Source organism: Nelumbo lutea, chromosome 8 (assembly GCF_056320005.1).
Source record: "Nelumbo lutea isolate HS-2025 chromosome 8, American lotus-T2T, whole genome shotgun sequence".
Classification (NCBI taxonomy): domain Eukaryota; kingdom Viridiplantae; phylum Streptophyta; class Magnoliopsida; order Proteales; family Nelumbonaceae; genus Nelumbo; species Nelumbo lutea.
In genome coordinates, this window is record NC_142691.1 from 19,420,258 (window position 1) to 19,492,346 (window position 72,089).

The following is a 72,089-nucleotide window of genomic DNA, read 5'->3' on the forward strand; positions in this document are numbered from 1 at the left end:
CAGTATCATAATCGAGTCTAGGGGTCGGGTGTAACTTTCCAGTTTTGCCCATCAATCTACAAGGTCTAGGGCAATACTGGAAATCTGGTCCAGTTTAATGATTCAATTAATCCTACACTATATGTGCCTAGGGTCTCACCCTAGCAGCTGAGACAGGCCACCCAACCGACTTGGTGGCAACACAGTGTCAGCCTTGTCAGGATAGGTCTCCCTAGACTGACCAACTGGCTGTGAACATTCTAAACTAACACGAGTCTCATTAAGTGTCTAGTTTAAGGGTATTACATAGAAACATACCAAGTGGGCCATCGAACTCAGCGAGTACGATATCCAGTACAAGCCCCGAACCGCTATCAAAGCTCAGGCCTTGGCAGATTTTGTCGCAGAATGCACATTCAGTTATGAGGTCCCCAGCCCGATTGAGCATGATGCTCCCAGTTCGGGTGAGCTCGGTGCTCCCTGGCCGATTGAGTCCGAGCCATGTGAGGTCGTGCCCAGTTCGGTATCTCTCCTGGTTAGGCCGAGCGCGAACTGGGAAGAAGAGCCCTGGATCCTTCACGTAGATGGCTCCTCAAATTAGGAGGGCAGCGGAGCCGGTGTAGTTCTTTGCGGTCTGAGTGGCACGAAACAGGAGTACGCACTACGTTTTGAGTTTGCAGCATCCAACAATGAGGCGGAATATGAGGCGTTGATAGCAGGGCTAGCTCTAGCGCAAGAGGTGAAGGCAAAACACATAGTTATCTGCAGCGTTTCCCAGCTCATTGTCAACCAAGTTACATGGGAATACGAAGCCCGCGAGCCAGCTATGATCGCCTACCTAGCAATGGTAAGAGGGGCACTGCTTAGCTTCTAGTCACACTTCATCAAGCAAATCCCAAGGTCGGAGAACACTGAGGCCGATGCCCTGTCCTGGCTAGCCAGCACCAATGGCAACACCATGAGAACTATGTACATAGAGGAGTTGTCTTGGTCCAGCATTCTCCAGGGAGCAGAGGAGGTCGCTCCTGTCACCCAAGCAGAACCAAGTTGGATTGATCCACTCATGAGCTTCCTGCTACATGGAACCCTCCCCGAAGAACGCAATGCCACCAGGAGGGTAGAGCATTAGGCAGCCAAGTACGTCAGGATAGATGGACGGCTGTACCAAAGATCCTACATGCTCCCTTACCTGTGCTGCTTGCGACCTCCTGAAGCCGAGCTCGTACTTCGTGACATTCATGAAGGCCTATGTGGCGGTCACTTGGGGGGCAGGGCCGTCGCTCAGAAGGCACTACGACAAAGGTACTATTGGCCAACAATGGAAGCAGACGCCATCGGGCTAATCAGGAAATGCAAGAAGTGCCAAAAGCACGCCAATATTCACCATCAGCTCGCTGCCGACCTTAAGTACCACACTAGCCCATGGCCCTTCGCACAATGGGGTATCGACCTACTCGGGCCATTCTCGCCAGCAACAGGAGGGAGGAAGTTCCTAGTTGTGGCAGTAGACTACTTCACCAAGTGGGTCGAAGCTGAAACTCTTGTAACCATCACAGATCGCAATGTCTAGAACTTCTTCTGGAAGAACATAGTGTGCCGCTTCGGGCTACCTCGGGTACTGATCTCCGACAATAGTAAGTAGTTCGAAGACATCAAATTCCAAGAGTGGTGCCAAGGCATGGGGATCCGGCAAAGCTTCACATCGCTTGTGCACCCACAAGCAAATGGTTAGACAGAAGTCAGGAACAGAGCTATCCTCTGCAGACTAAAAGTCAGGCTAGACTGAGCTAAAGGACTATGGGCGGACAAGCTGCCCAATGTCCTATGGTCCTACCGAACTGAAGACCGCCACTGGAGAAACTCCCTTCAACCTCACCTACGGCATAGAGGCAGTCATCCTAGCCGAAATCGAGATCCCCTCATTTTGGTTGGAAGCATACAGTGACAATACTAATAATGACGAGCTATGTACCAACCTCGACCTACTTGACGAGGTGAGGGACATCGCATACATCATAACCGCAGCATACCAGCAAAGGGTAGCTCGGTACTACAACGTCAGAGTTAAGAAACAAAACTTTTGCGTCGGTGACCTGGTCCTCCACAAAATCATGGTACCTGAGCCCGACGTTGGCAAACTCGAGCCGAACTATGAAGGACCCTACCGAGTGAAGAGAGTACTCGGGGGAGCGTACGAGCTCGAGACCCTGGAAGGTAAGTGGATACCCCGGGCATGGAACATCGTCAACTTAAGACGATTTTACTTATAAGTTAACAAACTAAGCAGGCCATGAGCCACTGCTGAGCTAGCAAAAACCTCGACACCCTAAGGCCCAGAATGCTGAGCTAACAAGGACCTCAGCACCAAAAGGGGCAGAATACCGAGCTAAAGATGACCTCGGCACATCATCGACGAAAGCAATCTGGGGCGGAGAATAATCACTTCGGAAAATGGAGAATATTTGCATAGCATATTTGAACAGAAAAAATACTTCATTGCTAAATGTTTGCTTTACAATGTTAAAAAAAAAAACAAAAAACACAAACGAGCTCACAAGCCCAGAGGTCAATCTTCCTTGCCTTCAGAAGGGACTTCGACAACACCCGAAGGACCCGCTTCGTCTTTGGAATCTGCATCGTCATCAGCTGCGGCATCCATCTCCTTAGTGATGCGTGAGGTGGTTATGGCGCTGGTATCGAGGTCGGGGTACGTGTTCCTTATCATCCATCGGCTCAACTTGAAACCCTGTCTGTACGAGCCCACCATCATGTCGTCAAAGCGTGGCGAGGCGATATAATCCTCAACAGCTTTCGCCTTCGCCTCCACAACAGCATGAGAAAAGATCTGCATCTTCTCCCTAATGTCTTCCTGAAGGTACTCGACCTGGTGCTCCAGGTCCAACTTCAGATCGGCCATATGCCTCACCACCGTTCTTAAGGCCTCTTTGTCTCTCTGAGACCTCGATAGCTCAGCCTCGGCAGCTTCTGCCCATCTCAAGTGTTTCTCCGCCTAGATCGCCAAGGCGTGGATACAGGAGTTCACCAGCTAGAACAAGGACAAATCAGAAAAAAAAAACCACTCCGACTTACCACCATGGCGTGAGTTGCAGCCCAAGCACCTATGAAATTGGTAGGGCGATCGGCCCACTGCGCGACCTCCTTAGGACAAGTGGCGGCCTTGCTTTTTCGGAGAGCGTAGCCTGGCGTCAGCACGCTCCCAATCCTACTATGGCTCCTCGAGCCCGAAGGCGCAGCCCGGGCATAGGGAGCCCCTACCGCCTCCTGAACTGAAGGGGGCACCTCAGGCTCCCCAGGAGGCTTCGTCCTCGGTACCTCGGGCTCCACCACCCAGGAAGGATTGGCGCGGACTTGCTTAGCAGCTCACTTCTTCCGCTTCATGCCAACAAACAAGTTCGCACCTCGAGTCTTGTCTACCTCCATAACACCTGCAAAAAGGAGCTCGGCGTTAGAGGATGGGAATAAAAACATAAACAAAGTATCTTTATCTGAGCAAGAAACCTACCCGAACTCAGACCGGCCTGAATGACTTTATCCTCCGTCAGATAAGCTTTGCATTTTAGCCCAAGCCGGGCCTAGTCCCGGAGGCCCTTCACTATATCTTCATCTAAAACAACACCAGGGTCAGGAGCGGCCAAACCCCACTCAATAGGAAACGACCACTCTGTAGCACTTTGAACCACGAAGTAGTCCCGCTTCCATGCCGGGACCTTGTTTGGGAGATCGTGTAAGAGCTTGAAGCTTGGGTGAGGTGACAAGTAATATGCCCTCCTACACCCAAGCAGGGGACCCACTTGTTTCTTAAGCATGAAAATAGTAGAAAAAATTTCTAAGTCCAAAGGAAGGCAATGCTCACAACAAAGGGAGATGGTCCCGACAAGGTTGCGGATAGAGTTCGGGTGAAGCTGACCTATAGTGACACCGAAGTGGTTCATAACCTTGACGATTAGGGGATGGAAGGGAAGGCATAGCCCGACAATAAGCTGCTCCCGGAATATCACGATCTCATCCAGACCGTGCTTCCAAGGAAAGTCGCCCGAGGGTAAAAAGTAAGTATACTCCCCGGGCAGGTTGTACTGGACGATAAGGGACCAAAGACTTTCAGACGTTATAGTAGAGGGTCTGAACTTATCTGGCACCCGACCTCGATGAGAGGTGGAAGCCAAACTACCCGAGGTGACTCGGCCTATGGGCTCAAACTCGAGCTCTTCCTCGAGCTCTACCTCGAGCTCTGCCTCGGACTCACTAAGACTGTCGGAGGCAACAGCTCGGTTCATAGAACCAGCGTCTGACCCCCCCCCCCAGAGGGCTATCCGTGCTACTAAAACTAGACATCGAAAACAAAGAAGGCTGAGGACTCACCGGGAAAAGCTACCGAACTACGAATGATTGACGTGATTTGGCCGGCTTGGACGCGAGCTCAAGGAACAAAACACTAAAGGATAACAAAGGAAAGTGACTGGGGGTCTCCCCACTATTTAAAGCCACTGTACCCGCACATCAACGGCCAAGATCGAAACCATCCAACGGCTCCCCGCAAAGTCAGTTGCGCACTCCCCGATGAAAAGACACTTTGGTGCGCACATTCAAAAATTCAAAATTGTTTGGCGTGCACGTTCAAAATTTTAAAAATTCAAAAATCATTGGCGCGCGTGAGCCACACGCAGCCCAGGACTAACCTCTGGTCGAGCCAAGCCAACCCCGGTTGAGCCAAGAACACAAGCAGACCGGACCAGAAAAGTTCCTAATCAAGGCTAAAGTGTCCTGAGGCAAATCCACCTGTCATCCCGTGAACTCCCCACGACAGGTCAAGACCCCGAGCACGGGGAGTGGGGGGCAATTGATGGAGGAAGATTTGACCCGACCCCTTGGCCATGCAACACGTGGAAGCAACCGAGAGTGACCTGGCAGAAACGCCAGCTCGGCACGACAGCAGGCCCACAACCCATGCTCCGAACTAAAGAGCTGAGCTCCCTCGAAGGAACCTGCAACCCTTGCTCCGAACTAAAGAGAGTCGAGCCCCCACAAAGGAACCTACAAACCGAGCTTCGAACTAAAGTCCCGAGCTCTCCCTTCGAGGTCCTGAGCCTTACAAGCACCAAAGGCAAAAAACCCGAACTGTCCGCCCAGGGGCAGTTCGGGCCATACTCCTATCCGAACTCGAGACTTCACATTAAAAGACCACTTTGGCTCCAAATCGCCTGACTGAGCAACCGTACCTGATGCCTAGGAGACCATACACAGAGACGGCGCACCTGACCGATTAGAGGACTGACACATGATAGCCGCCATCCAATGGCTACTTGCCACCGCCATCCCAGACGGACAGAGGCAGCCCTGGAAACTGGCAGTGGAGGTTATGACATCCAAACTGGCAACTAGCAGTGGAGGTTATGACACCCGAACTGGTAGTTGACAGAAGGAAGTGACCCGATCTGGCAGAGGTAGTAATGCCCGAACTGGCAGAGGCATGGAAGTGAGCACCCAGGGTGATTATAAAAGGCCCCCATCTCACAAAAAAGAGGTATGTGATTATTGTGTTTTCTGGTCTTAGAATTCCTCATTTACCTTATCTTCTGAAGAACACTAACTTGAGCTTCGAAGTGTTCCAACCGGGTTCCTCCCCAAAAGCCTCCATTTTCTTTCTTGTTTTAGGCACCTCCGATCTCGTCAGAAGCGAGGTAACCGACAGCTAGGATAGACCGGATCGCATCATCATGACCCGTTATAAAAGGATCTTCTCGGATCACCCTCTTATCCAAGATATATTATATATTTTTAAATATAAATATATATTATAGATATATATATGTTATAAATTTATTTTTTATATTATATTTTTATAAAATTGTTATATTATTTATTTTTTTAAGATATATTTGTATATTTAGTTTTTATTTTATTTAAAATAGTATATTTTATTTTTTAACAATTTATTAATTTAAACAAAATAAGTCGGATCGGCTCAGATCCGAAGACCTGACTTACCGATAGGATTTAAATTCAAATTGAGTCCTATCAGATTTAATCGAATCTTTGGATCGGATCCGACTTGAACAATGTCTGATCAAATTTGAATATACCCTGATTATCCGATCCAATCCATTTGCATCCCTATCACTAGCCTTCAATAAAGCAAAACAGAAATTAAGACCCAATTTGGAAAGAGTGGGATAACTACACTGTGCTCCACCTCAAAATTCTGAAATTCTACTTCAAAATTTCAAACACCTCCACCTTAACACTAATACCTGTCCGTGTATTGACATCAACTCCGCTGGCACCAACCCCAACTTTACTGTGAAATTAAGATTTGTGAGGTGGACTAAATAGTAAAAACCTAAAAAAACAAATATGTACAGTATACTCCTTCCAGCAAACTGAGCCTAAGGATAAAAATAAGGATTTTTTTTTTTTTTTGATAAAAACTGAGAGGGACTACACAAGACACAAATGCAAGCTAAATTCTATGAAAGTTCTGAGATTAAGACTTACAATATCCTGTTGAAAAGAAAAAGCATTATTGGCGAGCCAATCTGCCACTTGATTAGCTTCCCCATACACGTGATTATAGCCTAAAGAAATTAAAGATCTGTTTGATCACAAAGCAGTTTTTCATTGAATAGAAAATAAGGAAGAATAGTGTCAACTATCTGAGAGGATTTTTGGAAACGTAACAATATCATTTCAATGCGACTTTTGGTTTGGTTTCTGGTCAGTTTTGTTGGTTTAAACTTTATTTGAAACTGAATTTACTTTGGTTAGAATAACATAGAAGTTGGGATTAAATCTTCAGCAAATATCAAACTTAGGAGAATAACATAAAAGCAATGATATCACCATCTGATATATGGACCACCCATCGAAAAAATAAATAAATAAATAAAAATCTGATATATGGACTAGAACTGTGGGTCCACTCCCTTCCATTAATTGCTTAGAAGTGCCAACATGGGCTTCACTGAGGAGGGGACCCTTGACACCCCTTTCACTCTCTTCCCTTTCAGTACCAACTTTCAGCCTTTCTGAAAAGAGCAGATCAGTAGTCGGTGACACTCAAAAGTAGCAGCTCACTCCAAAAGTAGTGGATTCCATGGCTTCAAGATCCCGATAAGAAGAAATCAGAATTGCTTCTCCTTTATCATTCATTATCAAGACTTCGAAGTGTATTGCTTGAACATAATTGAGTTATTGGGACTCAATTCTGTTGTCCTTGAGCTTCTTCTGAGCTCTGAGAGAGAGAGAGAGAGAGAGTCTCTGGAGATGGCTGGTGGGTCTTTTGCTCCAGCCGGAGTGGCTAAGGAGAGAGCTCAACAGTACCAGGGAAGGGTAACCTCGTTTGTGGTCGTTGCTTGCATTATTGCTGCCATTGGTGGTTCCATATTCGGCTATGATATCGGAATTTCAGGTATCTTTTATCTTTTCATTGCTGGGTATTCTAAATCAATGTTAGAAGTTACAAATTTCCATTTCCGATGATGATTTTGAGCTGCTGCTCAATCAAAGTCAAAGCAAATGAAACTTTATGGTTAATCACAGAAATAAATTACATGAAATCAGAATATTCATCAAGCTTCTTTTTGGGCAAAAGAATATCCAAGCTAATATTCTCAGAACAAAAAGCTTGAATTGCAATTTTTTCCCATCAACAACTATTCCAAGAGACAAAAGAAAAGAAAGGAAATTTATGATATGATCTGCTTACCTTGTTATCTTGAAAATTAACAGGTGGAGTCACATCCATGGATGACTTCCTCCATAAATTCTTCCCAGCCATCCTCTACAGGAAGAGACACACAAAAGAGAGTAACTACTGCAAATATAACAACCACGGCCTCGCTGCATTTACATCTTCTCTTTATCTTGCTGGTCTGGTTGCATCTCTTGCTGCTTCTCCTGTAACCAGGAAGTTCGGACGCCGCTTAAGTATAATTGTTGGTGGAATTAGCTTCCTCATTGGAGCCACCCTGAATGCTGCTGCAGCAAACCTCACAATGCTGCTATTTGGTCGAATCATGCTCGGTGTTGGCATTGGCTTTGGAAATCAGGTACACTTTGTTTTGCTCAAAATTTATCTCCTGAATGGGTACCCCCACCATTAAAAGACAACTATTCTTGTGTTTCCACTTGTATTCTTTATTTTCTGCACTTTGGGGGAACATACAAGGTGTCCGAATCTCACCATTTTACTGGCCAGGAAATTTTCATAATCTGAATGATTCCACATACCCAACTAGCTTTGTTGATTCATTATCTTGTTAGATGTTATGTTGATGCATGGAATTAAATTAAAAGATAATGGGAATTCCTGTTTTATCAAGAATACAATACTTTTCTCTGGAATTATAGAAGAAAGGACTCATGTTCAAGAATTAACCTTATCTTCCTTGGTTTCTTGAAGGCAGTTCCAGTGTATTTGTCAGAGATGGCTCCAGCCCATCTCCGAGGAGGGCTTAACATGATGTTCCAGTTGGCAACAACTCTTGGAATCTTCACAGCAAACATGATCAACTATGGAACAGAGAAGATCAGACCATGGGGATGGAGGCTCTCCCTAGGCCTAGCTGCAGTCCCTGCACTACTGATGACTGTTGGAGGAGTCCTTCTTCCAGAGACACCCAACAGCCTAATTGAACGTGGGTTGGAAATCAAAGGAAGAGAAGTTCTGGAGAAGGTCAGAGGGACTTGTAATGTTACAGCAGAGTTCCAAGACATGATTGATGCAAGCGAGTTGGCAAACTCAATCAAACATCCCTTTAGAAACATTCTGGAGAAGAGGAACAGACCACAATTGGTGATGGCAATCTTCATGCCAACCTTCCAGATTCTAACAGGCATAAATTCAATTCTCTTCTATGCCCCAGTCCTGTTCCAGAGTATGGGGTTTGGTGGGAATGCTTCTCTGTATTCCTCAGTTGTGACTGGAGCAGTTCTTGCTTTATCCACACTTATTTCTATTGCAACTGTTGACAGATGGGGTCGGAGAATTCTACTAATCAGTGGTGGGATACAAATGGTTGTATGCCAGGTGAATGGTTCTACAAAAACTCTCTCATTCCATCTAAATTAGTAGCTTGCTAGGCTGCTAGAACTTCACTTCTTCAGGCACTGGCATGCATTGTCTTTGGAAAATTTGCCTCAAGCGGAAGTCTACCAAATGGTATCCAATTGTCCAATTTGATCCGTGTACAATTAGATCAAATATGGATTCCAGCCATATCCAATCCAATAAAATCCAGTCCAATTTCATTTAAATATATATTCTAATATATATTTATAATTTATATTGTAACTATCAGTAAAATGGTTTGAATGTTGTAACTTCACTAATTTGTAATAGATTCAAGTTTCATACAAGTAATTTTTAGTTCATTTTTTCATGAAATACAATATTAAAATCAGTTTTAGTTCATTTTATTACTAACATATAATATTTTGATCATCTTTAGTTTAATTTACTTAATACTATTCAATATCCAATTACAATCCGAATCTACTATAGATCCAATGGATAAGATCGAATTCAAATTTGAATATAAACAAACCAAATTTGCATCTACCTATATCACTGATTCATACATTAGATGGCATCCCTAGGTCAAAAAAAATCACTGAATTCATATATTAGATGGCATAATGGATTATTTGTGTTTGTGTAATAATGGTCTCTATCTGATTGTCCTTTTTTGTTTTCCTTCTAACAGATAGCAGTTTCCATAATTTTGGGCCTCAAATTCAAGGACATAAATGATCTCTCAAAGGGCTACTCAATATTGGTGGTGGTTGTGATCTGCCTCTTTGTTATGGCTTTTGGATGGTCATGGGGCCCACTTGGTTGGACTGTGCCAAGCGAGATATTCCCTTTAGAAACCCGATCAGCAGGACAGAGCATCACTGTAGCTGTCAACCTTTTCTTCACTTTCATAATTGCCCAGTCTTTCCTTTTCCTCCTTTGTTCTTTCAAGTTTGGAATCTTTCTCTTCTTTGCTGGATGGATTACCATCATGACCATCTTTGTCTATGCTTTTCTGCCTGAAACAAAAGGTATCCCTATTGAAGAGATGACACTGCTGTGGAGAAAGCATTGGTTCTGGAAGAGAATAATGCCTGAAGAGGATGAGAGCAGTAGGCAAACCAATTTAACTGACATGGGAAAATCAGCAGCTGTTGTTTCAGAGCCAGATTGTTGACTAAAACAGTAAGCTTCAAGAAGATGATGAAGGATTTGAAACTTGTGGATAGAATTTAAGTAAGCTGAATTTTTTCAAATGGGGTTTTGATGAAACATGCAAGAACACTCACCCGAAGATCAGAAGTTCATGGGTTACTTTAGGCTCTAGTAGAGGATCCATGGTTTGTCGAACTTTGGATTGAGTGATGCAATACTATGTAAAAATCACATGTTGGAGGATTTGAGTTGTTGCTAAGAAAAACAAATTGATAAATATTAAGAATAATTGAGTGAGATCTCTTTGTTTGAAACTGCATTGAAAAGCATGGGAACGCAAATGAGAAGATAGCAAATTCTTATTCACTTTTCACATTAATTTCACACAACACAAACAAAATTGCACTAGTACAAATGCAGGGCAGTAATGTATTATTTATGTAACAATGTTCTGTTAATGCATAGTTTTGAGCCTCAAATTCAAGGACAAGAATTATCTCTCTAAGGGCTACTCAAAATTGCTGGTGGCCGTGATCTGCCTCTGTTATGGCTTTTGGATGGTCATGGGGATCACTTGGTTGGACTGTGCTGAGCGAGATAATGAAGGATTTGAAATTTGTAGAAAAAAATTAAATAAACTGGATTATCAAATGGGTTTTTGATGCCAGCCCTATTTTTTGGTAGCACAGTTAACATGTAAGACTACAACTTCAGATCAGAATTCAGAAGTTTATTAGTTTGTCTCAATAGTCAAGGTTCAAGAAAGAGTCCAAATACAAATACAAATATGTAGAGCCAGAGTCAAAGGTGAGATCTCACTGTTTGAAATTGCATTAGGACAAAATGCAAGGAGAGAACAAACGAGAAGAGAGAAAATGCAAGCATTCACACAAAGAAAATTGGACTTAGATAACTAATGTTTCTGAATTCCTAAAATTAGATGTAAAAGCTTGTATTTGGAATTGGTAGGGGGTTTGCCAGGCCCGTGCAGTAGTGCAACGCATGGGCGACACTTGAAGGCCCCAATAGCAAGCTATTGTGGTGGGCCTTCCCCCCAAAAAAATTAATTTAATATCATGTGGGCCGATGGCCCACGTATCAGATATTAAACTGATAAGAACAGATACTACACTTGATCTTAGCCAAAAGGCCGAGAAAGGTATGACTTATCCGGTGGCCCAACTTGGTTTTTGTAATTCGACTCTCCTTGCCACCTCTCTCCTCCAATCCGATGTGGGACTTAAACTCCAGATTTACAATAATCCCCTCTCCAGACAATAATTTTCGTAGGAATGAGGTTTCCAAGTACAATAATAGTTGCTTTTTTGTCCTCTGCAGTGATAGAGATAGTACTACTTAGGGTTCGCATTTGCTGACGTTACAAATTAACTTGGAACTAGTCTCTAATCTGCTGTGCAAATGGTTTTAAATCTGGAAAAGACATTAAAAAAAAAGGGTTTCTTGCAAATAAGGGCAAATTTTTATTCTAAATATAGATAATATTTTTATAAAATAATCAAAATAAAGTAAATTTTTTTTGAAAAATATCGGGCAATGACACTGTTCATCGCCTTCCTCTGCCCTTCGTTCTTTGCTCTCTCGCACGAAACCAGCAGAGCCCCCAGAATCGACAATCCCGGCCGGAAGACGGAGAGCTGAACCCCATCACCGGTGTTAGTTGAGGGTGTGACGGTTATTGGCCATCGATTTTCTCTTACAGTAAACAGACGAAGATGGAGAGCTGACGAGGGTTATTGAAATCAAAACCCCATCACTGGTGTTAGTTGAGGGTGTGACGGTTATTGGCCATCGATTCTCTCTTACAGAAAACAAACGAAGACGGAGAGCTGACGAGGGTGGTGACGGTAGCGGCGACGCATGCGAGTAAGAGGAGGCGGAGGAAGGAGAGACGGAGAGCTGAAACCGGTATATTCGCTTCTCTCTTACAGACGCAGAGGAAGACAATAAACAGTGTCATTGCCCTTGATATTTTTCAAAAAAAGTGACTTTATTTTTGTTATTTTATAAAAATGTTGTCTTTCATTGATATTCAGGGCAACGTTCTTGCTTTGTATTTGCTCCAGCTTCTTTTGTTCCATGACTGGAAAGGTCTGAATTGCTTTATGAGATCCCTATATTCTAAAAGTTTTTTATTGCTTATTATGTGATCAAACAACTACAACTGTTTTCTTAATTTGCAGGCAATCCTTAGATGGAGGAACTCACTTGTTCAGTATTAGAATGATAGTGCACCTCTTAATATGTGAAAAGAATGGTTCATCCGATTGTTCCCTAGAAGACTGCTATGAGATACTCCTGTATTAAGATAATAAGATAATAAGACCCCCTCTCTCTCTCTCTCTCTCTCTCTCTCTTTCTAGAGTTTCCCTGCTATGAGATACTCTTCTGTTAAAATTTCCACCCATTTTTCCCTTCTCATTCCACCAAAATCTTCCCTCAAACCAAAGAAAGCCTAATACAACTTGTACATGATATCCTAGTGCTGAGTTTCGCAAGAAATTTCAGTCCTCTCCACCCTCTCTTTTCACTGCTTTTATTTTTATTCTAACCTTATCTATTGCATTTGCATTGTAGATTGTTGTATTAAATAATCTAATGGAAATTTTGGAAATTTTGATACCTGGGTAAAGATTGATCAGATCACTAGGGGGATGAAGTACAAAATTTGAACTGCAAACGAAAAACAGAACTTAGTTGAAACTAGACACATAAGCCACATAAACTACTATGCTTGATGAGAGATCAGTGTTAGAAGAAAAGTTTTAAATATAAAAGAAAACAATGTTTCTATTAAAGTCTTCAAATTGATTGTGCTCAACAGAATTAGAAATGAATCAGCATAGAATGCAAAACCAATTTGCAGGGTGGCTCATCCAAGTAGCCACCAACCAATTGGACAGCACTAGAAAGTGATAAATTAATATATTATTTTTACCCTTTATTTCAGTTTTAATATCAAACAATTAGAAACTAATAGCTTGTGTGGATATCACTAGTTACCAGCTCTAACATGTCTCCTATCATATTTTGAAATCTCAGTAACTATTACCATCAACTAAGGGCAGGCCAAAACTAAAGGAACATGGATGAAGTCATGAGAAATGGTTCTAAGGTTCATAATATAACAGTCTATATTCCACTTAACAAAGATTACATTTTTTTTTCTTTTTCACAATAAAAAAGACAGCCTAATGTTGAGGCTATGGTGAGCCAATGAAGGCAGTTTTACTCCTATACATTCAGAGAGGTTGTTTCCATGATTCGAACCCTGATCGTAGCATTCTTAAATTTATCATCACTACATAATCATTGAACACAGAATTTTTGTTTTTCCTCTTTATAAACAAAAGCAACAGATTGGAGTTCTAATACAGATGCGCAAATGAGATGATTATAGATCATTGTCTAAAAACCAACAGTACAGAAAAAAAGTTAAATACAGATGGAACACTTGTGCTATGTTTGGTTTGAAGGAAAAGGTAGGGAAAGGAAGGAAAAGTTAAGGAAACCAAACATAACTTTGAGGAATGAATAGGGAAAGTGCAGAAAGGAATATACTGGGTAGTTCAACGAGGCTGCTATGGATGATGACCTGCAAAAGGTGATAAAAAGGTATGTTAGCTGTTACAGAACATTCTGTTTAAGAGCGTTTTTTTCTTACCTTTATGTGCATTTGAACCATTAATTCCTCTATTTAGAACACTACTTGAGAGGAGCGATGCGTATTTGAGGTTCTTGTTTTATTATACCCAGAAAAAGTATTGTAATTTAACAAAAAAGAAGTTCAGCATCGAGACTCTTTTGGACGGTTGTATGAGAAGTTTTTCTTTTCGTTTCGTTTTTTTTTATTTTTGAAGGGCTACACATGGCCCCAATCCAAGTCAGGAAGCTTTATAGACCCCATCACACTAATAGTCATTCATACTTTTTGATGAAAGAAGATTTGGCCCGACCTCTCTATTATGTGAGACGTGGCAGAAACAACAGCTTGGCAAAAGGGGCCAAGCCTAAGCGGGAACAAGGGGACACACTTCGCCGAACTGACCCTTGTAACAGCTCAGGATACACTTCGCCGAACTGACCCACCTTGTAACAGCTCGGGATACACTTCGCCAAACTAACCCACCTTGTAACAGCTCGGGACACACTTCGCCGAACTGACCCTTGTAACAGCTCGGGATACACTTCGCCGAACTGACCCACCTTGTAACAGCTCAGGATACACTTCGCCGAACTGACCCACCTTGTAACAGCTCGGGATACACTTCGCCGAACTGACCCACCTTGTAACAGTTCGGGATACACCTCACCGAACTGACCTGCCCTATAGATACCTCTGAGCTCAAGACCGCCTCGCTCAACACTTTGCATCACCTTCTGGGCACCAAAACCAAACAAATCGTACCATGCCTGACACTAGGGAAGTCCGTGCCCAAGGTCGCCACGCCTGATTGACTTGGGATCTGATGTTTGGCGGCAGCACTCTAAACGGCCACCTGCCACCGCCACTGACACCGCCATCTCCAGTTAGAAAGACGGTTAGGCAGTGACAGTTCTGTCTCAGCAGAAAGGACGACGGCCGAGTTGACAAGCACAAGGGTAATCATACCCGACCTGACAAGGCCTCGGGACGAGTGCACGAAGTGACTATAAGAGCCCCCTGCCCCCCGACAACGGAGGAATGCAAACTTTGCGTTATCTGGTATTACCTTGCTTTTGAAAAATTCTAACTTGAGCTTCGGAGCCTCTACACCGGGTTCCCCCCGGAGCTTTCCCATCTCCTCCATTTCAGGTTCCCTGCTACCCCGTTCGAAAGCAAGGCAGCGGACAGCTAAGACCAGCCGGATCGCGCTCCATCAATTGGCGCCGTCTGTGGGAACACGCTTCAAAAAGCCTCCCTCCAAACTTCGATAACCCCATTTCTTCAAAAAACCCAACACTCATGGCCTCCTCTAGCAACATCGGACGTGGCACGGAGACAAACGCCACCGAGGAGCAACTTCAAGTCCCCGTAGTGTGTGTTGGACAGTTCACCATCCCCCTTTCGGCGGATGGGATCCCCAGCTTGAACGCGCCACAAGCAACGGCACCCATAAACCCTCCTACCACAGGCATCCCCTTTCCTCTCCCCATTGAGACAACCTTCACTGAACCAACTACCGTCCCCCTAGCAGCTAGCCAAAACCAATTAGAGGACCTAATGCAGTGCATGCGGGCAATGCAAGCCCAAATGCAACAGTTCCAGTAGCACCATCTTCACCAGCACCAAGTGCTGCACAACATCTCCCAGTATCACTATCAACAGCAGTTCCCCCAACTGTCACTGAACCAACCACTACTTCCACCTCGCCACCCCGCCCCGAGGCCGGTCAAGGCCTCCCCGCAGGATGGACGCCCCCACCAGGCGAAGGCCTCCCGGCCCCAGAACCACCCTAACAGCCAGGCCTCGTCCCCGGGCCGAAGAGAGAAAAGTGTCATCCCCGCCTCGCAACCCGCGGGCGGGTCGGGAACCTCACCCGCGAGGTCGGCACCCCGACGCTCCAAGCCCGAGCTCCCGCTCACCGAAAACTGATTCAGCGCCCTGGCGGCGGACTACCAGCATTCCGGGCCCATCGAGCTTGGTAACACGGAGGCCAGCAGCGCTAGTACAAGGCCCGCTCAACGGCGAAGTCGTCGAATCGCCACCCGTGCATTGTCGGATATCAGAGGCAAAGACATGAGCTCGGGCGAGGTAGGGGCTGCCCCGACTCTCTCCGTTCCTTCCCCCCTCGCATCGGAACTCCTGGTGGTCCCCTTACCCAAAGACTTCAAACTCCCACCTCTGGACAAGTACGACGGGTCCTTCGACCCCAACGACCATGTTGACGCCTTTCAGTCGCAATTGCACCTCGCTAGGGCCAGCGAATCGTTCATGTGCGTGGCCTTTACCACCACCCTCAGGGGGGTAGCCCGCACTTGGTATAGGAACCTGGCCCCTGGGTCAACAAAGTGCTGGGCCCAGTTCGTGCAAGTCTTCACCACACACTTCGTCACCAACCGACGGTGCCCCAGAACAGAGGAAAGCATCTTCGAAGTGGTCCAAAGAGAAGGAGAATCTATTTGGGGCTACATCAAGCGGTTCAATGAAGCATGCTTGCAGATACCGCGGTTGAGCCCCGCGGTGCAGCTCGCGGCGGCCAAAAGAGGGGTGACGCACAAAGAATTCAAATGGCACATGGTGGCCAACCAGCCCGCAACCGTGGCCGAATTCCTCAAACTCGCGGATAAGTTCATGAGGACAAACGAAGAAATCAACCAACGAACCGAAGGCGGGAACGAGAAAAGAAAGAGAGAAGGCGAGCTCTCCAACCCGGTGAATAGAAAAAACCCGACCCGGGAGCTGAAGCCAAATCAGTCATTCCGGGCCCCCCTAGCAGTTCGGACGGACTACACGCCATTAAACACGAGGCGGACAGAGATCTTAATGACGATCAAAGACGCTTCGTATGTTAAGTGGCCACCTCGCCTAAAGGGAAACTCGAACGAGAGAAACAAGAATTTGTATTGTAGTTTCCATAGAGACCATGGTCATAGCACCGAACAGTGTAATAACCTCCGGGACGAGATAGAGGGGCTCATCCGTCATGGATACTTGAGAAACTTTGTATAGCACAACAATAACAATAAAACAGGTCGGCAAGGGGAGCACGAAAAGGATGCCCCCGAGTCTAGCAACAGACCTGCCAAACCGTTGAAGAAACAGCCTCCGGAAGAGAGGCCAGTTCGGGGAACCATCCATGTAATAGTAGGAGGTTCGGTGGTAGCGAGGTGTACCTCGGCAGCAGCCCGGACTTCAGTTCGCAAAGCGGCCCTCGAAGAACGGAACCCCCCAAAGAGACCAAAGACCGAAGAGCCAATCTTTTTTATGGAGGACGACGCGCGAGGAGTCCACTACCCCCATGATGATGCGCTTGTCATTAAACTAAGGATCAACGACTTCGAAGTCAGGCGTGTACTCGTAGATTCGGGCAGCTCAGCGGACATCCTCTTCAAATCAGCATTCGACCAGCTGCAGTTACAGAGGAGCGAGCTGAAGCCCGCGAACACTCCCCTGGTGGGTTTCAGCGGAGAGGAAGTCAGGCCCCTCGGAAAAGTAACTGTCCCTGTGGAAGTCGGCACATGGCCTTGTGCGGTCAGACTCAACCATGATTTCCTGGTAGTCGCGACCCCCTCCCCATACAATGTCATTATAGGGCGGCCGATCACGCATATCCTACGGGCGGCGGTCTCCACCTACTATTTGGCCATGAAGTTCCCTACGGACTTCAGTATAGGGGTAGCACGGGGCGACCAGCTCGAGTCCCGTAAGTGCTACGTTGCCGCCTTGAAGGGAAAAACCAAGGCGGCCGACGACCTCGAACTGGAGCGGCCTGCAGAGAAAGGTGAGGAGCGAGCTTCGCCCACGGAGGAAATAGTCGCAATCCCGACTTTAGCTACAGACCCAGCTCGCATACTAAGCATCGGAGCTTCCATCGAAGACCCCCTACGAGCCGAACTGGTGAGTTTTTTACTTCAAATTTTAGATATTTTTGCCTGGTCCGCGGCCGACATGCCCGGCATTAGCCCCTGACTGATAACTCACAAACTTAATACTGACCCTATAGTCAGACCCGTTAGACAGAAGAAACGCAACTTAGCCCCAGAGCGCTGGAGAGCGATTGACGAGGAGGTCAAGAAGCTCCTCGCAGCAAACTTCATAAGGGAAGTCCATTACCAGAGCTGGGTGCCCAACCCGGTGTTGGTAAAAAAGGCAAGCGGCAAGTGGCGCATGTGCGTCGACTATACCGACTTGAACCAAGCTTGCCCGAAAGATTGCTTCCCCCTCCCCAGAATTGACCGGCTAGTGGACGCGACCTCGGGAAACGAGTTGCTAAGCTTCCTGGATGCCTACTCGGGCTACAACCGAGTTAGGATGGACCCATCCGATGAAGAAAAAACCAGCTTCATAACCGAGTTCGGCCTGTATTGCTACAAAGTCATGCCCTTTGGACTAAAAAATGCCGGCGCGACTTTCCAAAGACTTGTAAATAGGCTATTTCGGCCCCTGATTGGTACGAAGATAGAGTGCTATGTAGACGACATGGTCATCAAGACTCAGTTTTCACAAGAATTAATACAAGACTTAGATTCTGTTTTCCAAATCCTGCGTCAGTTTAGCATGAAGTTGAACCCCAACAAGTGTGTCTTCGGTGTCACCTCGGGCAAGTTCTTAGGCTACATTGTCAATCGGCACGGCATTGAGGCCAACCCGGACAAAGTAAAAGCCATTCTAGATATGAAACCACCTCGAAAAGTAAAAGAGGTTCAGAGGCTAAACGGCCGCATAACCGCTCTAAGTCGCTTCTTGTCTAAGTCAGCAGACCGCTGCCTACCCTTCTTCAGGGCAGTCAAAAGCAAAGGGTTCGAGTGGACCCAGGACTGCCAGTTCGCATTCGACGAACTAAAAGTTTACCTCGCTAGTGTGCCAACCTTAGCCCGGCCCGAGGTGGGCGAGGTCTTAGAACTGTACCTCTCGGCGAGCGACGAGGCGGTCAGTTCGGTACTGATAAAAGAAACAGACCGGGTCCAACGACCCATCTATTATGTTAGTAAAATTTTGCAGGGAGCAGAGGCAAGGTACCCAGAGATAGAAAAACTAGCATACGCCCTAGTAATAGCAGCTCGAAAACTCCGCCCATACTCCCAGGCTCACACCGTCATCGTCCTAACTGACAAACCTCTTAGACAAGTTTTACTCAAACCCGAGGTCTCCGGTCGACTGACGAAATGGGCCATCGAACTCAGCGAGTACGACCTCCAGTACAAACCGAGAACCGCTATCAAGGCCCAAGCTTTGGCAGATTTTATCGCCGAGTGCACTTTCAGCCACGAAGTCCCACAGGTCGAGCCCGAGGTCCCCAGTTCGGGCGAACCCGGAGCTCCTGAGCCCATAGAGTCCGAACCCCGTGAAGTAGCAGCCAGTTTGGCATCTCTCCTGGTCAGGCGAAGCGCGAACTAGGATGAGGAGCCCTGGATCCTTCACGTGGACGGTTCATCGAACCGGCAAGGCAGCGGAGTTGGAATAGTCTTCTGCGGCCCAGGCGGCACAAAATTAGAATACGCACTACGCTTTGAGTTTGCTGCATCCAGCAACGAGGCAGAGTACGAAGCACTGATCGCCGGGCTGGACTTAGTGCGAAAGGTAAAGGCAAAACACTTGGTCATCTACAGCGATTCTCAGCTCGTGGTAAACCAAGTTACCGGCGAATACGAAGCACGCGATCTCTCCATGATCACATATATTGGCCAAAGTAAAAGAAGCCCTGCTCAACTTCCGGTCACACATCATCAGGCAAATCCCGAGGTCAGAAAACACTAAGGTTGACGCCCTGTCCCGGTTAGCCAGTACGAGTCACAACAATATGAGAACTGTGTACATAGAGGACTTACCTCGGCCTAGTATTCTCGGGGGGACAGAGGAGGTCGCTCCCGTCTTAGAAGCAGAGCCGAACTGGATTGATCCACTCGCGAGCTTCCTGATAGACGGAACCCTCCCTGCAAAACGCAATGCGGCTAAGAGGGTGCAGCGCCAGGTGGCCAAATACATCATAATAGACAAACGGTTATACCGACGGTCGTACACGCTCCCCTATTTGCGTTGCCTACGACCTACTGAAGCCGAGTTCGTACTCCGCGACACTCATGAAGGCCTGTGCGGCGGACACTTGGGGGGTAGAGCACTCGCCCAAAAGGCACTTCGACAAGGATACTACTGGCCAACGATGAAGGCAGAAGCTGGCGAGCTCATCAGAAAATGCGACAAGTGTCAGAAACACGCTAACATCCACCATCAACCCGCCTCCGACCTCAAATACCTCGCCAGCCCGTGGCCCTTTGCACAATGGGGCATCGACTTCCTAGGGCCATTTCCACCAGCAACATGTGGAAGAAAATTCTTAGTTGTGGCAGTAGATTACTTTACGAAGTGGATAGAAGCCGAACCTCTGGCAACTGTTACAGCTCGAAACATACATAACTTCTTCTGGAAGAACATAGTATGTCGGTTCGGGTTACCTCGGGTACTAATCTCCGACAACGGCAAACAGTTCGAGGATATCAAGTTCCAAGAGTGGTGCCAAAACATGGGGATTCGGAAAAATTTCACGTCAGTCGCGCACCCACAGGCAAACGGTCAGACGGAAGTAATGAATAGAGCCATCTTGCGCGGACTGAAAGCACGTCTGGATCGAGCTAAGGGATTGTGGGCCGAAGAGCTACCAAGTGTCTTATGGGCTCACCGAACTACCGAAAAAGCAGCCACGGGAGAAACCCCCTTCAACCTCACCTATGGCACTGAAGCAGTGATCCCGACCGAAATTGAATACCAACATTGCGATTAGAAACATACGACGATCGGACGAACGGAGATGAGCTACGTACCAACCTCGACCTATTGGACGAGGTAAGGGACCTCGCGCACATCCGAACAACGGCATACCAGCAACAGGTAGCTCGCTACTACAATAGCAGAGTTAAGCAACGAAGTTTTCGAGTCGGCGACCTGGTCCTTCGTAAGATTATGGTGCCCGAACCCAGCATGGGCAAGCTTGGACCTAATTGGGAAGGGCCCTATAAAGTAAAAAGAGCGCTCGGGGGCACATACGAACTCGAAACTTTGAAAGGCAAACGAGTACCTCGAACGTGGAACATCATGAACTTAAGGCGATACTACTTATAAACCACCAAGCTAAGTGGACGAAATCAGGCCCTATGTGCCACAAGGCAAGCCAAGAGGAACTTCGGCATAGACAAACAAAGAGCACATTATCAACTTGGCAAAAAATCAGTTCGCGGCATAAAAGACCGCAGAAATTTAATAACCCGGCAAAGAAAAGTTCGGGGAAGATGGGCAAGGGAAAAAAGACACTCCATTGCAAAAAACAGTACATTGGCAAAAAAAAAAAATTTACATGCCCGGAGCCACTTCTTCGCCATCGGAAGGCACTTCAACAACATCCGAAGGCCCTGCCTCTCCTGAGTTATACGCGAAGTGGTTATGGCACTTACATCGAGGTCGGGGTACGTATTCCGGATCATCCACCGACTCAACTTGAACCCCCTCCTGTAAGAGTCCACCATCAGATCGTCAAAACGCGGAGAGGCAATGTAGTCTTCAACTGCCTTCTTCTTGGCGTCTTCAATGCCTTGGGAAAAAATCTGCATTCTCTCCCTGATGTCCTCCTGAAGATATTCGACTTGATGTTGCAAATCCAACTTCAAGTCCGCCATATGCTTGACAACTACCCCCATGGCATCGGCGTCACACTGAGACCTCGCCTGTCTGGCCATTGCGACGCGAGCAGCCTCTTCAGCAGCATAAGCAGCCGCCTCAGCAGCCCAGGTATTTGCCTCTGCAGCACGGAAGGCTTCTTCAGCAGCATGAGCGGCAGCCTCAGTAGCTCGCGCCTGTCGCGAGCTCCTCTCCACTTGGGCCGCCAAGGCATGAATTGAAGAATTCACCTACCAAAAGAAACAAGTGAGCAAATGACAGCAGAAGCAACAGAATAAAAAAGGAAGACAGAATCTAACTTACCACCATGGCATGTGTTACGGCGCGGCAAGCAACCTGATTCAAGGGAAGATCGGTCCACGCCGCGACCTCCTCAGGGAAAGTAGCGTTCCTACTCTTCTGAAGAGCGTAGTTCGGCGTCAACACGCTTCTAAACTCCCCTTGAGCTCCTGAGCCTGAGGGCCCAGCCCGCGTATGAGCAGACCCGGAGTGAGCAGGAGCACTTGAGTACGCAGGAGCGCCCGTATGAGTGGTCTCAGCGTAAGGCGCCCCGGCAATTTCGTGCACCGGTGGAGTCACTTCGGGCTCCCTGGGCAGATCCTCCGGTGTATGGTCTGGAACTTGGGGCTCCTCATCCAGGGGCAGCTCGGTACGAGTTCGCTTGGCGACCCGCTTCCTCCTCTTCATACCTTGAAACAAGCACCCCCCATGAGTCCTCTTCGTGTCCATCACACCTGCAAAAACGAGTTTGACATCAGAAAAAATGAAAGAACAAAGCAAACAAAAAACCGCATAGCTAGAAACCTACCCGAACTCAGGTCGGCTGCAATAAGCTTGGCCTCCGTTAAGTAGTGGTGGTACTTTAAGCCTTGTCGTGCCCATTGCCGGAGACCCTTCACCGTCTCTTTATCAAGAGTTACGCCCAAATCGGGAGCGGCCTCACCCCACCCGGTCTGAAAGGGCCATCCTTGTGCACTTCGCTCGCCGAAGTAGTCCCGCTTCCAAGCCAGGACCTTATTAGGAAAATCGTGCAAAAGCTTAAAACCCTGGCGAGGAGAAAGGTAATATGCCCGTCTCCCCCCAGGAAGAGAACCCGCCTGTCTCTTGAGCATCAAGATGGAGGAGAATATCTCTAAGTCTAAGGGGAAGTTCTGCTCGCAAAAAAGGGAAACTGTCCCCACCAGGTTCCGAATAGAGTTCGGATGAAGCTGGCCAATGGTGACACCGAAGTGGTTTATGACTTCGACGAGAAGGGGATGGAAAGGAAGTCGCAACCCTGCAGCGAGCTGCTCTCGAAAAATCACGATCTCGTCGGGACCGTGTTCCCAAGGAAAGCTACCCGAAGGAATAAAATATGTGTACCCCTAGGAAGATTGTAAGACAGAAGTATGGATTGAAGCCCCTCAGGCGTCATGGTTGAAGGACCAAACCTGTCTAGCATCCGACCTTGGCGGGAGGTAGACGCCAAACTGCCCGAAGCGACTCGGCCCACTAGTTCATAGTCAAGCTCCACCTTAGGATCACTGAGGCAGTCTGGGGACACTGCTCGGTTGGTGGATCCTACGTCGGCCCTACTCGAAGAATCGTCTGAGCTATCAAAGCTAAACATTGGGGAAAAGATGGATTCAAGAAAGTACTCACCAGAAAGTTTGAGAACAAGCCAAAGAACCGTGAAGACTGTATAACCAGCCTTGACGCGAGCTGGAAAAGACTTGGACGCGAGCTGAAAGGTTGGACGTGAACTCAGTAGACAAACCGCAGAAGTGACAAACCGACTGGGGTCCCCCACTATTTATAGCTACAGTAACCAAGAATCGACCGTGCAGATCGAAGACGATCCGACGCCCCACGTTCCTACTGACCGCACGACCCCTAAGGTCGAGACGTGATTGGCGCACGTCTTTCCGAAAAAAGCGAAACGTCAACGCACGTCTTTTTGAAACTGACGTCGCTTCGACACACGTCTTTCCGAAACTGACGCGCCGCACGTCTCTGACAGTCGCCCGTGCATGTACAGCAGTGGCGCGCCTTTTTGAAATGACCCGTTGTCACGTCCTAGCGGTGCGAATTGGTTTGAAATTTAAAACGCGCGCTGTCACAACCACCAGCATTCTTAAGCACGTTTCCAGCCTTCTCGGAAACCGAAAGAACCCTAGCAAAAGCGTCTCGTGCAGTGAAGGTTCGAAGGACGGGACAAATCCACCTACTACCTCGCGAAAACTCCCCGCACCATGGCAAGACCCCCGACGCAAGGAGTGGGGGGCAATTGATGAAGGAAGATTTGGCCCGACCTCTCTATTATGTGACACGTAGCAGAAACAACAGCTCGGCAAAAGGGGCCAAGCCTAGGTGGGAACAAGGGGACACACTTCGCCGATCTGACCCTTGTAACAGCTCGGGATACACTTCACCGAACTGACCCACCTTGTAACAGCTCGGGACACACTTCGCCGAACTGACCCTTGTAACAGCTCGGGATACACTTCGCCGAACTGACCCACCTTGTAACAGCTCGGGACACACTTCGCCGAACTGACCCTTGTAACAGCTCGGGATACAATTCGCCGAACTGACCCACCTTGTAACAGCTCGGGATACACTTCGCCGAACTGACCCACCTTGTAACAGTTCGGGATACACCTCGCCGAACTGACCTGCCCTATAGATACCTCTGAGCTCAAGACCGCCTCGCTCAACACTTCGCATCACCTTCTGGGCACCAAAACCAAACAAGTCGTATCATGCCTGACATTAGGGAAGTCCGTGCCCAAGGGCGCCACGCCTGACTGACTTGGGATCTGACGTTTGGCGGCAGCACTCTAAACGGCCACCTGCCACCGCCACTGACACCGCCATCTCCAGTTAGAAAGGCGGTTAGGCAGTGACGATTCTGTCTCAGCAGAAAGGACGACGGCCGAATTGACAAGCACAAGGGAAATCATACCCGACCTGACAAGGCCTCGGGACGAGTGCACGAAGTGACTATAAGAGCCCCCTGCCCCCCGACAACGGAGGAATGCAAACTTTGCGTTATCTGGTATTACCTTGCTTTTGAAGGATTCTAACTTGAGCTTCGGAGCCTCTACACCGGGTTCCCCCCGAAGCTTTCCCATCTCCTCCGTTTCAGGTTCCCTGCTACCCCGTTCGGAAGCAAGGCAGCGGATAGTTAAGACCGGCCGGATCGCGCTCCATCACTTTTAATTCCTGATCGTAAACAAAAGGAATCATCAAGTTAAGTAACGCAACACAACCGAGAACAATGGTAACATTTCACTAACAAGTCAAAGGAGATGATCCAGTGGAACTGGTCACACTCGGTTTTTTTTTTTTTTCAAAATGCATCTGATTATCTCTAACCGGCTAAATAATAAGTGAATAAAATGTTTTAAAGAAAAATGATATTTCCTAAAAAAAGCTACACAACTTGCTCTGAATTATGTCGTTTTTGCAAGGGACCTTCCTGACTTGTCCACACCCTTCGTTTTAAGTGAAACCCAGGCATCTTGCATTAGAAATATTGACTACTAAAAGTATTGAGGTTTTAAATTAAAGTTTGCCTAGAATCAGAAGTGTTGATAGGGGATCTAACATTGATTTTATGGAAAGAAACCACACCGATGACCAAGTTGTCAAGATGGGCCACTTAATTTTACAACAAAAAAATAGGGGTAAATTATAAAGGCCCCCTTGTCCATTACCCCCTGAACTTTTATTTACAGCAAAACCTCTCTTAAACTTTTACTTTGCAATTTCGGTTAATTAATTTTAAAAAAATTCTCATTCAACTATTTAATTTTTTTAATACCCAAACTATACTTTTCTTATTTATTTGAATGATTTATGATTCAATTACCTTTCTAAATATAATAATAAAGTCCTCTCAATTGCCCAATAGATCCTTGCAATTCTGCTTAGATTCAATATTCAAATGAAATGGTAGAGGTTTTGTTTGGATAGATATAAATTTAGTGTTTTGTTTGGTTTTTATTGATTTATTGGAGAAAGGAGTGCATGACTTTTATATCTTAAGACAAAGAGAAGCATTCATGTCAGTGAAATGAAATAAGAATTCAAAGAAACTTGTTTTTCTATGTGAATGAAATGATTTTAGTTATTTTAGTTGGTGTTGCTTAGAGAAAAACGTAGTAGTTTTGGGTTACTTAGGGTTTATGCAAAAAAATGTTGAAAAAAAAAGGAAAATAGGGAAGTTTAGGTGGATATTTTGATAATTTAATACATTCCATCATTTGACTTAACGACAGGAGGTATTTGTCACAAAGTGAAAGTTCAGGAGGCCTTTGTCACGAATCTAAGTTCAAGAGGGTAATTATCACTAACCCATAGAATAGGGGAGCCTATGTAATTTACCTAAAAAGACATGGTCACTTGTAGATAGACCTGTTCATGGGCCGGGCCAGGCTTTTACTCTGTATTAACAGAATTTTCTAAGGCTTGAGCCCGAGCCTAGCCCTCATAAAAAGCCCGAAGCTCGGGCCTGGGCCCGAGCCTGAAATTTAGCCCATACTGTTAGCGGCTATATATATATATATATATAGCGAGAGAGAGAGAGAGAGAGAGATTATAAAGAAAAAAATAAAAAATATATATATTAAATTATAAATATATACTTTAATAAATATTATATTATTTATATATTTTATAAAATATATAAAATACATATTATATATTTTATAAAATATATAATGCTGAGTCGGGCCGAGCTGGGCTTTTTTGAAAAATCCCGAGCATGGCTCGAAACACAGTCTGACTTATTGTGTTAGGCCCAAGGTCAGGCTCGCAGGCCTAATTACATAACCAAGCCCGACCGGGGTGCGGGCTTACATTCGTTTTTGGAATTACCACATTAGCAAAAAGCAAAAATATGTTCTTGAACTCTCTTTTTGTTTTCAAAAGGAAAAGCAAGCTGGTTTTATTTCAGAAAACAGTACATATTTTTGGAACCAACAAAATATTGGTTTTTAAAACAAAAACAAAACTTTTAGTATAGAAATTATATGACTTATGGAACATGAAGTTGAATAATCAGATGAAAACATGTTTTTGAAACCAGATTCAAGAACATGTTTTTTGTTTCAGTTTTGAATACAGAAAATAAATACAACCAAGAACATATTTTTTGTGTTTTGTTTTGAGAACAATCTGATTTCAAACCATATGGTTTTGGTTTATTTTTGGAACCAGTAACAATAAAAACAATTCGCCTTATAGAACACCGCCTAAAACTTCCACGTGGAAGGAGATTTTGCTTAAGATTTTCATAACAAAGTTTTATATCCCAATAAAGTTGATTTTACCACCCCAATGTCGTAGTTTTCATATGATATGTTGAGCATAGATCAATTTAAATGGGTTTTCTATCGTCCAATTAGTTTCTCTTTTTTATTATTTAATAGTCTTTCTAAATTTACTACGCATCTTAAATGAAATTTTGAACCCAAAAAAACAAAGGAAAAAACAAGGTTTAATTTTCAAATTTCAACATAAACAACAGAAATCTTCTGATACTAAAAATAACACCATAAATCAATAAAAAAAACCTTGAACCCCTTGAAAAAAGATCAAATATATACAACCAAAGGATACTATAATCTCAAAAAACATGGAATTATAATGGAATTAATGACTATCAAAAGTATGGGAAATTTAAACCCTATACTACTGGCAAGTGCATTAAAGCCATTACAAGCCAATTTGATATCAAGTTGTACATGTCCAATAAAACAAGTATTTGAATTCTTTCTCTCTTATAATTTAAAACTAACATTCTTATTTTCTAAGAGATTTATTAAGGTAAAGCAGCTGAAAATAAGAGATGAGGGTAGCTGTACTCACACAAGCATTCCGGTGGCTGAGTGCCTCTTCTATCATTCTAGTAAAGGAGAAAGGTATTTTTAAAATTGATGGTGATACAATATTGACAAATTAGGAAATCCTTTTGGGAGAATGACTGTTCAACCTACCTCAGAATTTTTAGCACTATTATATATGTGGGTTGATGTCAAATCTATGGGCAGGATGCGGTTTATAGGGGGCCACTAGTAGATTATGGGAGACTCTAATTTCAGAATTCTACAGTGGATTGTAGTGTATTTTTTCGAATCATTTTTGGGTTTTCCACCTAAGCTATATAGTGTTAGAGTATAAGTCCATGCAAATCTCTCTTACTACTTATCGGACAGCTCAACTAACAAATCACTAACTGCTAAGTTAAATGATCAGACTTTTGTCCTTGTAGAAAAAACAATTAATGAAAATAAAATACTCTTGTTTCATGGGAAATACTCTCTAGTTTTTACAAAATTTCATCAGACACTTGGTTAAAGGTGTGGCTCTTTATAGACCTCATCACAGAGTCCCATCTCTGTGTTTGTTTTGAAGGAAAAAGTAGGAAAAGAAAAGAAAAGGAAGATTAGTGTCACCATGTATCTGTTCATGTTCATTTTCATTGCCAATATGGGCACAACTGTTATTTTGTAAATGCAAATATTTGATCAATTGGTATAATTGAGCTTTAATTTCTTAATGGCCTTTAGAATAAAAATAAATAAACCTTAAAACAACGAGCATTGGTAGGGGCCACACGAACGCGTGCCCCCGCTACCACAAATTATGACGTACATTCTCCCACTTGAAGAGATATCAGGCAGGTGCCACTCCCAAGTGCAATGGAGGCCACCAACCTAGACCATGGACTTTCTTGATCACCCATTGACCCCGTCTAGGTAAATATATTTATTTGTTCTTCTTTATCCCTATTTATACACTTTCACCTCTCTTGCTTTCTTCCTATTTAACTGATGTGGGACAAAAACCAACAAATAATCCAATGTGACCTAACTTTCCATGTGTTATACACCTTGGGGCCTTTAGGGAGTACGTGTCCATATTTGTCCTACAAGGCCCCTAACTCTCCATGTGTTATATGGCCATTGGCCACATTCGAGGAATGTGACCTAATATATATACTAAAAACTAGCAAGATCATATGAGTTTCAACTTTTGGGCATCATATGTTAATGCCCCATGAATTTCTTAGACTTTTGATAGAGCCATTTTCCATGTTCCAAATAAAGTTTTCTTGGGTTTTGATATTTTTCAGATTTTAGATTATTTGTATTAAACATCTTACCTTATACCTAATATGTTCTTGCCAAGGCAAAAGCAGCAACAAGTTAAAAAGGCAAAAAGTCATCCATGTCAGTTCATTGGTAATACAATTTAGGAGAAAAAGTTCATTCACCAATTCGTTTGGAGGGCCCCAAACTTTGGGGTCAAGTAACAGTGCAACTAGACCAGTTCAAAGCTCTAGCAAACTCAATTAATACCATAGGTTAGGGTTAGGAGGGTGCCCCTATTTATACCAAGGATTTTAATTTCAGAAAAATCCTAAAAAAAGAAAGGAAAAACTAATAGAAAAGAGCTAATTTTAGCCCTATTAAATTATTTTATCCATCCTCACTGAGTTATCCGTTTCTCCCTGTGGCTGTATCTGAAACCAATTCGACAGTGGTGTCTATTTAGGATTGGATAAAATATGGCCCAATCCAATTTTGATTCATTGATATTCAAATCCCAATCCAATCAAATTTAGCCAATTTGAGTTCAATCCTTATTTTTTATATTCGTTCTCAATCCATTTTATGCATGGATCAATTCAATCCCATATATTGTTTTTTTTTTCTTTCTTTCTTTTTTTGAAATATGGAAACAATATTCAAAAAACAACTATATAAATAAAGCGATTTTATTGTGTCGGGTTTGGGTAGACCCGTGACCTTGATATATAGTTGGATTGACAAAGTGACATTTTAGGAGTGGGCTGTTTAAATCCATTAACAAGTGGCCCAACTATGGATAAAAAACTCTCTCCATTAAAAGAAAACATTAAATTAATTTATTGCTTTCATTGAGAATCGAACTCAAGACCTCCCGCTTACTAAACGGGTGCTCTAACCAACTGAGCTATGAAAGCTTTTTAGTTTAAAAATAGACCCTAATAAATAAATTGATATAGAACAAATGGATCTAAATTGGATTAAAGAACAAATGGATTATTAAAATGATCGTCGCCTGAGAGATTCGAACTCTCGCGGGGAAACCCCATGTACTTAGCAGGCACACGCCTTAACCACTCGGCCAAAGCGACGTTAACACTATAAAATAAAACTATATTTATCTTATAAAATTCTTAGACATTCTTTTTTTTCTCCAAACAAACTAAACCATTGCACAAGGGCACTAGCTCTCATCTTTTGCGAACAGGGTGAAAATCAGGTATAATGCACTAACATCATGCCTAGGAATGACAACAGTCTCCACTCTCTTATCAACCATGTTGTTCTTGTATTAAGTCAGGTTCTTACTTTTCAACCCTAACCTGAACTTCAATCCAATCCAACCCTACATTTTTGGGTTGGATTTGGGCTAATCCGGCCCAAGTTTCAGCCCTATAACTAGATGGTGATGCAATATACGAATAATTAGCGTGAGTGGATCCACAAGGCACCTGAGTTAGAGTATTGGTATTCATAGCAACAGAAAATTCTTGCAAGTCGATTGATCAAACTTGATATCGCAGCAAAAAAAAATAATAATAATAATAAAAAACAAAAAAAAAAGGGAAAAAGAAAACTCTTGTTTCATGGAAAAGTACAGTTTAAAGAGAAGTTCATGCTCACTGAGTTATGGGCTTGGCATCTTTACATTTCCTCTTACAGACTCCACAATTAATCCAACAATGATTTATTAAAGCCTTAATGAAAATTAAATTCCATTATTATCTAATTAATTAACCAAATTTGACTCAACATCTGAGGTTCCTAATCCAACTTTCCACTGTAATGACTCCATGAATGTTCATCCCTCTTCTCAGCTACTACCAAATAGCAACCTAACTACTGTGCTAGGGTCTTGGAAAAAATAATTAAACATCATGTGGGCAGAAAAGCCCATGTAGCTAGCTACCACACAGTCTGCACTTGAGTGAGAAGGATATATCATCAGAACCTTCCTTTCCTCTTACAGTGATTAGGACCATAAATCAGCAGTTAACAGTTCTGATTTCAGTTGTTGATCTTTCACACTTTAGTAACTAGCATATGATAATCAATTGTAAGCATGTTATGATCTGGTTTGTGAAAGATCTTCACTAGATCTTATGTTCTAATTGAATCTGTTAAAACAATACATCACATTTGAATAAGTAAATAAACTAAGACTCAGCTGTGCACAAAAAGTGCTTCTTTTGAGGTTTAGGATTTAAAGAAGCCTTGAACATTATAGAATTCGAACAAGTAAGGATACATACGATGCAGAATTCTGAATTTCAGCCCCCCTCCCCCCCTACTACTAGCCCTCTACCCCCTATAAACCACATCCTGCCCATGAATTTGATATCAATTCACAGTCAGGATGTATTCCCCCTGTATTTTAGGGATATAAAATTCTGATCTAGGCTGATTGGTCATTCTCCCTATAGAATTTGGCAGGGGTATACCCCCCCTACCTTACTCTCCCACTTGGGGAGATGTTAGGCAGGCACCCCTCCCTAGGTGCAATGGAGGTTGCCAACCTAGGCCATGAGCCTTCTTGATCACCCATCAACCCGGTACAGGTAAAGGTAAGTATGTTTCTATTCTCTTTCTTATCTCCATTTATGCATCTCTTTCTTATCTCTTTTCTTGGGATAAAACCAAGAAAGTCTCCAATTGAATATTCTGTCCATCTCCATGTTACATATTCTTGGTAGGCTTAGACTAATAGAACTTAGGCGGGTTTTGAGAGTACTTATTTGAAAAATAATTACTATGATGAGCATTTGATGAAAAAACATTTATTTCAAATAGGAATAATATAAGTATTTTTAAAATGATGTGACAAAATAAGTACTTAAAAATAAGCCCAAAATTTGGACTTATTATCCAAAATCAAACAAATTTTTATTGGTATAATTTTGGCTGCTTATTCGAATAAGCACTTATTTTCACACATTTTCAAACTTAGACATAAAATTATTTTGGGTCTTAAAGGGCAACGGTGGGTCCTAATTTTATGAATGAGACGAGTGACAACCTTTCTTAATTAGTAAATAAAACATTTCATTAAACATCAACAGAAACAACATTCATCGACCAATCTAATAGGAAATCTATTATCGACTCAATCAATAATGAATTTGCTTTCTGAGCAATTAAATGAGATGCTCTAGATCCCTCTCTAGCAGTTAAAAAAAAAAAAAAAAAAAAAAAAACTAACATTATTGAAAGAAGAAACTTGAAGCTAATTATAATAGAATCCTATATATCATATTATAGGAAATAACAGATTGTTTGCACTTCAAAACTGAAGAGTCCAAAAGAGAACCAGATTTAGAGAAGACTGATTTCCATCTCTTAGAGATTGCCAATCTCATAACCTGCAATATAACCCATAATACAAGGAAGAACCCAATTATGGAACTCAATTAACCATATTTTGAAAATTTTCAAGGTTTCTAGCCCATCATATATAATTAAAACATACCTGTATCAAAAAGAAGCGGATTCAAACTTAACATAAACCTATTTAAACTATTTGAAATTTATTTCAGCTAGTAAAGAAGAAACATCCCTTACATTCACTCAAATTCTCCATGGAATAGATTCACCCCTTATAAATTCTCGAAGGAGAATGATTCACGTAGGGGTGAAAATATCCGAGATCCTATCATATTTGTTTGAATTTGGATCACCCCTGTTTGGATCTTCAGATCGGATAAAGATCACCCCCATCTGATCTGATATATATTATATTTATAAATATAAATATATATAATACATATATATATACATGTTATTTATTTATTTATAAATATATTTTTATATTATTTATTTTTTATAAAAACATGTATATATATGATGAAAATAATTAAAAAAGTACTTCTATTTTTTGTTTATACTTTATTTAATTAGTACATTTTATTTTTCTTTTAATAATTTATTAATTTTTAAAGAAAATAAGTCGGGTCGGATCAGATCCGAAGATCTAATTTATCGATAAGATTCAAATTCAAATCGCATTTTCATGGATTTACTTAAACTTGCTTTATAATTTTCATTTTATTAAAATGCCCGTATATTTTGCAATATTTACTTAACCGACCTCTCAATAGGAAGTGTTTGATTTGCTATCTGATAAAGTAACATGATCACTTTAACTGAATGAACAATGTTTAAAGGCATAGGTATGATCACTTTAACTGAATGAACAATGTTTAAAGGCATAGGTTTGTGATTGTTTATTCCTTAAGAACCCTTAACACTTCCTTGTATAGAAAACAAAATTAACCAAATACAGATAAATAGAGTGATTGCTTGTCTTACTAGAGGCAAAAATGATCTTTTCATTTTTATTTATTTTAATTAAATTTATCAAATGGAAATTAGGGTCAAACATAGGGCAGGTTTATTCCCACTATCATATAATGGAAGATCAATTGATTGCAAATTATAGGAGGTGTTTTAGTAAAGCACAAATTATAAGGTGGGTTTTAATAAATCCATGAAAGGTGTTTTAATAAAGGATCCTTCTAAAGAATTAAGCATTAGATAGTTAGCTATGATATTATGAAAATAATAAGCATGTTGAAAGCTCAAAGGCTTTATTGGTAAAAAGACACAACAACTAGAAAAGCATGTATTTAGTAGCTATTTGGGAGTGATGGAGGGTGATTTGGCCCGATTTCATAATAGGGGGACACATGGACATGACTCGACATAAGGGACAACTTGGCATGACAACCTGGCCACAACTCGGCGTAATGAGCTCGCTGGGATCCAGCTTGACAGATCGGCACAAATGGCAACTCGTGGCAAAGTGGTACTCCGATTACCTCGAGCTCTCTCCCAAGGGGGGAGCGAGTGAGGAGTCCCGAGCTTCTCCTCAGTAAGGAGCCCCCGAGCTCCTCCTCAGTAAGGAACCCCCAAGCTCCTCCTTAGTAGACCTGTTCATGGGTCGGGCCGGGCTCGGCTTTTACTCTTTATTAACGGAAAAATGTTAGGCTCGAGCCCGAGCCCAAAGCCCGACCTAATAAAAGAAATTAGAAATTTTCCTATTCAAATGGACATTATCTATTTTAATTCAAATATTTTTTCCCCTATTTAAATGAACAATGGGCCTACAAGATGGTTTTTTTCCCTTTCTTTTATGTCTTAAAACACTGTTTTACATTCTTAAATCAAAAAATTTATTCAAATGGACATCATATAACCCATTTTAATTTCATTCTTTTTTTTCTTACAATCAAGTGAATCAATAACCTTCTTTAAGGTTGTTTAATATATTCCTTGTTGTTTGGTTGTTTCTATACAACCAAGGCAAACTTGAAATAAAACACATAAGAGCAAATCATATAGGTTCATTTTCCTACAAATAACATCACACACTAAAACTAAATTCATATAACTTCAAGTTCATGTTCCTCCAAAGTCATAAAAAAATAATCTGAATAAGACAAACAAAATCAATAAAACATGTTTTCCATCCATTATTGAATTCACCAACAAGATGGAATATTCCAACTCTCAAGTTCTAAGCCATTCTGAAAAATAAAATAAAAGACTTCATTACCCATATGACCATATCAAACAAAACATGTTATAGCTATTTCCATTCATTCTCGAATTCACCAACAAGATTGAACATTCCAAGTTCCAAGTTCCAAGCCATCCTATAAAAGAAAATAAGAGATAAATTCAGTACCCATGTCACATATATAAATTGTTATCATGTCAAATGACAAATAAATAATGGAAATATATGTTATTATAATACCTAAAACATATCATCAAGTTCAACATTTTCATCATCATCATCATCACTACTATTTGATTCTTCATCATCTTCTAACAAGCTTGATCCTGAAGAAGCCCCTAACAAGCTTGATCCCCTGCATACAATTAGAAAATATATAGAAAAAAAATTCAATGAATCATATATTTTAATAAACAATAAATAAAAAAAATTACCTAATACAAGGCCTTGTGCACGAAGCCAATTTTCAAGACAAACCAAAGCTTGATTTGTCTTGGACTTAAGTGAACTTCTCCAAGGATTGATCACCTTCTTTCCAATGCTAAATGCAGATTCTGATGCAACTGTGGAAATAAGAATAGCCAAAATATCTCGAGCCATTGATGCCAATTCAGGATACCTAAGTGAACTTTTATTTCAATACTCCAAAGCATCAACATCTGTTTTGATATCAAGGTTTTGTTCCTCTAAATAAAGGTCTAACTGAGTTTTTTCACTTTGAATATTTTATTTTTGAATTAAAAAATTGCTCATAATCCTTAAACCCATCACCATCATCATTTCTCTCACTCATGTCAAATTGACTAGAAGATCCAACAAAGGAGGTGGAGGAAAAATTTTCTTTGTATTCATTAAACAAATCATGGAGAGTTTTAGTTATAGCATTAACATGCTTCTCAGCTTCATTCCCATAAAGTTTATTAAAACAATACTCCACTAACCTAATCTTGCAACGAGGATCCAATACAATAGCACAAGACAAAATCATACTATATTTAACCCAATATTTATCAAATTTCTCCTTCAATTTTCTAACCATGTCAGTCATAAAATTATGAGGTTCCTTACTAACATCAAATGTCTATGAATCATCCACACTCTCTTGAAGTAAGTGTTTGAAGTAGGGTACTTAGTGGCAGAAAACATGCAAGTAACATCATAAAAAACCTTTAAGAACTTGTGAAGTTTATCCACCTTTCCCCATTCTTCTTCCAAAAGCATAAACATTTTAAATTATTATCCCTTTGCCCCCAATGTTGTAAGACTTGCTTATAATAAATGGCATGTTCAAGCATCAAATAAGTTGAATTCCATTTCACACACATATCTAACCTCAATCTTCTAGTTGTGTTTAAGTGAAAACTTTTTTCAGCAAATTCATAAAATCTATGCTTCCGGACAACTGATTTCTTTATATTTTCCACACCATCCCGAATCTTAGAAACAACATTATCAACAATATTCAAACCACCTTGCACAATAAGATTCAAAATATGGTTACAACAATGAACTTTGAAAAAATCACGACCACACACCAAAGATTTATGTATTGAAGATCTCAATTTCAAAGAGTTAACCATCACATCATTGTAACTAGCATCATCTAATGTGATGCTAAAAATTTTCTGATCAATATTCCATTCGCTTAAGCACATGGCCACCTCATCTGCTAAAGATAGTCCATCAAAAGGAGGTGCCAAAGCTTTAAAGCAAATAATTATTTTCTGTAACTTCCAATTGTTGTCAATCCAATGAGCAGTTATACACATGAATTCATTATCAATGTGCTTAGATCTCCAATTATCGGAAGTTAAACAAATCCGACCAAGTGTATTAGACAAATCACTTTTCACACCTTCTCTCTTTCACATAACTAGACATGATATCTCTTCTAGCAGTATAACTACTCACAATTTTTAAATTCAGGATTTATAGATTGAATAAAGAATCTAAAACCAGGTTCTTCAACAGTAGTAAAAGGGTGTTTTTTACATACAAGAAAAAATTGATACTGCCCTACGAGACTCTTGTTGATCAATCTTGTAGTTTTTCAAAGAAGTATTTCCATCAATGTTTGATTGAGTAGTTACTTTGTACTGTCTAATAAACTGAATTCTACGTCTAGGGCAATACTCTAAATGACGCTTCAAGTGAGTAGTTCTCTTACTTGACTTACCTTGTAAGATTTTCATACAGTGCTTACATCTGCCTTTTTTGAATTAATCTTTTTCATTTCTTCCCACACCTTAGATGTCAATCTTTTCTTAGTGGAAGTCTGGTCAAACTCTTGATAGTCATTATCAACTATATCTACTCCAACAGTTGCATTTTCACTTGCCATTGACATGATAGTAATTATCAAAATATGAAATAACCTGCATAATGAATTCTAATTTTATCAATAAGACAAGCATATATTAAATAAAAAACTAAAAGAAAAATAATCATTTATTTACATTAAAAAAGAATATAATTTATGAATCTGCAAAAAATAAAAAAAACCAATTGCAGATTATTCAATATAAATTTTGAATTCAATAATCAATATAAATCAGAATTTATTTACATTAAAAAAAGAATATAAATTCTGAATTTGCAAAAAAATAAAAAGGAAAACCAATTGCAGATTATTCAATATAAAATCAAAATTTATTTACATTAAAAAAAGAATATAAACTCTATAAATTATGATTTTGCGAAAAAATAGGAAAACCAATTGCAGATTTGCAACATTACCAAAGCCAAATACAATGTTTTTGCTTTAGGAATTAGGATAATCAAATCTAACAATTTCAACACTTTTGAAAGACAAACTAAGCCAATCCCTAATGCATTATGTTGTTTTTATCATTCTCTGACAAATCTCTAATAGCATTCAGACAAACAATAGCATTCAGATTGAGTTAGAGCATACAAAAGGCCCAAATAACTAACACCAATAGAACAAGCTTAGTTTGTTTACTCTTTTCTATAGCTTCCTCAATTTTCTACACATAGAAGCAAAACAATAGACATGAAAATTAACTACATCAAATAGAAGGGCCCAAATAACTAACAAATTACTCTATATTTAAAATACAAGATTCAAGAGGACAAGGTAACTAGGGTGATTTGAGCAAAAGGAATTGGAAGCTGTGGAAGAGTCAGTATGTTGGCATTCGAATTCAAGAGTAGTTAATTTCTTATTCATTTAGAGATAAACTATTGAAGTCTGGAATGGAGATTACATCTTACTACTAGAGAAGTAGTTAGTAGCCCTCCACATGATCTTCAAATGTTACTACAATGGATGATTTTGTTATTGAATGCCCATCGCTAGCTGGACAAAGGAATGTAATTATAAGCTCTGTGGGACAGTGGATTGTAGGTGCCATAGAGAACAACAATATGAGGAGCATCTTAGAGAATCTGTTATCTTATAATTTAGGTGCCCTAGATCATGAAACCGACATAAAGAAAGCAGGTTCAATTGGAATTAAGGGAAAGAAATGTCCTAGTTTCATGAGTTCTCCTTCAAGCTCAAGTATTAGTCCATCACAGAACCTTGATAGGGAGACAAAACCTCAAGGAAATCATGGATATAGATCAGAAGCTATGCATAAGAGGCTTGTTTCTGTCTCAAGTTCAAACTCAACATGTTCAGATCGGTCTTCTCCATCTGCTTGTGACACCATTTCTCAAGGAATGCTTCATTGCACATGGAAAAGTGGAGTTCCATATTTTGTGTTCTCAGTAGAGGATCAAAGGGAGGTTTATGTAGAAAAAATGTGGGTTGTTGAATCATCAGATGACAAGTCCCTGGATTATATGTACACATTCCATTCAAGAACGGATGGCCCAAAGGAACAGGTGACTTGTAGTGTGTCAGATCTTGTTGGTAAGATGAAGGTTTCCAGTTCTTTCAGTATTTGCTCGAACAATTCAAAACTCATAGAGACCGAGTTTGTCTTGTTTGGTGCTAATGAAAACCATTTTGGGGAGATGCAAATTTCAACCCCTCCTTGCAAGAGGAACAATAAGTTTCCAAAGAGGGTTGCCGATGTATTGGGGACAAACCATCTTTCCAGGGACAAATCTTCCACCAAATTCGGTGTGCCAAGCTCCATACTTGAGGATTTTGCTTGGGAGCCATGCCAAGATATGTTCAGCAAGCTTAATGCATCAAGTAGAGCTAACCTTCTACAAAGCCATCTTTTGTCGAATCTTGAGTTGGCTGCCATTGTTGTGAGAGGCTATACCGAAGATGATTGTGAGGAGGCAATGGGCAGAGGTTGGGGCTTGAAATTTCTCAAAAAAAAAAGGATCTCAGCATATTAATACTTTAGTAGAAGCATATGTTTCTTCAGAATGCTGCCCAGATAGTTTCTTGCAAAGGAAAACCAATTGTTCAAGTACGCATGTTCTACTTCCAGTAGGAATTCATGGTGGTCGTAGGAAAAGAAATGGTGGCCCTTCTAGTCTTATTGAGAGATGGAGATCTGGTGGAGACTGCGATTGTGGTGGCTGGGATATAGGGTGCCCTCTCACAGTACTCAATAGCAGAACAAGCATGGAAGAGGTTTCACAAGGAAGTGCACAAGGGAAATGCAAATCATTGAATCTATTTATGCAGGTCTGTCAGTCTTCTATTCTTTTACTTTGGTTTTATATATGACCTTTAAATTACTTGATGGTTTTAATAACAGTTTTAAGCTACAAAAGTCAACAAATTAACGACATCAAATAGAAAGGCCCAAATAATAGCATTCGGCAATAAACACTAAACATTGTAATAGAATAAAATGGTAAAGAGGACTCACCGTCATCGCCGGTGATTGTATTCACCGGAGAGTTCGCGGTGAGTCAGTGACTGTGGTTTGTGAGCTGTGAGCTTGACCTGCATTTGACAATGATCAGTTCGCGTCAGAGAGAGAGAGAGAGAGAGAGAGAGAGAGAGAGAGAGAGAGAGAGGGAGAGAGAGAGAGAGCTCACTACCGTCACCGGAGTTGTTGCATCGGTGAACATTCGCCGCCTCACCCGGTTGTGGCTGCTTGAGAGTGTGAGGATGAGAACTGTGGAGTGTGGAGGATGTGGAGATTGGAGACTTGAACTTGACTAGGGTTTTTACTTAGGTTTAATTATAGGTCGGGCTGGGCTATTTTGGCAAATCTCGAGCCCGACTCGAATTTATTACGGGCTGAGCTTTTTGGCCCGAGGTTAATCCCGTGGGCCCATATACCTGTTCAAGCCCATCCGGGGGCCGGGCCGGCCCGTCGGGCCACCCGGCCCATGAACAAGTCTACTCCTCTTTAAGGAGCCCCCGAGCTCCTCCTCAAGAAGGGTACACCCCGATCTAAGATCCCTGGGTAAGAAACATCCCGAACTGAAAGCACTTCGGGTAAGCTTGCTAGTAGACTCTTGCCCAAACCTAAGTAGTTGCCTCAAAGACTAGCCTCGGGTAGAAGCACCTCAGCATATTAGCAGTAGCTCAGTACCAGGTAGCTCAGTGTATTGCCTGACAACTGTACCTGCCAGATTTGGAGACTGCTCCCACATCTTTGGCCAGGCGACGCTGTGCCTGTCAGACCCTGACAAGCGTCCCCTGTCTAGCAGGGCCATACCTTGCAACGGTTACTTGCGCCCACCAGTTCAGCCCTGGCAAATAACGACTGCAACAGAGAATCGGAGGCGGTTATACTTGATTTGACAGGACATCAACATATAAGAGCCCAGACCCCTCATGGGCAAACTTAATTGCGCATCTCCACTCTTAACTTATTTCTCTGCAACTCTCTCTTTCTCAGCTCTCCACCGAGTTCTGACTTAAGCATCGGAGTGTTCCCGCCGGGAGAGCTCCCCGGGAATCCTTCACCTTCTTCCTTATAGGTATTTTGTCCAGTGCCAGCTAGGAGTGCTCAGATCATGCATCATCAATTGGCGCCGTCTGTGGGAACGCTTCGAAAATCCTTCCACCAAACTTTGCAACTTCAGTATTCATGGCTTCCTCCAGCAGTGTCGGACACAACTCATGCGCAAACACTTTCCCTGAACCTCAGCTCCCTACAGTGTGCATCAGGCAGTTCACCCTTCCTCTCTCTGCGGATGGGGTCCGGACGCTGAACGTGCCTCAGATCGTGACACCGGTGAGCGCTCTGCTCCCCTCTGCAGTAGGCACCACTTTCACTGAGCCCTCTCTTTCCCTAGTAGCTGGACCAAACCAGCTTGAAGATCTGATGCATTGCATGCGAGCTATACAAGCTCAAGTGCAACAAGTTCAGCAACTTCAGTTGTACCAGCAACAAACTCTACACCATGTCTACCAGTAGCAGTATCAGCAGTTGTACCAGCAACAACAGTTCCCCCTGCCGCACGAATGAACGCGTACCCCCTTGGTGCTAAATTATACAAAATTTTAAACCGAAAGGACTGCACTCTCTTGGTGCTAAAGAGCTCAACCACACATATCTTCCTTATCTTTCTCCAAGAATCGCCGTAGGGTGCAAAAGCCAAGTCAATCCCACCGTAAGACAACTTTCGTTGGCAAAGCAAAGAGGGCCTGCTAGAGAAGTTGAGATCATTAGTTTTCATGATCTCTCTTGCCATTCTAGCTGAAAAAACTATCACTGTAGGCAATGAAGAACCAAGTTGCAGAGACATGAGCGGACCATATCTCACAGCAAGTTTGTGTAGTGCACGGTGAGGAGATTTTCTGCTAAGTTGATGTAAGTTCCCAATAAAGGGAAGCTTATGGGACCTGGTGGAAGATGCCCATAATCACTTTGCTGTTCAAAACAAACAGGAGGAGGAGAGGAAGAACTAAAATAAAAAGAAGCATTAACATGATGTAACTTTGCTACGAGTTTGTAATAATATTGTGCTGTGTGTGTGAGAGAGAGAAAGAGGGGATGATTGCTTTATAATAACAAGTGAAATTAATTGGTACACAAGATTCTGTTGGTCACCTTGGTTATGGGGTTATTTTGTTTTTATAGGCCAAAGTTGTACCTCTATGAAAAGAACGGGTACGTTAATTGGCATCGGTGCTGTAAATATCGCATCTTTTTCTCATAAAAATTGTGCTGGGCATCTGGGTCAATTAAACCAGTAAATGCTGTGGAGAGTGTTTGTAAGGCTTTTGCTTCCTTGCCGACCTCTCTTCCTTAATACTGGGTCAAATTAACCAGTAAATGCCGCCAACAAAAATTGGCGGGAAATTTTAAAACTCTCTCTCTCTTTCTCTATGTAAGCAGTGAAGTTAACAATGCACAAGTTTCAATAGAGAAAAGTTTCGATGCAACAAATTTGGGCCAAATACCCCTCACCAAGGCACAGCATGACCAAGGCAGCCCAGCACTGCCCATATATATATTTATATATAGTTTATATATTCATTATATAAATTATAATTACATGATAATATATAATATATTAATAAAATAAACAATTATTTTCAATTTTATTATACTATTTTATTTATTTATTGTATATATAAACAATTGTATACATTAAAATCCTATCATCCCACACTGAAAATTTTCAAAGCATGGGAGGTGTGGCCTTTTTATTTGTTTTCCACCATCAAAATCACCATTCCCTACTCGTTTTTCTATTCTTTCTCATTGCTCTTCGCCCACGTCAATGATTTCAACAGTTATTATTGTTATTATTTTTTTGTTTCAAGGTAGGAATTTAATGACAACTTTCAGATGTGAAGGTCTTTATATATATATATATATCTTAATTTCTATAAATAAATAAAGAATAAAGCAAGGAGAAAGAAAAAGTCTTTTAATATAAATAAATTTAACATTCACCCAAACCAAACATGTTTATTTAAATAATAAGTACATCTGTTCTATTCACATAATCCTACATCTTCCACCAACTACTTGTACTAGTTCGACACCACCATAAAACACGACTACAAATTTATTATCATTTGACGACTTTCTCGACATAATTCATCAGATATAACTAGTGGCTAAAAGGCGAAGAGGAATCTTCTTATGCATTGTCAGACCATTCTGCTCGACCATGTCGATATCTTCCTTCCTCATTCCGTCAGGAAGTTCCCAGTTAAATGAGTACAGCAGATTTGCAAGGGTAAGCTCTACGGCAACAACTCCGAGATATATCCCAGGGCATATTCTTCGGCCTGCTCCAAACGGTATAAATTCAAAATGTTGACCCTTGAAATCAACAGACCCATCTATGAACCTTTCTGGTATAAACTCTTCTGGGTTCTTCCATATTTCGGGATCCATTCCTATAGCCCAAGCATTCACAATAACCTGAGTTTTGGGATAAATATCATACCCATCAATTTTACAGTGATTTATTGTTTCACGTGAAACCAACAAAGGACCAGGTGGGTGCAATCTCAATGTCTCCTTCACCACACATTTCAGGTAATGAAGTTGGTTAAGATCGTCTTCATCTACGTGCCCTTTATTTCCTATAAGACTTCTGAGTTCATCCTGCGTTTTCTTCATCACTATTGGCTTCTTTATTACTTCTGTCATCGCCCAAATCACTGTCGCAGCACTTGTGTCTGTTCCACCTATAAGAAAATTCTGTCAAAGACAAAAACAGGGTTAAGTAAAAAATCTCTTAAATTAAAAAGGATAAGAATTGAATGAAGGAAAACAACAACAGCAACAAATATGGATAAATTTTGTTGTTGAATAATAATACCATGAATAGTGCTTTGATGTGGTCCACTTCAAGATGAAATGAGGTAGATTGATCCTGTTGCATTTGAAGCAAGATGTCGGTGATGTCTTCTTTCTCAGGCTTCTTGGTTCTGTTATGATGAAGGTGCTCATCGATGATTTGATTGTAAAACAAATCCAAGTCACGGAAATTCCTTTGGAGCCTCCCGTGTAGTCCAGTGACAATATCAAACACCCACCCCACTGATGGAAAATAGTCGGTAAAAGTAGTGGAAGCTAACAAGTCTTGAGCTTCGCTGAGGAGTTCCTGAAGTAAACATTTTTTGGATCCTTCATGCTGGAATTTCTTGCCAAATGCAATCCTACAAATGATGTTGTTTGTAAGGGCAAACACCATCGCACTCAAATTGATGATGGGGTCAGAAGAATTGGCTGATTGCTGGGAAATAGACTTGACAAGTTGAAAAATCTCCTCCTCTCTAATGAACCGAAAGGACTGCACCCTCTTGGTGCTAAAGAGCTCAACCACACATATCTTCCTTATCTCTCTCCAAAAATCGCCGTAGGGTGCAAAAGCCATGTCAGTCCCACCGTAAGACAACTTTTGTTGGGAAAGCAAAGAGGGCCTGCTAGAGAAGTTGATATCATGAGTTTTCATGATCTCTCTTGCCATTCTAGCTGAAGAAACCACCACTGTAGGCAATGAAGAACCAAGTTGCAGAGACATGAGCGGACCATATCTCATAGCAAGTTTGTGTAGTGCACGGTGAGGAGATTTTCTGCTAAGTTGATGTAAGTTCCCAATAAAGGGAAGCTTATGGGGACCTGGTGGAAGATGCCCATAATCACTTTGCCTTTCATAAATCCTTCTGTTTTTCAAAACAAACAGGAGGAGGAGAGGAAGAACTAAAATAAAAAGAAGAAGCATTAACATGATGTAACTTTGCTACGAGTTTGTAATATAATTGTGCTGTGTGTGTGAGAGAGAGAATGAGGGGATGATTGCTTTATAATAACAAGTGAGATTAATTGGTACGCAATACCGCCAAAGAACTAAAATAAAAAGAAGAAGCAGCATTACGGGTCTTTTTTTGTTTTTGTTAGGCCAAACTACCGCCAAAGTTGTCTCTTCTGTATTTTCTTATATTTTATTTGCTTCATAATTACGGTAGTAGGGCCGGAAGAAAATCACCAGATCTAGCTACTTGTCTCATGCCATTTTGAACAGATAGACAATATTTACATTATTTTGGCTAGTGGAAGAAAAACAAGTGTTGGAATCTTAAAAAACTTCAAAGAAATATGTGTGGAAATAGGATTGTTGACTTCATCTGATCGTGCTGATTTTCCCAGAAGGCAGCTTTTATTTAATGGTAGGTCTGGATCCTGGTAAAAGAGGTCTGGATCATAGAGTAGAGGCCTTCTTACAGATTTTCTGGTCCTACCATATTAATGCACTCCAAGGAAACAATACTAACAATTGAGTAGCAATAATTCCAAAAGAACCCTTCAAAAAAGAAAAAAAAAAATTAAAACAGCAAATTTTATCCCATGAATTTTCAGAGATTTTTGGATTCAGGAAAATTCAAGATATTTGAAAGATATATCACAAGTTTAGGTTTGAAATGGGTAATTGAAACAACTGAAAATTCCAACAACAATTTATGCCCAACACCAACAGTATGGAAAATTGACATAATAAATCGAACAATCCTTCTGAAAGAGGGACGCTGGACCATGTACAGAGTCCCCTTGTCCATATCATCCCCATACTTTGAACAACCAAACCTATAATGTACTTTCCCCATCAATAATGACCCTTGGGTGTTTCCTGCTTTATATTTTAATTAAAAAATGTAAGATAATGGTTCTTTTCTGTCACATGGCAAAGAGTTAGTAAGCTGAAGCTCATCGAATGCAATGAAGAAGATGTCTCAACCAACAATCACAATTTAGCAGAAAAAAAAAAAACACAGAATTTGGACAAATGACTCCACCTAAGCTACCAAGTGGAAAATAAAATTTCATTTTTATAGTAATACAAATTCAATTCATTTTGTGAACTTCTCCTTTATGTGCAACTGAATTTTTGGAGATTAATTAGGACATTTTTTTAAATAAATCTGCCTTCACTGATTATTTACAGATGTAAACGAGCTTTTAGTTGTTATATCAGATGTATTTTTTGAAGGCTAAAAGAAATCAGATAAGCAACATTGCAACTAATTCACTTCAGTTGTATTTTCACGTCAAGAGCCTCCCTAGATCACCCCACCTATCTCTGCCATGTTGAAGAATCCAATGGCTGATCCAGAGTCACAGACCCCTTAAAAAGTGGGCCCTCCGGACCAACCAAATGTTCAGTGTTTACTCCTGTAGCTCGCATCAGCCCTATGTTATCGAGAGCCCACCAACAGCAAGCCTACTTTTAATCCAGACCCTATCAATAGTGAGCCTATATATATAGGCGGTGTTTGGCATGGTGCCAAAAAACGGTCAGACAAAACGGTGTTGGAAGCAATGCCTTTTTGTTTGGTATTGTTTTCTCAGAAAAAATGTTGCTTTAGATCATGCCTTAGAAATTGGAAAAGTGTGGTCTGGAGCAATGCCGAGTTCGATAATTTCTGAAAAAATGGTACATTGCTGCCAACGATGCAATGATATGGTATCAATGTGGCATCGTCTTGAACGTTGGATAATAAGATCAATGTTGAAAACTGATGAAGGAAGATTTAGCCCGACCTCACAGTTATGCGACACGTGGCAGATGCAACAGCTCATCACAAAAGCAAGCCTAAGGCGCGAGCACCAAGGGGAGAAACCAGCGGTTAGAACTCCCTACTAGGGGCCCGAACTCACCCTTGCCCCAAACAAGTAACCCGAACTGGCCTGCCTTGTATCGTTCGGGACATACTTCGCCGAACTGGCCTGCCTTGTATTGTTCGGGACATACTTCGTCGAACTGGTTCGGGACATACTTCACCGAACTGGCCTGTCTTGTAACAGTTTGGGACATACTTCGCCGAACTGGCCTGCCTTATAACAGTTCGGGATACACCTCGCCAAACTGGCCTGCCTTGTAACAGTTCGGGATACACATCGCCAAACTGGCATGCCTTGTAACAGCTCGGGATACACCTCGCCGAACTGACCTACCCTATACATACCTCCGAACTCAAGACTTCGCCTCGCTCACCACTCTACATTGCCCTCAGGGCACCAAAACCAAATAAACTGTACTAGGCCTGACACCAAGGAAGTCTGTACCTGAGGGCGGTGCACCTGACCGACTTGGGATCTAATGCTTGACGGCCGCTCTCCAAACGGCCACCTGCCACCGCCTCTTGACACCGCCATCTCCAATTAGAGAGACGGCTCTGACAAAAGGCAGTGACGGTTCTGTCCCAACAGAAAGGATGACGCCCGAGTTGACAGATGCAAGGGTAATCATACCCGACCTGGCAAGGGCCTCGGAGCGAGTGCGCGAAGTGATTATAAAAGGCCCCTTACCCCCAACGAACAAGGTATGTGAACTTTGCGCTATCTGGTCTACACTTTGCCTTTGAGAGATTACTGACTTGAGTTTCGGAGTTATCACACCGGGTTCCCCCTGGAGTTCTCTCATCTTTCCCATTTCAGGCTCCCCGACGCTCCAGCTCAGAGGTGAGTTCATTGATAGCTAAGACCGGCCGGATTGCACTCCATCAAAAACGTAATTATCGACATTGATACCAAACAAAACCAGTGTTGTTTTGTAGAAAAAACACCTATATGGCAGTACCAATTCCAAATAAAATTATATGAAAAAATTATACTTACAACTCCACATGCCCAACACCGTTTTACTCAGAAAGTAGTACAATGTTCCCAACACCGATACCCAACCACCCAACTAAGATAGAAAGAGGAATTTGGCTGATTTCTGGACAAAAACCAAAAGAGGTAGAAGATTCATGTCCCATTCAAAGTTATTATTTGAATGACTCAACTAACAGAATTGTTCCCTATTGTAGATCCCACCTATTGACCTATATACCTATTTAAAAATTTTCTATAAATAATTTAGACACAATTCTCGTTTCTTCTTTTTTTTTTTTTGATTTTTGAATTCTTGATTTTTCTTCCTAAAAACAAAGTGCAAAGTATCGTTATGTATCGGCCTGTATTGGCCGATATGTATTGTTCCGGGACCCTTCTGATATGCCCAGGATGTATCGGGGATCTGACCAGTTCAGGAGATGGAGGGGTCCTAGACCGACTCCCCTGAACCAGTTTTGAAAAAAATAAAAAAAATAAAAAAAAAACAAGTATTGAAACGCCCGTAGGGTGCATCAATATTTTTAACCTTGCCTAAAAAAGAAAAACCTTCATTCATAACATAGAAAAAAAAATGGAAATCTAACGAGGACTAATTCAATTCTGTTGGACGACTCCATGTTAAATGATACAACCGGCATTTTATGCCCTAAAAAGGAGAGAGTTTTTTTTTTTTGCTAAAATGGTATCAAGGTAGGTTTAGACGCTTAGGAATTCCTTTTTTATTTTGTTTTCTTTCACACTTCACAGTTCACACTATGAACGAAAAGGAATGCTTGTTTAGGCATGTAGCATTACTTTAAAACGTCAAACAATATCAACAAAACCAGTCACTTATCTTGCTACCTCACGCTTGAATACAAAAATATAAAAAGACTTACTCCTCTCTCTCTCTCTCTAAAGGGTGATAGAATGTGGTAATCCTTTGATCTTTGGGGTCCACAAAATGCCATTTTAAAGGTTAAACAGCTTGGCTAACAAGCTATTTGGCTTTAAGTGTTCCATAAGTTAGTAATAAAGTCAGATTTTCAACATCCCAAATTCTAATTACAAAAAGGGTTTAAGGGTGAAAAGGATTACCTTTTTTTTTTCCTCCTTGATACTTGTGATGTGACTGCAGCCCCCATAAGAGCGGGAGAGAGTTCAGATTGGCACCATACGGTCACCCATATGCACATCTTAGCGTATTGAGAACATCTCTCAAATGGGAAAATGTTTCTAATATACGGCTGGGATGGGATGTGGGGTGCCTATGTGAATTCACGGGGAAAAGGGTTACCTCGAGCAGAGTAAAAATCATCATGAAAAGAGCTGTCTTAAGTAGATGACAATTAGAGTAAATCTAATATTTTACTAGTAGTGTGTGTTTAGTAGATTTTATTTAAGTCAATCTTTGATTTTAATTATTTTACAATTTGCACTTGGTTAAGCTTTTTCTTACGCCAATCTTTGATTTTAATTATTTTACAATTCTCTTAATCTTTTTTTTTATAATTTTTTTGCGTTGTTTTTCTCTTTTAATTCTAGGATGCTCTATTGCATTTTCTTACGCCACATTTATATCACAGTCTTTTCCTTTGTAATTTTGGATTCTTGCTATCCTTTTTATAGTATTTCTTATCCCTATGATTATTGAGTTTTCTTTTTTGAATTATGTCAATTTATTAAGAAAACTTTGATCCTTTTATGATAAAATCGACATGGAGCCATTCTGAAATCTGACATAAGGCGGCACGCCCAGTCACGTATTATTACTTTGAAGAATGTTCTTTGAAGGAGCCTGGAAGTATATCCCCAATTGGTGATAGAAACAAGGTTTGAAATTTTGATATATATCGGCCTGTATCGATTAATACATATCGTATCAGAGATTTTTTGATACACCTCTATAGGGGGTGTTTCGAAGTTTAACCCAGTTCAAAGGGTAAACAGGCTTTAAACCTACCCTCTAAACCAGGTTTTAAAAAGACTAAAAAAAAAGGGGGAATGAGCCCCGATACAGTCCAATACACTCTACTGACGTATCAGGCTGTATCTATACTTTGAACTTTGGATAGAACAAGGGAAAGCAAACTGAGATTGTTTGGTCATGTACAAGCACCCATAAGACGTGATCTGTGGGACTAGAGGAACTGGGGCAGACCAAAAAGGACATGTATTAAAGTAGTAAAAAATGATTCAAGGGCTCATAATTGATAATTTAACGAACATGGCACTAAACATAATAGAATGTTGAAACAGGATTCATATATCCAAACCAAACCCCATGTAGCTAGGAGCAAGGTTTTTAAAACTGAATTGGACAACAAACCATTCAGGGGTCCGGTTTCCAGGTCGAACAGTCCAACCATTTGAACCGAATCTGACAAAAAAAATTAAACAATAAAAAACGGCCAAAAACCACTTTACAGTTCAAACGGTTTGACTGCCTGAATTGGCAGTTTGCTGACTAAATCAATAGTTTTTGGCTAAAAAGGCAGTTCTGGGGTAAAACATAACTGGTCACAATTGACCGATTCCCAGTTTTTCCAGCCCAACCATCCCATCCAGTCTGATTTTGAAAACCATGGCTAGGAGTTATGACAAGGCTTAGATGATAATGGTGATAATTTTGTTTTCTGTCATGGAAACAAAAAAGCACATAATCAAAAACATATTTTCTGTGATTATTGTTTTGAGAATCAATTTATTTTCAAACAAGATATTTTTTTATTTATGTTTACGACTCAACAAGAAAAATAATTCACATCGAAGAAAACTCCACAAGTTTGCTTTCTTTTTCTCAACGCTCTCCCATGGCAATGGCAACAGGTGAAAGCTAGGACCAATTTGTTGAGAAGCAAGAAAATTATAACATGCAAACAGTAGAGATTGATTGGTTAAGTCTACGATGACTAACTCGTAATAAATCACAAAGCTAGTCTATGAGAGAACTATAGGTAAACAAACTTGTACATATTTCATTGATCAAAAGCCGCAAAGAGAACCTTCAAGCAGTCTCAGTTATAGTACGTACCAACAAGAGCAATCAGTAGAAACACGATGCTGGTCACCAACAAAAGTCATAGAAGGAAACTGGCCAGTTCCTAGCAAACCTTACAAACATGGAGACTTGACTGATGGAAGGAAATCCATTCATCCTCGCTGTTGAATAAGTTCCATGTCAGAAATTTGTTATTAATCCCTAACATTATGATAACTTGCACCTAAAACTCTAGGTAAAGTAGTCCATTACCCAATGTCAGTCCCTGTTTTGGGTCTTGGCTGCTGTTGAATAAGTTTCATGTCCGACTGAATAGCCCGCTCTGACAAAAATAAAAATAAAAATCTCAAAAAATCATAAAAAACTGTTCTATATTGGATTGAACAGTTTGACCGTTCAGGTTAATAGTTTATTAATCAAATTAACAGTTTTTTACCAAATAGCGGTTTTAGGGTAAAACGTAACCTGTCAGATGACCAGTTTCTAGTTTTGAAAACCATGGAATCAATTATACAAATCCTCTTGCGCAAACAACTACTTAACGTGCAATGGTACATAATGTTCCTGTGGCAAATATCATCACAATATTTTGTAGTATGGGCAAACACAAATAGCCATCTAAAAGGTGAGCACATGCCAACATTAAACATGTACGTTTGAATAATGAAGACATGTGCTTTGATGTGGTCCACTTCAAGATGAAATGAGGTAGATTGATCCTGTTGCATTTGAAGCAAGATGTCAGTGATGTCTTCTTTCTCAGGCTTCTTGGTTCTGTTATGATGAAGGTGCTCATCGATGATTTGATTGTAAAACAAATCCAAGTCACGGAAATTCCTTTGGAGCCTCCCGTGTAGTCCAGTGACAATATCAAACACCCACCCCACGGATGGAAAATAGTCGGTAAAAGTAGTGGAAGCTAACAAGTCTTGAGTTTCGCTGAGGAGTTCCTGAAGTAAACATTTTTTGGATCCTTCATGCTGGAATTTCTTGCCAAATGCAATCCTACAAATGATGTTGTTTGTAAGGGCAAACACCATCGCACTCAAATTGATGATGGGGTCAGAAGAATTGGCTTATTGCTGGGAAATAGACTTGACAAGTTGAAAAATCTCCTCCTCTCTAATGAACCGAAAGGACTGCACCCTCTTGGTGCTAAAGAGCTCAACCACACATATCTTCCTTATCTCTCTCCAAAAATCGCCGTAGGGTGCAAAAGCCATGTCAGTCCCACCGTAAGACAACTTTTGTTGGGAAAGCAAAGAGGGCCTGCTAGAGAAGTTGATATCACGAGTTTTCATGATCTCTCTTGCCATTCTAGCTGAAGAAACCACCACTGTAGGCAATGAAGAACCAAGTTGCAGAGACATGAGCGGACCATATCTCATAGCAAGTTTGTGTAGTGCACGGTGAGGAGATTTTCTGCTAAGTTGATGTAAGTTCCCAATAAAGGGAAGCTTATGGGGACCTGGTGGAAGATGCCCATAATCACTTTGCCTTTCATAAATCCTTCTGTTGTTCAAAACAAACAAGAGGAGGAGAAGAAGCTTGTCGGTAAAGGGATCGTCCGGGTGCGTATGCATGATGGTATTGTGAAGACATTAAATGAAGTCCGTCATGTTCCTGATCTGAAGAAGAACCTGATTTCTTTGGGTACACTCGACTACAGGGGTTGCAGATATTCAGCTGAAGGTGGAGTTCTTAAAGTAATTAAAGGTGCTTTGGTAGTTATGAAAGCTAACAAGGTTGGTAGATTATATGTATTGCAGGGAAGTACTGTGATAGAATCTTCTGATTTGGTCTTGTCATCCATGTCCAAGGAAGATTTTACAAAGATGTGGCATATGAGGCTCAGACATATGAGCGAGAAAATGGATGACTTTTTTGAGCAAGCGTTGTTTACTTTGTGGGCATGTCATAGGTACTCTTGAATTCTGTGAACATTGTGTGTTTGGTAAACACAAAAATGTTAGCTTTGCTAAAGGGGTACATACAACCAAAGGTACACTTGATTACATTCATTCAAATTTATGGGGCATTTTTCGTGTTTCTTCGAAGGGTGGAGCAAATTATCTTCTGACATTCATCGATGATTTCTCCAAAAAGGTATGGGTGTATTTTTTCAAAAATAAAAATGATGTATTTGAAGTCTTCTTGTAGTGGAAAACTATGATCGAGAAGTAGACAGGGAAGTAGATTAAAAGGTTGAGGACTGATAATGGGATCGAGTTTTGTGAGTCTGACTTTACAAATTATTGTTTGAAGGAATGTATCATTAGACACCACACCTGTGTTGGTCAACCACAACAGAATGGTGTGGCAGAGCGGATGAACTGCACACTCTTGGAAAGGGCTTGTTGCATGTTATATAATACAAGTTTGGATAAGTCCTTTTGGGCTGAGGCAGTTTCCACGATATCCTATTTGGTGAACCGATCTCCGCATTCAGCTCTCGAGGCTAAGACTCCATTTAAGATTTGGTCAAATATCCCTCCGTGTGAACAAAGAAAAATAGCTATCTAGAGTAAAGAGTGAAGGCAAGCACATATCAAAACTTTATCATGTACCTTTATACAAATGCCTTGAAGTACCACTTAAGTCAGATCACAGGCTACACCTTTTGTAATTAATACCTATCAAGGTATAAAACATAAGTTGCCACATGTCCAGGAAAACTGAGTATTTCTAAAAAACTGGATGGATAATGTTCGTCGCAAAGACCATGTATAAGTTTATTCATGGCAATCAAAATGATTCCCCTACTAAAATAGATGCTACAAATTGGCAACAAACCCAGGGACCCCCACAAAATGGCCAAACCCACATCAAACGTTCCAACAACACCCCCACGGAGGAGGCCACACATTCTAATACTCCACAACACAATTGAGAAAGCCCTTCTCCACTGAAACCTGTCTCTCTTCTTCATCCAGAAAACTCCTTTCTCACATAGAATTCAAATTTAAAATCAGTTTACATCAAGAGGAGTAATCCTACCCAAATCTAATTGGCATTCAACCTAGGGAAATAATTCAGAACACTGACAAGGATTAAAGTCAACCATGAATTACAAATCATAGATCAAGCTGCCAAATCAGAAAACATTTGATGTTATCATAAACCTTTGTATCAGCTTAGTCCACTAACTGGAATACACAAGAACCACTAAAATCCACTTGAGTAAAGAACTGGGCCTTCTCATCTGATACTACCATAGAGGCTAATGATAGACAAATTCAAAGTCAGAAACAAAAATCAAATTCTCATACCTACAAGAAAGAAACAAAAATTTACCAACAGAATAGATATGTCAACAGTGATATAGCAATCAATTGTACAGAAGTAACCCAAGTAAGATTCTTACTTGTTACCATTTAATTTATAGGAATTTATACGCATCCTGTGGCATTAGAAATAGTATTTTACTTAGGATTTCTTATTGATTATGTTGCTAAATCACCAACTATAATCTAAATACATGGTTGCCAAACTAAAAGCCCAGATCCAAGAAATTCCCCTCTCATCATCTAAGTGTTATCAGATCCTTAAATCTCACCTGAAAGCTGTCAACCATAACAAAGAGCTATACTAAAGTCAATTCAAGGCAGAATACACTCTTCAATTACAGCCTTCCAATCCCTCATAACCATCCATGATGAACAAATATCATTATGATTATTTATTTCTCCAGTGCACCTACCCAATCACCACTGCTTTTGATTTAAATCCCCCCACCCCTGCACTAAAAAAATGTCTGAATCATTGTACATGGACTTATCTAATTGGGGTTATTCTTTTTAGGTGGAGAAGAATATGCAAGAAAAGCATTTAAGAAACTGGAAGACGGAAAGAAAGAATACTTTTCCTTGGGGTGGGGGTCAGTGTCTATTGTTGCTCGAGTTTTGGATGCAGGGAGTTGAAGTTTCAGGACTGTGGGTTGCTAAGACAGATATAGAAGGTGCAAGGTGGACGAGGGGATTGTTGAGCAGTAGTGGTTACAGACAGATTTGGCCATGTTTTATATACTGTTTATAGAGTATGCTAGAGTTCATTGGGCAACAGGGTATTAATTTTTCTTTTCTTTTATTGTGAGTGCTCCTGTCCTCATTTTACACTTAACAGGGGCATTATTGTAAACACAACTAATTATACTCAATATAAATGCCCAGCAGTTATATGGGCTTTTCTCTTCTATTGCATTCCAGGTTCTGTTTTCTCCCCTCTTCACTACAATTCTTTGTTCTACTTATTTCATGGTACCAGAGCAAGATCAAGGTAGATCCATCAATATTCTTCCTTTCTTTCTCTTGAACCTCCCATCAAATTTTCTTTTATTGGTCTCTCTCTCTTTTCTTCTAAGAACTCCACTTTTCGGTTTTGTTATGGTGATTAGTGATGGCAGTGACCATCACCATTGTTTGTGAGCTGCTTCTGCTGTGAGTGTCACCCTTGATTTGGCTAGACCAAGAGGGGGTGTGGTGATTTCTGGCTTGTGAAGAGTTAAATAAAGGTATTATGATTGCTGCTGCTGTGTGATGATCGTTTGATGCATTCTTTATATGGAAGCTGCTGCTGTAATCTCCTTAAATTTTCAGGTGAGTTCTTGAAGTTGTGTTAAAAATTGGGCATTTCTTTCCATTGTGAGAGACCTTGTTGGATTGTAGATAAATCTAATTTGAGATGTCCTACCAGATCCGTTACATTGAAAAGAGTGAGAAAATATGGATTCCAAGGTTGCTGTTATGGTGTCTCCTGAGTTTCTCCCTATTCAAATGAGTTCCATTAAACTTAAATGGAATTAATTATGTTATTTGGGCAAAGTCCGTTGAGGTTTTCCTTACTGACAAAGGAAATTAAGTAGTTGACTGATAAGAAACGAAAGAAGGCACCTCTACCTACTGATTGGGTGAAACAAAATGCTCAAATTAAAACCTGATTGTGGAACTCTATGCAACTGAAGATAAGTAGTGGACTGATAATCCTTGATGCATCAAAACATATATGGGAACAGGTGGAAGAGATGTATTCTGGTAATAATAATATTACAAGGATACACAAGATGCATTTGTGGTAGTAATAATATTACTAGTTTATCCGACTGATCTACCCTGGTGGCAGTGATTTAAAAGGCACATTTAGGCGCATAGGCAAGGCACATTTTAGGGTATGTGCTTTGCCTAGGTCCTAGGTGCAGCCTTGTGCCTCACCCCAAGCATGTGCCTTTTGAAAATTTAACGCTTTTTTGCTTTTTTTTTTAATCTAACAGCTAGGCCAGGGGCTCTGCCTCCGGACCCCTGTTCCGGTTCACTCGCTTTGCTCGCTCACCAAAGCTCCAAGAACCCCCTATTTGGTAATGTTGCTCATTCATTCATCCTAATAATCTTCATAAAAAGCAATTAAAATTATAAAATCACTATTGATTTTAATCTAATGAATTCCAGTTATTGATCAAAAACAATATAAAATCATTATTTTTGTGTGGGAACTTAGAATTTAAGACCCTAACATGGTCTTGTTTGGGCTTACCTCGAAGGGCATGGCACAAAGGCGTAGAACCAGGAATGTAATATATTTTACATCACATTATTAATACCGGAGAGAGAAATATTATTGTTAAGAATACAAAATACTGGAGAGAGAAATATTATTGTCTTACCAATGATCCAATGACCTAATCAAATAGATAAGTGGTTCATACTAAAAATAACATTACAAATCAATAAAAGAGAACCTTGAACCCCTTGAAAACACCAAACATATTTGACCAAAAGATACTATAATCTCAAAAAAAAAAAACCCAAATTATAATGAAATTAATTACTATCAGAAAGTTGTATAATTTGAACACTAGACTACCGGTAAAATTAAGGCATTAGAGCCAATACAAGCGAATTTGATATCAAGTTGTACATGTCCAATAAAAGAAATATTTGAATTGTTTCATCTCTTATAATTTAGAATTAACAATCTTATTTTCTAAGAGATGTTTTAAGATAAAAGCAGCTGCAACTAAGATCTAAAAGCTTGTATTTAGAATTGGAAGGGGTACACCACACCCATGCAGTAGTACAATGCATGGACAACACTTAATAGAAAGTTATTATTGGTGGACCTTCCCCCAAAATTAAAATTAGTTAATTTAATATAATGTGAGACCATTTTTAATTTCTATTTTCAAAGCAAATAAGAAATGAGGCTGTGCTCAGACAAGCATCCCTGTGGCTAAGTGAAAGAATGGTAGGATCCATCTAATGGACGTCATAAAGGTTGCGGAATGGGTGGGCGAATTTCAAAAAATTTCCTACCTTCTCCCAACTGGGAATCATATTCCCTAAATTTAGAATACAATATTCAAGGATCCTACTTGAACCATAATCAAATCAGATCTGTACCAAAAGATAAAATGGGAGGAATATACCTGATACGGAGAAGCAGTATCTCCCAAAGGTGGTGTTCACGCCCAAAGAATGCTCCAAGACCGTTCCTGCTAAAGATGACACAGCTGTGAATGGAACAGAACCAACAGGGTGCGTCCTACACACTGGATCCTTCACAAGAATCCTCTGAAAGTACTAAACACTGAATCTTTTTCAGTCTTTCTTGCAAGACTGATGTCAAGAACAGATTTCTTGACTTTCTTTTCTGCAAAGATCTAATCTTGCAATGGCAGATGGCGGCGGCAGGAGGAGATCTCCAAAAACCGAAAAGGGCTGAACTGCTTTTTCTCTTTTTCTGGAGAGTATCAATTGAGATCTGAAATCACAGGAGATATCCTATACCTCTTCAAGGTGGTTCGAAATCTCCTCCTTTCTTCTTGATTAAGAAACCTCCTTTTTAGGAGTTATCCCAATCCAAATCAGTATTTGGATAGGGGATAATCTTAATCCTTTCTGCAGATAGAGTTAGCTTACTCCTGATCTTATCAGGAGGTTACCAGATTCAAATCTAATTTGAATTTGGTCTCTAAGAGTGGATAAGGCTAAAGGCCCAATCCTTTTACTAACTTTAATCTCAAATTCGCCCCATGAATGGGTGATCATATCAGCCCACCTCGAAATGGGCTTTTGGCCCATTAAGTGTTCAGTGTCTAATTACTTTCCAATCTGCTGCCCAGTTGGGCTTCTTTGTATGGCGTGGGACCCAAGCATTGATCTACACACCAGCCACATGGGTTCGGCCCAGCCTTTAATACAAGGCCCAGCCGAATTCACTGAAAAACTCAATGAACCCCTTGAGTCCATCATATGGACCCTATGGGCCTAACACTTACATTAAGTGGTCCCTGGGCCAAGCCATCTTATAAAAACCCAGGGACTGTGGGCAGGTGCAAGATTAGCCCATCAGGTATTATCCTCAATGGTCTTACACTTAACCTCTCAGCCCTTAATGATCAAGCACTGCCCGACAAGAGAGGACCTCTCCCTCGGCTGCAAGGAACAGTGCCGCACTCTCCTCTCACATGGATCCCGGGAATTAAAACCATTTGCAAACAATTTGAAACTGCACATATATATATATATATATAAATATATTAATTTTGCAAAACAAAATTCCAACGATTGAAATCAACTGCCGGCAGTTTGGTTTCCATCAGAGAGAGTGCATTCCCGATCATTACCCTTTGTCTGACAAAGTGGCTGATTCTATCACTATGATCACCCACTCAGATGAATTCTCAAACTGCCCCAACATACCCAAGTTTTGGTCCCCGCTAAGGATCTCACTGAATGGCATATCAAAGGCAGCCTGATCCAACACCTAGTGAAATGTCATAATCGAGTCTAGGGGTCAGGTGTAACTTTCCAGTTTTGCCCATCTATCTCCAAGGTCCAAGGCAATACTGGAAATCTGGTCCGGTTCAAGGATTCAAGTAATCCCATACTGCATGTGCCTCGGGTCTTACCCTGATGGCTGAGACAGGCCATCCCAACACTTGGTGGCACACCAGTATCAGCCTTGGCAGGATAAATATCCCCAGACTTATCCAACGGCTGTGAACATTTAAAACTAACATGAGTCTCTATAAATGTCCAATTTTAGGGTTTTACACAGAATTAAACCAAACAACATGAATCAAACATGCACTTTATTTATTTTCACTAAATAACAAAAGTACATCAAATCAGTTTGAAGCTAAGGGCATACAAAACTGTCTAACACTAAGTGCCTCTCCTATCATTCTACCAAAGGAGAGAGGGAGGTATTTTTAAGGTTGAAGGTGATAAATTATAAACAAATTAGGGAACCCTTTTGGCTTTTCCCCCTCAACTAGCTATATAATGTTAGAGTATGGGCTCGTGCTTTGATCCTTTTAGAAAAAAGAATGAAGTCACTTTTCATGGAAAATATTTTCCACAAAATTTCATCAAACACTCGGTTAGATGCGTGGCATCTTTATAGACCTAAAATAATTGATCCCATCTCCCTTAAGGCAGTGTTTGGCTTAAAGAAAAAGGTAGGGATTTCCTTCTTTTCCCTACCTTTCTCTTCAAACCAAACACAGCCTAACGTTCAAGGAATTAAGAACAATGTGGGACTTGGATTAGTTTCATTCAATCATAACGTCATAAGCCCCGCTCATTTGGGGGTAATTAAGTTTGATGACCAAATCCAAAGTATTTATTGGATTGTATTGGACTTGGTCCATTCATAATGGATTTATATTGGATTGGGTCAGATGGAACTAATATTTGGACTATTAATAGAAAATAAGAATATTGGGGTCAATGGATCAGGTTTGGGTTGGAACCAATTTGAATAGATTGGATAGTAAAGACATTAAATTGGACCGGTCCAAAAAGGTCCAAAGTATTCATTGGATTGAATTGGATTTAGTCAACTGAAATGGACTCATATTGGACCAAATTGGATTAGACAAAGTCTGGTCCAATTAACACCCCTAAACCGACAGAAACAAACTTTCCCCTGGATAAGTTTTTGGAAACTTACTTGGGAAGGCTTTACCAATTAGGACTGTTCACAAAATTGTAAACAACGATCAAACCGACTGATCGGTTTATTCAGTTCTCAAAGACAATCAATCGGTTTCGATTTGAAAAACTTTAGAACCCGATCATTTGATTTGGTTTCGAGTTATGATTTTATAAACCGAATCGAAACCGATCCGAACATATGTAAGTATAAAAGATTCAAAACATATTCATCTCTCTGGAGTTTTTTGTACAATTTTGTCTTTACCTGTATCACGTGTCAGAAAAATCAATTAGTTTTTTCTTTTGTTATTTGAATAAGATGTTGGACACTCGTCTCCCTCTCCCCATCAATAAAAGTTTCAAGTTAGTCATCTCAATCAAGTTACTTCTATTGTTTAATATTTTATTTAATTATTTCTTCCTTTTGCATAAAACAATGAAACTAATAACTACTCTCTATCTATTCTTAATTAATTTATTAATTTATTAATTCTTATTTAAATTTTCATATAACGAATTTTATTTTTTAGGGAGAATGATGGTTCAACCCAAGGTCAAAATTTTTAGGCCCAAAGTATAGTTGGGGTAGATGCCAATTCGGAATTGATGTCAATTTACAAGCGGACATTTGTATATAGAGTAGAGGTTTTTTACATTTTAAATGTTTATAGGTCTGCAATAGGACTCAGAAATCTGCATTGGACCTGCCCATACCTTTTCGAATATTTTTATTGAAAAGTGTGTGATCTATCAAAGATGGTAGCTTTCGGTCTAAAATATCATCTTCCAAAAGTCACAAAACATATGCAATTATTATATTTTTATTACTATAGAAATTGTTTTCTATTTGTACTTTTCAACATTGACATAAAAGTCAATTAAATATTAAAATTTAAAAAGTTTGATAATATCAAAATCATTATAATATGAAACTCATAAATTTTCTGTATATATTATTTTTATATTTTTACTTTAATCTTAACTGAAAATATATCGAAATTTCTAAGATACAGATCATATGAAATTGATAAACTTTAATTACTAAAGTAATGATTCCATTATTAACATTTTTATTTCTATAAAATTTCTGAAATAACAAATCATTTTTATATAAATTTAATATTATTCTTGAAAATTTTGTTAAAAAATTATTTATAAATATAATAAATATGTTACTTTTTAGTCTAAATTAAAATATCAATGAATATTTTATAAAAAATATATTAAACTTTGAAGATACATATAATGTACAAATTTATGAATTTTAAGTACTAAAGTAATTATTCTATTATTAATAGTTTTATTTGTATAAATTTATTGAGAGTAAAAAACAATTTTTGATATAAATGTAAATTTGATAGATTGTTTACTTCATTAATGTTTATGAATACTAATTTTTAATGTTGTTTTTTTTTTTATTTTAAGTTTTTCGTTTTGAACATAAACATATATTATTTATTTAGGTCTCATGTTAATAATAAAGTTAATAACAGGTATTTTATTTTACTTAATACGACAAGTTGCATGATGGCATAGTGGCTCAAGACGTTAGTCGCATGGTGGTACCGATGTCAGGATTTGAGTTTGAATCTTAGCAATCATGGGTTTTTAACTAAAAGGTGTGCGTTATCAGTTTGTAACGACACGTACCAATCCATATTTGTCGATACAGTGGCGATACACATTGATATTAACTTGTATCTTGTGGATACACATTTTAATTTATGGGATCTTGTACATTTTCATGGGTCTAATATGTCTACAGATTAATTAGATATACATTGGTTGTTATGTTATTAGTAAAGTTATTATATGATATCTACATTGTCCTCAGATTCCCATTATGATTGATTGTAATATTATTTTTACAAACTATTAAAATATGCATTTCTGGTATGTTTATAACGTTTTGGCTTTGAACATGAGAGTTTTTGTCTAAATCATGTCATAGGTGGCACTCATCTTATGTGGCCTATGACCGTATAACACATGGCAAACTAAGGGACCTTGGACCACAAATATGGGCACTTGGACCTTCAAGATCCAAAGAAAAGGTTTGTCACAGGAGAATAGTACTGGAGTATGAGACTGGCTTAGATATAAAGCAATCAGTTTGACCAGCTGTTGCTTTTTGTCCCACATCGGCTAAGTATAAAATGGAATAAGAGAGATGGAGGTGTATAAATAGGGATATAGAAGAAGGGGGAAATCTTGTGTTGCTTTTTGTCTCGCTTGTTGCATCCGTTTTTTCAGCTGGCTTCCAAGTGCTAGTTGTAGCGCGCTAGCGCGCGTACTCTTCTGTGGAGTCGCACTCCACGAGCCCCTCCAACAACTAGCTTTCGTTTCTTGTTCCGGTCCGACAACGAGGACGCTGCCCTGCCCTTCTCCTGCCGTGGAAGGACTTCCGCCTGTGGTGTGGTCCAACCCATGGGCGGAGTCGCCCTCATCCCCGCCATTGCTCAGTGCTCCCTGCTGCTTCGCTGGGCTTTACCCGTCCCCGGCGTGGACGCGGGCTTCTATAAGAGAATGAGAAGCTCTCAACACAAGAAAATGCGAACCGTGCGGAGCCCACCCGAGTTCGTTTTCTGCCGCCACTGGTCGGCCGTTGGGGAAACACAGCCCGGCCCCCTCTCGGGAAAGTGGTGGGGGTCCAACAAGCACTTGCTGCAGAGGGGGCCCACAAGCACCCGGCCCGCCCCTTCTTCAGTAAAGCCGACCTCTTTTTCGCCAGTGCTCACGCAGTGCCCACGTAGATAAGGAAAGCAAAATCCCAGTGGGGGGGGATGGGGGCCGGTGCCTTTCTTTTACGGCCTAAACTCCTATTTGTCAGCCGTGGGGAACTAGTGCTCGGTCGGGGGGAGGGGAAAGGCTTGGGCCTACCTATCCCGATAGGACCCCATAAAGGAACGGGAGCTGTTGAGAGGTTCCATATTGCCGAGCCGAAGTGTCATGGGGCTAGTTGACGGGGCCCGTGCGACGCTCGATTGGGGTCGAGAAAGCCTACAAATGTAAGCAACAACACACAAAAGGAAACAGGAGTGCACACAAATTAGACAAAAGCCATTTGTATTGCATTAATCAGTGGTAAGCACAAGCACACAGTACAGTGTCAAGGGGATCTCCTGCTTAACCTTTACACGCTTATGAGCTCACTCGACTACCTACCTCCCCTCAAAGAGTACGTTAAGCTTTTGGGGGAGTGATAGAATAATACATCAAAATACTGTACATACATACTACTATTTACATAATTGCCATTGACATACCCCCTTACAAAAAGAGTACAAAGACCCAACCCAAAACACTTGGATGGCGTGCTGATGGCGCTAATGGTGGCTGAACCGTCACAGTCTCCCCCACTCAATTCAATCTTCGTCCTCGAAGATTCTTCCTCAGGTACTCGTTTAGCTTCTCCGCGAACGGAAGGAGGTCTTCTGCTAGCTCCTAGGTGTCTTCTTCTGCAGGTCCCTTCCACTTCACTAGGTACTCTCATTCTGATGTTTGGGAGGATTGAGACAACCTATGGTCGAGGATGGAGTCAAGGGATCGGTTCTTGGGTGGTTGGTAGGATGGGTGTGGGCATTGACTTTGGTTTCGGGAGGTATCTTGGTTGTCGGCATGGTAGGGTTTAAGTTGACTTACATGAAAGACAGAGTGTACTTTTAGCTAGGGGGTAATTTGAGTCTGTAGGTTGAAGCTCCTACTTTGGCTATTATTTTGCAGGGTCCCTCATATTTTCTCACAAGCCCAGGGTATACTCTTCGAAAGAACCTAAGGCAATGGGTATGGAGTTTTACTAAGGCCAGGTCACCTATTTGGAAGTTCTCGGGTCGTCTACCCAAATCGACCCATTTCTTCATTCTTCTGGAGGCTTTGTCTAGGGAGGCTCGAGTGATGTCAAGGCATTCTTTCCATTCTCTGGTGAAAGTGAAGGCTCGAGGGCTTCTTCCTTGATGGTCGTTGGCGATGTTGTGCAGACATCTTGGTAGTTGGCCGGTGATGACTTCAAAAGGACTTTGATTGGTGGAGGAACTCTTTTGTGAGTTGACGGAGAATTGTGCAATGTCCAGCAATCGAATCCAATTCTTCTGTGTAACTGATACAAAATGGCAGAGGTACTCTTCAAGGAGGGAGTTCATTCTCTCTGCCTGCCCATCTGACTTTGGATGGCTGCTGCTGGAGAAGTTCAAGTTCGAGCCAAGAAGCTTGAATAGTTCTGTCCAGAAAGCACTAGTGAATCGGGGATCTCGATCACTAACAATGTTCTATGGGACTCCCCAATATTTCACCACGTGCTTGAAGAAAAGGTAGGCCGTGTCTTCAGCTGAAAGGTGCCTTGGTGCTGGGGTGAAAGTGGCATACTTGGAAAATCTATCAATGACAACAATGATGGATGCATAGTCTCCCACTTTAGGAAGACCGCTGATGAACTCCATGGAAACACTCTCCCAAGGTTGTGAGGGAGTTGGAAGAGATTGCAGGAGTCCAAGAGGCTTGGCACGCTCAGGCTTGTCTTGTTGGCAAATTAGGCATGTCCTTGTGTATTCTCGAACATCTTGCTCCATATGAGGCCAATAGTAGGCATGTTGTAGAAGTGCCAAGGTACGCTGTCCTGCCCAGAATCTGTCATGACATTCACGTAGAAGAGTCTTCCTCAAGTCTTCAACTCTCGGTACAAATATCCGCCTTCCCTTTGTCAAAAGAAGGCCTTCTTCAACCCAAAACCGCCTAGTCTTCCCTTCACGAGCCGTTGTCATTAGGCTCTGAGTGATGGGGTCCTTCTGGAGTCCTTCCTTGATGCTCTTAATGATGTCCAGTTTGATCTGGCTTTGCGAGGGACCTTCACCTGTGGATAGTGCTGCAAGCTCGGCCTTCCTGCTAAGTGCATCAGCAACCCTGTTCATCGGCCCTGGCTTGTATTCTAGAGTCATGTCAAACTCCGCTAAGAAATCTTACCATCGAGCTTGCTTAGGGCTCAACTTCTTCTGTGACTAAAAATAACTAGTAGCTATGTTGTCAGTCTTGACCACGAACTTGGAGCCAAACAGGTAGTGTCGCCATGTGCGGAGGCAGTGGACGATGGCTGTCATCTCCTTCTCTTGCATAGTGTACCTCCTCTCTGTATCATTTAATTTGTAGCTTTCAAAGGTGATGGGATGTCCTTCTTGCATCAAGACCCCACCAATGGCAAAATCAGAAGCATCTATGTGTAGCTCATACGGCTTGCTTGGATCAGGCAAGTCGAGGACAGGTTCTACTGAGAAAACTCTCTTCAAGTCATCAAAAGCTCTTTGGCAACGTTCACTCCAGGTCCACGTACTAGACTTCTTCAGTAAGTTGGTGAGGGCAGTGGCTCGTGCTGAGAATCCAGAGAAGAATCTTCGATAGTAGTTCACGAGGCAAAGGAAGGAGCGAAGTTCGGTGACCCTGGTGGGCGGTGCCCAATCTTGAATGGCCTTGATTTTGGTTGGATCCATGCTGATTGTGCCTGCTCGGATTATATGTCCGAGGAAGGCCATCTCTTCTGTGGCAAAAGAACATTTCTCCTTCTTAAAAAATAGATTGTTGTCCCGCAAGACCTGGAAAACAGTACGGAGGTGGTCAACATGTTCCTCCAAGTTTCTACTGTAAATTACAATGTCATCAATATACACAACCACAAATTGGTCTAGGTATGGATGAAATATTCTGTTCATCAATGTACAAAAGGTGGCTGGAGCATTGGTGAGCCCAAAGGGCACGACCCGAAATTCAAAGGACCCATATCGAGTAACACAAGCTGTTTTGTGTTCATCTCCTTTAGCTATACGCACTTGATAGTACCCCGACCTTAGGTCTAGCTTGGTGAAGTACTTGGCCCTGCTGAGCTGGTCAAAGAGGTCGGCCACCAAAGGTATGGGATATTTGTTCTTGATGGTGAACTTGTTGAGAGCTCGGTAGTCAATACAGAGCCGAAGAGATCCATCATGCTTCTTTTGAAACAGGACTGGTGCTCCGAAAGGGGCCTTAGAAGGCCGAATCAATCCAACATCCAACAACTCATTCAACTGCTTTCGTAGCTCGGCCAGCTCAGGATGAGACATTCTGTATGGTGGGCGTGCCGGTGGTTTGGTTCCAGGCTCCAACTCAATCTTGTGATCAACTTCTCTCCTTGGGGAAGCTTCTTCGGCAATGTGGGAGGCATGACATCCTGAAATTCTTCTAGTGCCATAGCAATCGCTGGCGGGATATGCCCGGTTGGTGGGTCAGGCAAGTCGGAGTCCACCAATGTGGCTAGGTAAGTGGCATGTCCTTTCCGCACTCCATCCTTGAGTTGCAATGCTGAGAGCATCTTGGGGGTGGACGTGGTCTCTGGTACAACTGGAACCATGCAAGGAGCCTGATCTTCGAATATGCACACTTTGTTGAGGAAGGGCATGGGCACTGCCTTTACTTGAGTTAAGAAGTCCATGCCGAGAACAACCTGAAAATCATCCATGGGCACAACTGAGAGGTCTATCGTCCCTTCCCAGTCATCAAGTTGCAAGACCACCCCATGAGCTACACCTTGTATGGGTTTGGCATTAGAGTTCACAGCCTTCAACCATCCAACTTCCTTGGTAGGTGTGAGTTCTACTCGGGATGCCTCCTCCATAGAGATAAAGTTGTGGGTAGCACCTGTATCCACCATGGCTCTTGTGGGCTTACCATTCAAGCGAATGTTTACATACATCAGTCCCTTCGGCTTGAAATTCGATGCTCCTTGTGGGCTCGTCTTCTTCTTCATTGCATTGAGTCTTCGTAGAGCCCCCATTCTTGTCTCCCCTGGTTCCTTCTCCTCATCGTTATGCTCATCATCACTAAGCTTTGCAAGCAAGGCATTGAGCTTCCCTCGACTAGGACAATCCTTAGTCCAATGTTTTCCCTCACATATGAAACATGGTGCCGGAGGTGTTATCTTCACAAATTGGCCACCCCTGTATCCAGGGTCTCCTTCGGGTCTCCTGTAGAACTTCATAGTGTTGGGTTTACTTGGCCCAGAGTCTCCCTTGGGCACGTAGTAAGGTTTCCTATCACCTCCAACCTTCCCTACGCCTTGATATGAGTTGGGTTTGGGGCCATCTTTGCTTGGTCGTCTGTTGTCTACTAGTTGTTCAGCAATGGCCATGGCTGTGGTGAGGTCCTTCACACCTCGTCTCTAGAGATCAAGCTCGGCCCATTGTTGTAGGCCGTCCATGAAGTTGAAGAGCAGGTCTTTATCTGACATGTCCGTTGATGTGTGGCTCATTGTGACACTAGCAAGTGCACTAGCCGTTCAAGTAATAAAGTAGTGAGTGAAGTATCGTTCCCATGAGGATTTAGGAAACAATTACCAATACTAAATTGAGCACTTCTTATCTGATCAACAAATAAATCAAAACTCTAATGAAAGCTAAGAAATCCTAAATTAAAATCTATTTAAATCATTGGCCCAATTGCCTTCAATTCAGGTTAGAAGAGTAAGCAGTAAATGTCAATCTCAGAATTCAGCAATCTATCAATTTGGATCATTCGAATGAATCATGATTGAGCCTTGGTTTGGTGAAACCCCAAGGTCATGAACAGCCTCTCTCAAGCGCATGTTCATCCTATGCATGAGTGACGGTTCTTCTATCTCTAGCAAGAATCTAATCCTCATGCATGCATTTCTTCAAACACTTCTAAGGCATCAATTCAAATCTGAATTGATCACCAACTAAATTGTACAAGTTATCTCTAACCTTGCACTCAATTCAGTTCTTGAATAGTAGATCTGAATTCCTAGAGTCTCTCTCAAGCACTCTAGGAATTCCAAGCTATAGATTAATTCACCCAATCTGAAAATTGCAGATCTGAATTCTCTTTCAAGCAATTCAGATCTTGCAATCTCAGATCTGAGAATTCAGATCTGAGTTTTGAAGGTTAATTGGCCGAATTACTCTACAATCACACCCTTATTCAAGAAACTTCAAGTACAATGCATGACCATTTGAATGAATCAAAAAGAATTAGATTGCTGAATTGAAATTTTACAAGCTGAAATACATCAAGGAAGAATGGAAACAAGGAGAAAGAAGAAATAACATATAACTAAGAAACTGAATTCAAATCAAAAGAGAATGAAACTACAAATGATTTATTACAAAAGATCTTTGAATCACAAACCCTCAATTCGAACTCACCTTCTTCTTCTAGCTTGCTTGTCTTGAACTTCCTTCAGCCCTTCTTCTTCTTCTTCCTTGCGCCTAGCCTTCTTCTCTTCTCTTCTCTCAAGGTGGCCGAACCTCTAAGAGTAGGAGAGCCTTCCTCTCAAGCAATTGAACAACTTTCTCCCCTCCTAGAGGCCTCCTTATATAGTTTTTCAAGGGGGCTCTTGCCCCTTCTTGAAGCCTCTAGAATGGGGTGTATTACACCCCTCATGAACCTTCTAGAGTGCTCCCTCCTTCTCTTCAAGAAACTCTTAGAAGTTGCCGCCCCTAGCTCCCTTTGGGCTGCTATTTGGGCTACAACTTAGCTTGCTTTTGAGCTCATGTGGGCTACACTCTAGGCTGTTATTTGGGCTAAAATTGGGCTGGGCCGAAATTTCCTTCTTGCTAGGCTTCTTCCCTTGGATTTTCCAAAGAGTTTCACTTGCTCTTCTTGGGCCGAATGAAATTCTCTTGCTCTCATGGCTGGGCCAGGCTGATCTTGATAAATTTTGGGTTTTCTTTTCTTGCTTTTGCCTTCTTTTTGTTGATTTGGCTCCCCTGAAATCTTTCTTGCAATCAAGCTAAAATAGGGCAAAATTTAATTAAACCATCATAAAATTTCATGCAAAAACCTCATAAAATATAGATAAATTGTAGGTTCATCAAATACCCCCACACTTAAGCTTTTGCTTGTCCTCAAGCAAAGACATCAGCCATAAACTTATCATTCCCTCCTTCTGTTCTCACCATTTACCTGGTGAACTTTTTAAGATAGAAATGCATTGAGTAGTCGGGGAACTTTTGTAAGTGCTCAACTCTTATTCTTGTAAATTACCATTTAAGATATGTATCAGATCCGAGGAAAGGAGAATATGAATTTCATCATAGTCTAGCCTTCACTCCTAATTCATATATAAATCAACTCCTTAATTGTCAAGGTTAATAATCAAATTTCACTAAGTTTCACATCTGTAACTAAATCTCAATGAGAGTTCAACTTTAGAGTGCCCCTTTGAACCTCGGTTGTCACCACAATTACTTATTTTTAAGGGTGAGTGCATCTTATGCTCCATCTCACCCTTTTTTTTTTCGGTGTGAGTGCATTTTATGCTCCATCTCACACTTTTCTCTCTTTTTTTTTTTTTTTTTTTTTGGTTTGAGTGCATCTTATGCTCCATCTCACACTGGTCACTTACTTGAGGCAGGACTCATGTTCTAAGCTGCTAGTTTTACTATTCAGCTCAAAATAGCGGAGTCAATTTGGGCTTTTGTCCTTCTTTGCAATTATTGAACCTCAAGAATCAGCACTTCAGATGTGCACTAGCTCTCTTGACCATTAACCATGAAATCAAGGGCTTCCATACACATGAAGATAGTTAGGGCTAGTCATGCTGAAAAGCATATTCAGCTCCCCTTTTCTCATGCATAAATCAAATTGGGTCATTCACAAGAATAAAAACTTAACAAGTACATCAGTCTCCCTCAACTCATTGAATTCCTTCTTAAAAAAAAAATCATCAAATAAATAGTAATGAACTTGAGGGGTTCCAGTCTTTTTTTTTTTTTTTAGGTTATGTCATTGCCTGCATATGTGTGTTGGGGTGCATGAGGTGCATGGTTTCAACCCCCATACCCTAGCCTCGGGCTCACTCCCCCACACTTAAGATGAACATTGTCCTCAATGCTCGTAGTGTTAGGGAGTCACACTTGCTAGAGCAAACTGAAGAAAAGAAAATGATGAACTGAGTCCTTAAAGAATTGGAATTTTGAGAAAAAGATCTTTATTTTACTAACTAATATTCTAAAAAGATAAATGACAAAAAGATTCCTTAACTTGTTCATGAGCAAGCATAAGAGATTATTGGTTATCTAGATAAACAGTGGATGGAGGGGGTACAGTACTACCCATTAAATATGGTTTCAGGCGCTGACCATTTACTTTAAACGTGCCCTGAACCGGGTGGGTGAGTTCTATATCCCCATGGGGAAAAACCTGTGAAATGGTAAAGGGTCCAGACCACCTGGATCTCAGCTTACCTGGAAACAAGCGGAGACGGGAATTATATAACAATACCTGTTGGCCTACATAAAAGTCCCGTCTCAGCAAGTTCTTATCATGCCAATTTTTTATTCTTTCTTTATAAACTTTGGCATTCTCATAGGTGGTAAGTCTGAATTCATCCAATTCATTCAATTGCAACCGCCTTTTAGCCCCTGTGGCCTGAATGTCAAAATTTAAGAATTTAAGAGCCCAATAGGCCTTGTGTTCCAATTCAACTGGTAAATGGCATGCTTTACCAAAGACCAATCTGTAGGGGGACATGCCAATGGGTGTCTTAAATGCAGTTTTGTATGCCCATAATGCATCATCTAATTTGATGGACCAATCTTTTCTGGCGGATGCTACGGTCTTTTCCAGAATTCTTTTGAGTTCCCTGTTAGCCAACTCCACTTGGCCACTGGTTTGAGGGTGATAAGGGGTAGCTAATTTATGTGTAATTCCATATTTCTGCATTAACCTCTCAAATTGGCTATTGTAGAAGTGAGTTCCCCTATCACTAATTATAGCTCGCGGAGTGCCAAATCGGGAGAATAGCTTCTTTAGGAAGTGTACCACCCTTCTTGAGTCATTTGTGGGTAAAGCCATGGCTTCTACCCATTTGGATACATAGTCAACTGCAACGAGGATGTACTTATTCCCAAAAGAATTCGGGAAAGGTCCCATGAAATCTATACCCCAAACATCAAAGATTTCACAGATTAAAATATTGGAAAGGGGCATTTCATTCCGTCGGGAAATGTTTCCCGATCTTTGGCATTTGTCACATGTGGACACATACCGATGGGCATCTTTGAAAAGTATGGGCCAATAAAAACCTGATTGCAAAACCTTGGCTGCAGTGCGACTAGCTCCAAAATGACCTCCTGCTTCTTTATCATGGCAAAATTGGAGTACCGACTCCATCTCCTCCTCGGGGACACATCTCCTTATGATCTGATATGCACACAATTTATACAAAAAGGGTTCCTCCCACAGATAGTATTTTACATCAGAAAAGAATTTCTTTTTCTGTTGATATGAAAGGTTAGGAGGAAGGACTTGTGCAGCTAGATAATTAGCAAAATCAGCATACCAAGGATATGAGTATTTCTGTATTGAGTACAACTGCTCATCCGGAAATTCTTCTCGAATGTTGCTGGTTATCTCATCTTTTGAGCTTACCGTGTCCAACCGGGAGAGATGGTCAGCAGCCAGGTTTGCAGCACCCTTCAGGTCTCTAATCTCAATGTCAAACTCTTGCAATAAAAGGATCCACCTGATCAGTCTTGGTTTTGAGTTTTGCTTGGTAAGCAAGTGCCTTAATGCCGAGTGATCTGTGTGGACAACAACCTTGGATAATATCAGATATGAACGAAACTTATCAAGTGCAAATATTACTGCTAACAGCTCCTTTTCTGTGGTGGTGTAATTGAGTTGGGGTCCAGTCAAGGTTCTGCTAGCATAGTAAATTGGCTGAAAATGTTTGTTCATTCTTTGTCCTAAAACAGCTCGTATAGCAAAATCACTCGTATCACACATCAATTCAAATGGGAGGGTCCAATCTGGTGCTACCATGATAGGTGCATGGATCAATTTGTCTTTCAAGATGTTGAAAGCATGAAGACATTCAGTTGAAAATTCAAAAGGCACTTCTTTCTGAAGCAAGGTAGATAATGGCTTGGAAATTTTTGAGAAATCTTTAATAAACCTTCTATAGAATCCGACATGTCCTAAGAAACTTCTCAAAGAACGAACAGATGTTGGGGTTGGCAATTTTTCAATTGCCTCCACCTTGGCCTTGTCGACTTCTATACCTCTTTGAGAGATCTTGTGTCCAAGCACTATGCCTTCTTGCACCATAAAATGACATTTCTCCCAATTTAACACAAGATGTGTTTCTTTACATCTAGTAAGCACCTGTTCCAGATTATTCAAACATGCATCAAACGAAGAGCCAAAAACTGAAAAATCATCCATGAAGATCTCAATAAAATTTTCAACCATATCAGAAAATATAGACATCATACATCGCTGAAAGGTTGCTGGGGCATTGCATAACCCAAAGGGCATCCTTCGGTATGCAAAGGTTCCATATGGGCAAGTAAAAGTGGTCTTTTCTTGATCTTCTGGTGCAATTGGTATCTGGTTATACCCTGAATATCCATCCAAGAAACAATAATACTCATGCCCGGCTAGCCTCTCCAACATTTGATCCATAAATGGGAGAGGGAAATGGTCCTTCCGGGTGGCTTCATTTAATTTTCTATAGTCAATACACACACGCCATCCGGTAACGGTTCTAGTAGGGATGAGTTCATTTTTCTCATTTGGAACAACAGTCGTACCCCCTTTTTTGGGCACAACTTGCACAGGGCTTACCCAAGAACTATCAGAAATAGGATAAATGATCCCAGCATCTAACAACTTAATTATTTCAGCCTTTACCACTTCTTTCATGTTGGGGTTCAGGCGCATTTGGGGCTGAACGGAAGGCTTGCTGTCCTCTTCCATCAAAATTCTGTGAGTGCAGATTGATGGATTAATGCCTTTGATATCTTCTACCTTCCAAGCTATAGCATTTTTGTGTTCCCGCAGCACTCTTAATAATTTTTCTCTTTGTAAGGGATTCAGCGCTGCGGAAATTATCACGGGGAGATCTGATGGTTCCTCAAGGAAAGCATACTCTAAATGGGATGGTAATTGCTTCAGTTCAAGGGTGGGGCGTTCTTGGGGTGATGACTTACCTGATGGTCCGGGCAATTTGCCTAAGTTCTCTAATTTAAGAAACCCCTTTCCCTTGAATTGATGCTTATCGTTCAGGTATGCTATCATGAGGTTTATTTTTTCATTTTCTGCTTCTTCAAGTTCTCCCTGCTGGAGGCAGAGTTCAAGAGGATCAGTTATTCTACTTACCTGGAAGCATTCATCAATTGTCAATTCAATGGTATCAATCATAAAACAAGAATCATCACTAGAGGGTGCATGTTTCATAGCATCAGACATTTTAAAAATTATCTCCTCATCTTGTATCCTAAGGCTGAGTTGTCCTTGTTGGACATCAATCATTGCTTTCCCGGTAGCCAGGAAAGGTCTCCCTAGGATAAGCGGGACCTCCACATCTTCTTGCATGTCTAACACAATGAAATCAACTGGAAAAATGAATTTGTCAACTTTAACTAACACATCTTCTATGATCCCCCTAGGATGTCTAATGGATCTATCAGCCAATTGTAATGCCACTCTAGTGGGTTGGGGTTCATTCAACCCCAATTTCTTGAAGATAGAATATGGCATTAAATTGATGCTAGCTCCCAGGTCACATAAAGCTTTTTCAATTTTTAAACTGCCAATGGTACAAGGAATAGTGAAACTCCCTGGATCTTTGAGTTTCTGA

At 41.2% G+C, this 72,089-nt stretch overlaps 2 protein-coding genes, 1 long non-coding RNA gene, 4 other non-coding genes and 2 pseudogenes across 8 annotated transcripts; 2 read left to right on the forward strand and 7 right to left on the reverse strand.

The window, feature by feature from the left end:
• Positions 1-6,957: 6,957 nt before the first annotated feature.
• Positions 6,958-10,479, forward strand: LOC148843160 (sugar transport protein 7-like). Its single transcript, XM_088960097.1, has 4 exons — positions 6,958-7,405; positions 7,726-8,045; positions 8,399-9,025; positions 9,702-10,479. The coding sequence occupies exons 1-4, from the start codon at positions 7,261-7,263 to the stop codon at positions 10,185-10,187; spliced, it is 1,578 nt and encodes a 525-aa protein (XP_088816223.1). The 5' UTR covers positions 6,958-7,260; the 3' UTR covers positions 10,188-10,479.
• A 653-nt stretch (positions 10,480-11,132) lies between these two features.
• Positions 11,133-11,328, reverse strand: LOC148843161 (U2 spliceosomal RNA). Its single transcript, XR_016104015.1, has one exon. It is a non-coding gene; the product is annotated as a U2 spliceosomal RNA (small nuclear RNA).
• An 849-nt stretch (positions 11,329-12,177) lies between these two features.
• On the forward strand, positions 12,178-12,531 carry LOC148843162 (uncharacterized). The gene is made up of 2 exons (XR_016103670.1): positions 12,178-12,274; positions 12,367-12,531. It is a non-coding gene; the product is annotated as an uncharacterized LOC148843162 (long non-coding RNA).
• Positions 12,532-28,084: 15,553 nt separating this feature from the next.
• Positions 28,085-28,245, reverse strand: LOC148843163 (U1 spliceosomal RNA). Its single transcript, XR_016104007.1, has one exon. It is a non-coding gene; the product is annotated as a U1 spliceosomal RNA (small nuclear RNA).
• A 1,168-nt stretch (positions 28,246-29,413) lies between these two features.
• Positions 29,414-29,487, reverse strand: TRNAT-AGU (transfer RNA threonine (anticodon AGU)). The gene has a single exon. It is a non-coding gene; the product is annotated as a tRNA-Thr (tRNA).
• Positions 29,488-29,579: 92 nt separating this feature from the next.
• TRNAS-GCU (transfer RNA serine (anticodon GCU)) lies at positions 29,580-29,661 on the reverse strand. Its single transcript has one exon. It is a non-coding gene; the product is annotated as a tRNA-Ser (tRNA).
• A 1,339-nt stretch (positions 29,662-31,000) lies between these two features.
• On the reverse strand, positions 31,001-31,136 carry LOC148843166 (U1 spliceosomal RNA; annotated as a pseudogene).
• A 10,714-nt stretch (positions 31,137-41,850) lies between these two features.
• Positions 41,851-43,725, reverse strand: LOC148843167 (cytochrome P450 71A1-like). Its single transcript, XM_088956940.1, has 2 exons — positions 42,759-43,725; positions 41,851-42,637 (listed from the first exon to the last, which is right to left on the reverse strand). The coding sequence occupies exons 1-2, from the start codon at positions 43,668-43,670 to the stop codon at positions 42,029-42,031; spliced, it is 1,521 nt and encodes a 506-aa protein (XP_088813066.1). The 5' UTR covers positions 43,671-43,725; the 3' UTR covers positions 41,851-42,028.
• A 6,058-nt stretch (positions 43,726-49,783) lies between these two features.
• Positions 49,784-52,040, reverse strand: LOC148843168 (cytochrome P450 71A9-like; annotated as a pseudogene). The gene is made up of 2 exons (XR_016103695.1): positions 49,972-52,040; positions 49,784-49,857 (listed from the first exon to the last, which is right to left on the reverse strand). The product of XR_016103695.1 is annotated as a cytochrome P450 71A9-like (transcript).
• Positions 52,041-72,089: the final 20,049 nt, after the last annotated feature.

What these genes read in the sequence shown, in the direction of transcription:
- LOC148843160 (XM_088960097.1), top strand. Translation starts at nt 7,261, where the DNA reads ATGGCTGGTGGGTCTTTTGCTCCAGCCGGAGTGGCTAAGGAGAGAGCT. An exon ending in GCATTGGCTTTGGAAATCAG is followed by an intron (nt 8,046 to 8,398) that starts GTACACTTTGTT and finishes GGTTTCTTGAAG; the next exon opens with GCAGTTCCAGTGTATTTGTC. An exon ending in TACAAATGGTTGTATGCCAG is followed by an intron (nt 9,026 to 9,701) that starts GTGAATGGTTCT and finishes TCCTTCTAACAG; the next exon opens with ATAGCAGTTTCCATAATTTT.
- LOC148843167 (XM_088956940.1), bottom strand. Translation starts at nt 43,670, where the DNA reads ATGTTAATGCTTCTTCTTTTTATTTTAGTTCTTCCTCTCCTCCTCCTG. An exon ending in ACATCAAAGCACTATTCATG is followed by an intron (nt 42,638 to 42,758) that starts GTATTATTATTC and finishes TGTCTTTGACAG; the next exon opens with AATTTTCTTATAGGTGGAAC.